The 72,089-nt window shown below is 36.6% G+C and overlaps 2 protein-coding genes across 2 annotated transcripts in view; both read right to left on the reverse strand.

Annotated features, from left to right (window-relative positions):
* LOC145681603 (uncharacterized) overlaps positions 1 to 3,552 on the reverse strand; it is a 6,377-nt gene extending 2,825 nt beyond the window's left edge. Inside the window, exon 1 of the mRNA XM_081753227.1 lies at positions 2,795 to 3,552. Within this exon, the coding sequence (XP_081609353.1) occupies positions 2,795 to 2,799 (5 nt within the window). The 5' untranslated portion in view covers positions 2,800 to 3,552. The remainder of the gene's footprint in view (positions 1 to 2,794) is intronic.
* Positions 3,553 to 26,172: 22,620 nt separating this feature from the next.
* RpS13 (ribosomal protein S13) lies at positions 26,173 to 56,130 on the reverse strand. The gene is made up of 4 exons (XM_081752263.1): positions 55,974 to 56,130; positions 49,761 to 49,888; positions 33,517 to 33,682; positions 26,173 to 26,380 (listed from the first exon to the last, which is right to left on the reverse strand). Exons 1-4 carry the CDS (start codon positions 55,994 to 55,996, stop codon positions 26,242 to 26,244), a joined length of 456 nt encoding a protein of 151 aa, XP_081608389.1. The 5' UTR covers positions 55,997 to 56,130; the 3' UTR covers positions 26,173 to 26,241.
* Positions 56,131 to 72,089: the final 15,959 nt, after the last annotated feature.

Here is a 72,089-nt window from a genome sequence, read left to right on the forward strand (position 1 = left end):
GTTGACCGCATTGCAAAGATGACATTGCAGAAGCAAATTTTTCCGCATGCGGTCAAACACACCTGAAATTTCGGAGGTGAATGCCACAGCTATGTTAACTCGAGCAACAAGTTCTTCGGCTGTCGTGGCTAGTGTTGAATACAAAAGGCGTTTCATAACGCCCCAAATAAAAAATCAAGGGGTGTGAGGTAGGGTGAAAGAGATGGTCATAACACAGGTCAATCTCTCAAAATCCAACTATCTGGGAATGTTTCATTTAAGTAGGTCTGCATATACATGTCAAAATGTGCAGGTGCACTGTCATGTTGGAATCACATCTACTGTTTTATGTTCAAGGGCACATGTTCTAACAATTTTGGGAAAACATTACGTAAAAATAAATTATACGTACTTCCACACAGGCAGCCCGGTAACAAATAAGGTCCTACCTCAAAATTATCCACCATATTGCACCGCGCGCTCACTCTAAATCTCCCTGCTGATCGTTCACTAGAGTTGCATGTGGATTTTTACACCCTACACATGGCTACTGCTACTTTCAGGACGATCTTTGATCATTCTCAGTACACTGTGTTCAAATTCAACTGTCCACATGGTGCAATTTCCTCCGATTTCATGTAGGGGAAATTGAAGAGACCCTATCTCCCGAAGGCGAATATAGAGGCGTGGAAAAAATACCGGAAAAGTTACTCTCCTATTAGGGTGACGGTTACGATATAGACGCCTTGCCTCTGGGATATTTCCGCTTATCTTTCCATAAATGAGGTGCATATATCTGACAGCTCGTGGACAGGGTAATCTGCCATTACGCAGGCACATACAGATTAACAAAATTAATTTTACTTAAACACCAATGTCTACACTTTTACACGACGTGAATACCTGGACACTACACTCTACCGTCATACGCAACACTTCCTATCCTGTTATACAGCAATTCCACACGTAAGGTCAGAGCATCGGATACTGTATATCACTCACAAGTTGCGTCAGATGCCTACTATAACATAGTCACGCTAATTTATGCCATCCACACCAAAACTGCAATACAGCCTTTCGCGAGCCTCTTGCAAGTGGCATACAAGGGACAATAATTCCGTTAAGTGCTGCTACGTCTAAGCAAAAGTGCCACATTCTCTTTCCTCCGTGTTGGTATTTCATCCACCTCCAAAGTACATAGAGAACGTCGAAAGAATATTTTCCACCATTTGTTGCATGTGTTTTCTTCTAGAAACAATTTTCTTCTAAAAAATTGTTTCACCAGTGACAAAATCAAAATATAAATTTGCTACACTACGACACTATTTTGGTATATTCACAATAGGAATATAGTTTTTCGTAAGTCAGGATTAAGGGGCGTTTTTCCAACTCCAAGAGAGGGGAAAAGCCCCTCGAAAGTATCCCTGGAAGAAGATTTACCTAACGGATAAATTAAGTATACTAAACCAGCGCATTTCTTTGTATCATTATGCAACGTGTACAACATCTCGTGTTTCATCAATTTTTGTTGCTTCTGTGTACAGAAGTATCATATTCCACGGAATTACATATTACGAGGAGGCGATCCTTTAATGCAGCTTACTTTAGGCACATATGTATCTGGAAAATCCCTTGTACACTCGTTGATCACATATGATCTTTGCATTTTTGAATACTACATGTTATGTTTCTTTACATACCGCCTGACTGCCCTATGCACGATCTTTTAAAACCTAATCTGGATCAAAGTTCTTCTTTCCATTTTCACACACTCGTAACTTGGACAGAAAGCCGTTTATTTACCACCCGTTATCAATAGCTAGAAGATATAACTGTGATACGTTAAAGAATTCCTTTTCGTTTATATTATTCTCCCGAGAGTTTATTCTGTGCAGAGACGAAATAGATCAATCACATATGTGTTCTCTTTCTTTCGAATTCTAAGTGTCCTAATTTGAAGATGTACTATTAGATCTACTTTTGATGGTTGAAATCTTGTACTTGATTGTTGTTCATTGCCCTCATTCAACGTTTGAGAAAACAGTCGACGGAATACTCCAGTGACGCTTGCCTTCTTTGGTAGGCACCCATGCGTCGCCACTGTACACTAATGGGATCTACGACTAAAAGTAATGGACATTCTCGTTTACCCGACTTCGATCCGATGTTTTATTCTTGAGTTATGACTGTTCTTACATTTTTCCGACAAATTTTCTTGTGATCGAGGCGCCAAAGGAGGCATTTTTACACCCAGGTTGGTGCATACTTTTCGTTTTGTATCCGTGTCAGGAGTCACCTCCTGAAGTTTATGTTAATTAAGTTACAACCTGTATATATACGGGCGCCATTTTATATGTTAAAACCCAAAGTTTGTTTAATAACGTAAATAGCTAAACTATGAAAACTTTTTTACTAGAGAAACATTTTTTAGTTCTTGTAAGATTTTTTGTCAAACAAAATGAAGGTAAATATATACTAATAAATCAATATAGCTATATTTTAGAAGTACAATAGGCACTGATTATTCCAATACTGCTCTAAAACATACAGGAATAATCACATGACAAGGGCGCCTGACGTAAAGGGCGCACTGTACCCTTCACGGGTTCTTCACCAACAGTATGATTCATTGTACAGAACTGTCATACAGAAAAATAAAACCGTTTATCTTTGATATGGTTTCGCTAGGGCGCCTTTGCAAAGGGCGCACTGTACCCTTTGCACGGGCCTGGAGCCAAATAGCACAACCACACAACACATACAAGTAAACGTGACACACCTACTACTAATTTCTAGAGATCAAATATTCACTCACCTCATATTTTTTGCTCAATTTCTCTAGATTACCTAGATTACCTTGGAATACCGGCTGCCACAAGCTCCCTCCATTCTCTCACGTCTGTACTTCCTGAACTATATCAAATGACAATTCGGGTGTTTAATGCCAGCCGATAATATTTTGATGTTTGACCAGGAAAAAGAGAAAATAGGTCAAAAATAGAATCTAGCACAAAGTGCAGCGTGAATCTAAGGATTCCACGTAAAATCTAACTGGTACAGATCAAAATATTGACCAGCAGTGACGGAAAATCACTAATCAAAATGGTCAGAAACAGACCTCTGCTACACAATGTAATTTCAAGCACATTTACCTCGGCCCACCAAAAAATATAAAAACTGAGCCTGATTATCACTGCCAATAACGGAAACAACTTGGCATAAAACTTCAAGAAAAATGTTAACCACTTTACTTGAGCCTTGAATGGGCTCCCGATTGAACCACCAGGCTCGCAGTTCCGGCCCCAACGCAAGAAAATGCCCGAGGAGCAAAAAATTCTATAAATATCACACACAAATAGAATTGCGAATAAAACTTCACATAATCTATTGCACTTATTAATCTTCCACTTATAATCACTGGCATTAACAACCAAATAGTCACGTCCTTTCCCATTTAATCCACTAGGAAACAGGCACATCGAACTACGTGCAAACTAAAGCGATCAAAATAATCCAGATCTTTCCTGTTGAGAAAACAAACCTACAAGTCAGCGAGCACTAGAGTAAGGCCGCGCTAAGAAGAGCTCTGACAACTCTCACGTGCGATCAAGCGCGATTGCCACGTTTATCTTCTGTAACAATACAATATAACAAGGGGCACATTTTGTGGGAAAAGAATCACCTATGTATTACAACAAAAATATTATTTAACATTATGCCTGACGAAATATTAGTCAAAAGAAACAAACAAATTAGTTTGCTTTAGGATAGTTTACAAAATCGTAAAGAAAACAACTGTTACTTCTAAACACATAGAGCTTTATGCAGAATCATTTTAACGTATGGTTAGCGTCATACTAAATGCCTGACTACTGCATGGAAACATATGTTAGTCAAACTCTTTAGTGTGACATCGAGCTTCTTCGTGGCTAAGCGGTCAGCGTACGCCTTTGGCATGGGAGAACCCGGTCCGATTCCCGGCGGGAGTTCATGTGGTTCGGATTCCACGTTAATCAGTAAGTTCACGTCTCATGTAGCCTCGCTGCTGAAAGAGACGTTAAACTCAAAATCAACTCAACTCTTTAGTATGACACTAAACACGCGTCAGAACGACTCTGCGTAAGACCCATAATGTTATATCTTTTTTTTTTTTTTAAAAAAAAAATAATAATTGAAAACTACTTACGTTAGAGAATGGCTTTCAATTGTAGACAATTTAATTCCGTTTACTGTAGAAATCCTACGCTTTTTTCCTATGATGGATAAAGTTTCCGTCGGTTCAGCGAGATCTTTCGGGCACTTCTCTTTTGTGATTCTTTTCACAGTTGTAGGCCTAATGTATAAAGCTGAATCTACTCTTTCAATCACTTTGTTCAATGGTAATAAAGGACCGTCCATTAAGTTCTTTTTCCAAATATTCCCTAAGATTAAACACAAATTCCCGTGCCTGACTTGTCAAGGGCACCCCCTTTCCGCACTTCTTACGCACTTCAGACATTGTGTTTATAAACACAAACACACACACATACACATACTAAATTTACATTTTAGGTCTATGTGAATAATACGAATACAAACTACGTTCCACTGATGAATGAAAATAACAATGATTACACCACAATATTGACACCAATGCACTGAGATGATAGCACAAAAAATCAAAACAACCTGACAACACAAAAACTTTCACAGTAATGAGTAGGTATAAATGTGACAACACTGTTCTGTTACCATGGAAACAACCTAGTGTTTCAAAATGTATTTTTGTGGGTCTAAACCTATCCTCCCCTTTATATATTGGTGAAAAAATGTCTTCTACGAAAAGACAAAAAATAGCTGGATCATGTTCGTTACTTTCCAACTACTCAATTTCTAAATCAGTCCTTATGAAAAGCTCATTATAATGGTCTCTGTAATATATAGACTATGTACATTTTTTTCGATGTCAACAAATTTCCTACAAAGACCATTAGAAATTCTACTAATTTCAGCCTGACATTCTAAATCACGGTTCATTTCCCTTGAACTTTAGAAGAGCCGTACAGACTCGCTACCCTCTTCGCTTTCAATTCCATGAAAACCTACTCCCTGCGGCCGGTTGTTGTTCCATGTAACCCCACTTCTATTTCCATAGCAAACTTGTCAAAAGGACAGAGTTGTGTCAATAAGTGGAAAAAGAAAAAAAATCATTATTGTGACAATAACGTTAGGCCTAATGGAACTACGTTGTGCTGGAATGTTGAGGAGTAAAGTGAAGTACAATTATTTTTTAAATATCTAGTTTGTAAATATTTCAACTTATCATCTGATTCAATCAGTGAGAAAGTAATTCGATTCCTTCATCGTTCTGTCAAGTGGTCGCTTTGATTCTTCTTGCTATGACAGTTCGCAACACTGTCGTCAACTTACACGATGTTAGATCTGTCAGAGCTCAGGTTACGATGGCCTTAGAATAGGTGTTGCGTTGTCTCGTAACTTAACTCACGCATTTAGCCACGTCCACTCCCAACAACTTTTTTCTTTCTCCATCAGTTACAACAATTTGAGCATGTCTACCGTTCAAGATTTTAACTCTTACTTTTCTTTCTTTTTTCTTTTTTTATATATAAAGAGAGAAAAATAGTTGAGAAATTGTAAATTAACTATTTCTTTTCACAATATAGCCCTGAATAAACAATTTAAAGAACATAATTATTTCCAATATTTTATCTTCTTTTCCAATTCTGAAACGAGTCCATTTTTCGAGGGGCCTCAATCCCGGAGAAAGATGGCTCATTACACACTTCAGAGTCAAACAACAAACACGCGAAGAAGCTGCTTCGATACCTCCATCTCTCTCCGAAATGATTGCTGTGTGCGTGCAACGTGCCAGTATTACTGAAGATCGATGGTCAAATTAACTTTTGATCGCTTGATAGACACCTGTGTTATTTCTTTTACTCTCTCTAAGCGCATGAATAATGGTTCTTAAACGGCTTTTTTTTTTTTTTTTTTTTGAGAAGAGGAGGAGGGTTATACCAAACCAAAAGGCGGAATGAATTTTCCAGATGTGGGATTCTAGGCATCCTGCCTACAAATCAAACACTGTAACATAGTGACAGAAAAAAATATTTCTGTCGTCTCATGTTGTTAAAAGAACACAAAAAGAACACATTGTATTTACCCTTGAGAGGGACGCGCAACCTCTTCTGGATCTTTTACTGAGTTACGTAGCAGTGCCGTGCCGTGGAAAATAAGCCCGGGGCGAGAATATACGACGGCGCCCCCCATACATATATTCCACGTAATTTTTCCTTTTTTCTCTCGAGTTTTGCGCCCCCCACTGCATGGTACTGATACAGAGTTAATATTTCTTCATTCATGCGCAAAAGAATGAAAGGTTCGGAGGAGGCGCAAAATATTACTCGCAGGAATAGTTGGGAATATTTGCTAGTTTGTATTAACAATACTCAGACCAGATTAGTATATTGAAAGATAAAAAAAAGTCTGCGGAAGTAACAGAAAGGGCTGTATTTTTCCTCTAGAGGTCCGCAGGCATCTCTAAAGATCCACACTGCGAGGTCGATTAAAAGGATGGACGGTTCGAAGGGGGTACAAAATATTACCTACTGTAACACTTGATAATATTAGATAGATTGTAGTAACAAAAGTTACCAACTCTTTTGTAGATATCTACCTTCTTAACCAACTTTTCCCTCTTTTTGTTACATAAGAAGTATTGTTGCTTTTATGTTTCATCACCTATATGTTGTCAACAATCTGTTGTTCGCTACATGGGAGGGGGGAAAGGAATACATGGTAACTCAGTGATACTATGCACCTTTATGGCAAAAGGTCTCAGTTTCAATCCATGAACAAGTGAGTTTATGATGAACATTGTACCAATTATTCTATTTTCGTTTTTTTTTTCGGGGAATATTTCCATTTTTTCGCAAATCCTAATTGCATCAATTCTTCCAAGATCATTAAGTATTATTAATGTTTGTCTCCTGTACCACACAGACAGCTGGTGTATTGATTTTATGTAATTTTATTTTATCCACTACATTCAGTCCCTGCTGTACTTAGGTAACCAGGAACAAAACTTCCTCGCCATCTCGATTCTGTTTAAAATATGGATGGTATCAACGACTTTTTGTTACTTGCTGAAACATCGTTCCATTTGTCATGAATCAGATGCGCGATCTTTGAGTTTTACGTCCCACAGTTATGCCGGTTAGGCTAAAGATGAGAAATGAATGAAATGGTGGAATGAAGAGTGGGAGAACCCCGCAAAAACCCACGCACACGGTGTTCGTCCACCAAAAAGTTCACTTGGCGGGAGCTGTAATCGAACCCGGGACCCCAAGCACAGAGGTAAACGCTCGACCACTGAGCCACCGCGGCCCTCTGTCGTGATTCAGACTCATCTTTCCTAACGGGATACCCGGGACCCCACTTCTTGTGGGGTACTCCCTTGTGACGTCACTGAACAATTCAGAATAATGCATTTCTGGATAGAACAGATTACAAATTAAGACAATAATAAGTCACATCAGCTCAATGGCTAATAGTTTGGAGGTATTCGCCCCCGAAGCTCATTTCCCACGGTTTTGGACAGTCCTAGCTCTGAAACTAAGCTGTTCTGACCACAGTTCCATGTGAATTTTTCCTTCTTTGGATGTGACGAATCACTTGTTTCAGTTTGTTGGTCTAGTTCATTAATACCTTGTATTGTGTGTCAAGAAAGTAAATGTACACCTATTTTTCGAGTCTGGAATTCCTGCGCTCCATTCGTGGAGAGTATGAGAATTAAATCAATCAAATGAAATGAAATCGTTGAGTTGTACGTCCCACGGTTATGCCGGTTAGGCTAAAGGAGACGGTGATGATGAGACATTACCTGGTCAAAGACTTATTTCCGCAACGGAATTCAGTTAAACTCCGGATTTCAGAATTTCGGAAGTCGGAAACAATCCGGAATTTAGAAAATTCCGGAATTGAGAAAAGCTCCGGATTTCGAAAAATCCGGATTTTTCCGAATTCCGGAATATTAACGAAATCAGAAATTTCTAAATTCCGGATTTTTCCGAATTCCGGAATTATTCCAAAATCGGAATTTTCCGAATTCCGGAATTTGTCCGGTTTTACTTTCGGGAGTAGGGAAAGTAATAATTCCGGAATTGGCTATCTCTAGTTTATACACAACCTTTCAGAACACTAAGCTAGTAGCTGTCTACAAACAAACAAGTAATGCAAAGCATTTTGTGTCCTGCAATACGTCATGTATTAAAATCTGACAGGAGTTTCAGTATCTAACCAGAAATTGCATGTATCTAGCTACTGGAAGCTAAGGTATGAAGAATTGTATTGTGTCTTATACAACCCTGCAAACCACTGAATATCTAAACGGCTTTCATTAAATCCAAGTTGAAGTACTCACAGTTACATCCATTTGTGTCTATATGATCGTGTTACTAAAGCTTACTGTATGATAGCGTTAGTTAGTAAGTCTTTCTTTGCTCTCCCGTAAAGTTGTGATACAATCTACTACAGGATACAGAACCAATTATCAATTTAACCAAGTTGAGTATTACTACACATCTGCTTCCGCCTATGTCAATTCTGGTCGATCTCGTTGACGCGACATGTTTGCTTTTTTATACCCCTTTCTTCGTTTACTGAACAAAACAGTAACTATTCTGAAATATACTACTACGCATGCCTCGTAGATAAATATTTCTGATGCCAATAGTTTCCGTTTTGTCCAAGGAATGTTCTTTTTCTTATTCCCAGCATGGCCCTTTTATTACATTATATGAAGAGCATGTAGGTCTAAATACCTCATGTATTACATAGAATGTAGGTTTAACTCTTCCAGCAAAGAAGGAACATGTGATCATAGTATACAACCCACAGAAGTGATAGCTGGCAATACAGTGGTCGTAATCCCTAAGGACAGAGGTGGTAAGCATTGCCCTCCCCGCTAGTCTAGTGGCTAGCACGTACGCCTCTGGTGTATGGTGTCCCGGGTTCGATTCTCGGTGGGACAGTATTTATGATTTTTAACTGTCCTCGATGTTTCTGTATTCGTGTCCCTGTCGTTATTAGAAAATGCAAGTTAAAGCACAAGCAAGTAAAATTAGCAATAAATAAGTTACTGAAACACGTTCGGTGAGTCAGTTAAAAAGAAGTGGACAAAGCACTGGCTCTTCGCGCAGTCCATGCGAGTTCGAATCTATCTCGCCTTGATTTTTTATCCATTTGAAAGAAAGTATTGTTCCTCTTCGCTACAGGTAGTCATTTTTTTCGTATTTTTCGCCGTCCTTCACAGTTAAAGTAACTGGCTGTTCTTAATCTTTTTACGAATGATGGATCTTCTCTTTGGTTTCATGTCAAACATGCACACGTTATGAAAAGACGCCGTTGATAATAATAATAATATGAAATATTACTAGCTAACTCGCGTGTGTATTTGGACAATATAATTTTATATTATTATGTAAAAATAAGTAAGGCTGACTGGCGCCCCCCTAATTTTTTCGATGCGCCTTTGGTCTCATCCCACGGTCACCTGTTCTCTCGATATAAGTTATTGACATTTTTCCTAAAGAGGGCTCTGCCGTGGCCCCATGACTCCTCATGACAATGATTCTTCCTTCATTTTGCATTGAAATCGATTATTTTTTCTGAGTACTATGAGTGCATACTGTCCAACGTTGCTCCCATCACTACACAATTTCCCGTTCTCTCGATATAAATTGCTAATATTTTGTTTGTAAGGGAGATATGGCGTTACAATCATTACTATTTCATATCATATAAATTCATTTCAAGTAATTTCATATCATAACTAACAATCATCTTGTTCCGATACGAAAATAATACTCCTGCAAAAAAAAAAAAAAAAAAAAACAAAAAAAAAGCCTCACCGTAGCGAAAGGCGTGAATCTTCTTTAGGCGGTTAATCGGATCCAATATTTCAATAAAAGAGGATAAGTCCCTGCACACAAATATTTCAGTAAAAGAGGAAAAGTTACTCAAACTTTCTGAATATCTATTTATGGGCGAAATTTGGTTCCCTTGGAACTTTTTAAGACTTTGAAGGGCCGCCATTTTGAACATTTTCATCTGATGATTCTGGTTAACGAACTCATCAAGATATTTCAACAATTAATGTTCGTGCCAAGTTTCGTCTCAATCCGCTGAAAATTAGGGTGGTTATGGCATTCACAAATAGCGTTACGTATACAGATAGATAGATAAATAGACACATAGAGGGAGAGAGAAAAAGTGTTTTGCCCCCTTCTCGCACCTGTGCTGCGTCAGAATTAAACCGGGCCTCTTTACAAAATGTATTGACCAGCCTAACCTAAACACAAGCCTTTTACTTGCTAACGTAGAAACGTGGTCGAGAAGTGTAAGACATGTAGAAATTGTATTTTAATAACCATGAGTATGGATTCGAACCCCTCCACTTCCATGTTTTTCTTTTTCCTTTTTGCAGCTACGTCGAAAAGTTCAATTTTTATTCTTTACTAATTGCAAATGGCGTTTACATTCAAAATAAGAGGAATTTTGGTGGCATTTGTTCGGATATTCTTCTCTTTGGAAATGAAGAAAAGAATAAAAGCAATACGCAAAGACAAAGAGTATTATCAGTACTAAATATTACCAATAATAATTGCCACGAAAGACTACATACGACGTCTTTTACCATCTCTCATGAGCTGTATGTATTATTAACAAAAAAATTTAAAAACTACCTACCGGAGATTCGAACTGGCGTCCTTTGCATTCGTGAGTCAGCACTTTAACTACTACACCAAGATCAGGGCATGATGAAAGTTTGGTTTTCTGTGTATTTATTGTAATTATCTTTTATGTTCCCACTTCGACAATTCTGTCTCTTTTTTCTGCGTTTAACAGCTGTTTCTGGCTTTCTCTTTCGGTGTCGTACTTTATTTACACTATGCACTATTCGTATTCCCAGCTTGTGCCCCTCTGCAATGTCTTATTCAGATTAAACTTTTCTTTTTGCCCCTCAGTAAACATTTGATTGATTTAATTCTCATACTCTCCAGGGATGGAGCGCAGGAATGCCAGACTCGAAAAATAGGTGTACATTTACTTTCTTGACACATAATACATTTGCTTAAATGAGCGCCTCCTTCTGGATTCGTCGCTGCCGCTCACTATGTCTTGTGCAATCTGATTGACAGTTGCTGATTGTTGATCAGAATGTTGCAAATTTCCAGTTCTTTAGATTTTTAACGTATTTTAATTCTTTTGCATGAAAATTCCAGACGAAGCGAGATAAGGGTAATTTTAGAGACAAGAAACCTGTATGTTGCGTTTCTTGGTTTCCCGTTCCTAGCTGATCACTACAATCACCAATTATTTAGTAATTTGTATTTAAGAAAACTCGACATGGTTACTTATAATAGGCTAATTCCGAACTATTTCAGGCGTCACTTCATTCGTATTGTATCTGAACTGAGATAACATTTCCAAGCTACTCGTATGGAAAGGATATGTGGCGCTTTAGTTGAGAAATAATAAAGAAATCTTTGGTGTACCAAGAAATAGAGAGTCACATGTAGATAGACGTCACAATAGGGCAGATTACTATCATTATTAAATACATTAGCTTTATGTATTCACTTGTCGCAACCTAGAAGCTTTCATGCACTCTAACCTTTTCAGTTAACTTGGTCTTTACGTATGGTTTTAATACCGTCCATCAAGCGTAGCCTCCTTCGCCATTTCCTACTTTTTCCCGCCACCAGACCTAGCACATTCTTCATGATTTAAATCATATGATTGATTAATTCCAAATTGCAATATACTTACAAAATATTCAAGATCTATTTATACACAAAGGCTTTGTTTATTAGAAGTTTCAATAGCTTGTATAAAAATGTTTCACTTCCAATGGAACTTTTTACAGTGCACAACAATAAAGAAACGGCATTTTTTTCATGGAATAAAAAATACATATAGGGTATAGGTTTCTTAACGTAGAATCACTTCGTTCAGCTTCGTACGACTCTTGTTTCACACGCGATATTTTACATGAAGCAAAGTGTATGTATGTCACTCGTATAACTATTTTAATGTTATATTCTTTTCGGATTTATTTCACGCATTGCTTCAGCCGTTATTATTTTACTTAAAAAAAAAAAAAAAAAAAAAAAAGAGAGAGAGAGAGAGAAGAAAATGCTTGGCGCGAAATCAAACTTCCGATCTTTGGTTACGATTTTCCAGTTATTTTGCCGCTGGTCTATCTGTCCGGTTGTTACATGGGCTCATTTGCTGGCTTATATAGGAAGACTTGAAATTTCGATTGAGAATTTTCACCGTTAACTTTCATATACATGTAAATCAATATTTAGATAGAGACATCAGAACTCTACAGCTAAGCGTGGGTTTATCTGTTGGGATGTGATAAAAAGAGGGCCATCAATTATACTGTGCACTGGCGGAAAAACGTGCTTCGGCCCATGGCGTCAATAGGTCTGGATGTAATGGCACGAACTTGACCTCTGTCTGAGTTAAATCCACGTCTCATCAAGGTTAACAACAACCTTTCACCGATCGCCCACGACATGACGTTCATACGAACTCATGCAGTTCCTTTCTCGTTCAGCCACATGACACAGTTTCAGGACGTGCACACTGCTCTCGTAAATGGCGTGGTTGACTCGCCCACGATGTGCGGCATTTGCTGGACATCGAACGCTGTATGTAGGGATTTTTCGAGTTAGCCATACATCGAACCACACGCAAATGCGCTGGAGTCCTCTTCACGGAGGACGTTTCTAGTTGCTCGCGTCGTTGTGCTGGGCCGAGGATTCTTTACCGCATATTTTCGTATGATTCACAGTGGTACGACCAACACTTTATATTTCTACGATGCGTGACGCCATTAAGTTAATTAGCGTCGGAAAGGACCACAGTAAACCCCTCCCCAAATCTGCTATTTCGTTGGCATCAGACTACTCTCAACATACTACTCTAATGCATGACTAACGGGACACTGCTGGCTTGCCTCATCGCAATCTTACGGCGATAGTTTGCGCAGGCGCAGGACAGTTGTATATTGACTTCGGCTCAAATAAATGAATCAACCTCTGTAGACGTGGTTTCATAGGTCGCTATAACGGGTACGTGAATGTCCCTAGTTTCCACAGGACTTGATCGTCTCTGGCTTCTGCTATAATGTAGAATTTCTTCTTCGCAAGTGGACAAAAGGTTAAACCAACGTAACTTATCAGAAGAATAGTCTGGAGCCAATTTACCGCCATGATATTCTTTCTATAGAAGTGACAGGTCTTGTTATTCTTGGAGAAAAGGCGTTCGAGTGAGTAGTCTGAGCACACTATTGATTTTTCAGAATTTTGAGAAGACAGGCATCCATCCAAAACTCAGTTTGTTGGACTTGTCCAACACACACACACACACACACACACACACACACACACACATATATATATATATATATATATATATATATATATATATATATATATATATATATATATATATATATATATATACACATATATATATATATATATAGTGTTTCAAAACAACACCGACAACTTTTTTAAGAGGTGATTCCTGACACCAAGATAAGACAAAAAGTATATAGACAAGACAAAAAGTATAGGTTGCCGAAACATGAAAAATTGAACTTTAAATATCCATACCTTCAAAACTATGGGACCCACCGTAGTCGGGTCAAGACTTCACTTAGGAACTACTATGTGCCCTATCCAAATATACATGTTTCAGAATCCTGCGGTACTTCTGCAACAATTCTTCTAGAGGTAGTTGGTGTGTACTTCAAATTTTGTCCTTAGCCAAACTCCCTATATAAAAACTGTTGTGGAAGTACCGCAGGATGTTTGGATAGGGCACATACTAGTTCTTAAATGAAGGCTTGACCCGACTAAGGTAGGTGCCATAATTTTGGACTTATGGAACTTTAAAGTTCAATTTTTCATGATTTCGGCAGCCCTGACTCCGAAAGGAAGCATTTGTGCACCCAGGTTGTCTATACTTTTTGCCTTATCTTGGTGTCAGGAATCACCTCCCAAACGTTGTCGGTGTTGTTTTGAAACACCCTGTATATAAACTTTCAGTTTCATGTGCCACTATTACGTCTGTAGCCAAGATGATTAAGGCAAATGAATGATAATGGAAGAGTTGATGGAATGAGAAAGTGGGAGGGAACGGGAGTACCCCGAGAAAACCCACGGACAAGATGTTATCCACCACAAACTTACTTGGCTGGAGAACGAACAAAGAACGTCACGCACCAGACGTAAGTTCTTTACAATTAAGCCACCGTGCCCGCTCCCAGAAAATAAAACACCAATGCTCATATAATTACAACGTATCTCCCTGTTTCCACTGAGATAGTATGTTTACGTTCAATAAAACACCGACCCTTAGCCTTAAGATCTTTACAAATTACAGGCAGCTGTTTTATTACTTTATCCAACTTTTGTAAAGTTATGAGATTCCAGTAGCTCTGAAGAGCCTTTCGAAGACCTTCAGCATTCATTGGCATCTATTTACAGGCTGACCTTGTAAGTTCATCTTACAAGAACTCGATAGATAACACATTTGGTGGCTGTAGCGCCTATTTCATTTGTTGGTAATGTAAGGGTCTTCTTTCCATTGGAGATAATTACTGCACAGCTTGGATGAGATGGTAATTCTGTTGTAATACAATGTTACGGCCCCATATCCGTGTTCCTGATGCAATTCCATACCTTATTTAAACACTTTAAAACACATTTCTATAAATTATTCCATTACTTCGAACTAAGTTATCAACTTGGTAGTCTAAAACATCTCCAAACATCCATGTTATTTTCGACGTGCCTTGCTATAGGCATTACACGGCCGGGTTCAAAGCACTCTTTGGGACGACGACGCTCGAACTTCTTGGATTGGAAAGCTAAAAGTTAGAAGTTAAGGTTTATTGGTCCAGGGTGCCCCCTCTTCCGTTGTTCATCATTCCAGTCGTTGTTTTCTTTTATTCTTTTGGCCCAGGAGTATGTAATGTTTCCTACATGAAAGGAATGGTTTCTTTACCGCAATCCTACCCACAAAACCATAGACCTGAAGGCGTTGGGCCACCGTCCTATTTGATACATTATGGAAATGGCTCTTTCATAATTCCATTGGTTTTTCCGGAGCGTTTAACGTCTACTCCCTTTGCTTGTTTCTTTCCAGTGAACCTGTCTGTAAAAGAAGTTATTTTCGGACAACCAGTGCGTTTCTGTGTAGTATACATACTATTTTGTGTACATTATCTTTTGAGAGTCCGGCGAACTGCTTAATGAGTGATTTTTTTTTTTTTTTTTTTTTTTTTGCAGACTCTGCTTTCTCAGAATAGCCACTTAAACACGTGCTTTGACTTAGTTAATAGCTTCTCTATCGCATTTTATGGTATCGTATGCTCTTCACACAATTCAATTGGCGCATGTAACTAATTCGCATACAATTTTGCCCATATTAATGCACGATTGAACAGCGTATACAGAACTGTTAGTTCAAGTAAAGAAGCAACTCTGGGAAAGGTTCATACATACACCACTAGGTGTCGCTGAAACGATGCATCATCAAACAAAGCATGACCTTAGCTGTCTGTTTATTGCCAAGCAGTTTTCCTCAATAAATTGGTCTCGATGTTAACAAAATCAAGAATTTTCGTATCCATACATGAATACCGTTGTTTATTTTCAAAAACAACTCCCATAAACATGATTTTTATGGACACAATGTCTCTTTTTATTTTGAAAATTCTGAAAAAGCACTAGTGTGCTCAGACTTTTGATAATGACTATACAACTGTGAGCAAAATAAATGACGCGTCTTTTTATTTTGAAGTTTTTTGAAAATATCTCCGTTTTCTTTATATGTTCGAAATTTCATATAAACGCAGGAAGCGTTAATAACAAACCCGTTTTTAATATTTGTGTTAGATATTAGCTTAAAATAAATAAATTAGAAGCAAAAAAAAAAAAAACATTAAATCGACCGAAATTACGAGAATTACCAACTCTGCTAAAGTGGGAAATTTTCAAGAACGCGAGGGAATTCTGCAGATCAACACGAAGCAGCGACATCTATGTCATTGAGAGAAATGTGGATTAAGTCTACAAACGAAAATTTTAACGAAATATTTCTAATATGTCTTATTACATGCATTATCTGCACACTCCAAATATATGAATCTATACTAAGTATCAACGTATAGATAGAGCAAAAAGTGGAAATTACCTATGGAAAAGGACGAATTGGCAGCACAATCATAATGAAAAATCGTCTTCACCGTAGAACAGTTTTAATTGACGGAAGAAAGCAAATAACTCAGTTAGTTAAAGCAACAAGTCTATATGCCGGACTTAGTTGGTTCGAACCCCATAGAAGTGCATTTGTCATTTTTATTACTATCGTTATTTTATTTATTTTTTTATGTGGGAAAGAATCAAATTGTAACATATGTGTAAAACTCATGACGATACAAAAAAAAAAGTGTCGTTGTCGCACTTGCATTAGAAATAGTGTCCCTAATTTTTGTTTGCAAACAGTTACATAATTACTTCCCCTGTGCTCACTGCTCACTGGTGCATAACGAATATTTTCCAGTAAATGTTAATTCTAATTTGGAGAATTTTATAAAATTTCACAATGTTTCTCACTAGATAGTCTTATCTACTTTTCTGGACACTTTGATAACAGATTTCCTTCCCTATTAAATGTTTAATTTTCCTTATATATATTTAATTACGGAAAAGTTTTACAATGTATTTGTTTTAAATTGAAATTGTTTTGAATTTACCACATGAGGTAAGTAGCCCAAAGGAGGAGAACTGAAGTAGCTGATATTCTATGTAAAAGCAACCAATTATAGATTGATGATGCTTCTTACCTTCAACACATAATCTTTACGTTAGAGAATCAGACAGGAAAGTCCTGTTTTTTCCACTCATCTACATGTAATGATTCGTGTCACATAATTTCGGCTCTCCAAAGACATTCATATTTAATAATAATAATAATAATAATAATAATAATAATAATAATAATAATAATAATAACTAACTCTATGGCCTATGGAACCCGGAGGTTCAATGCCGCGTTCACAAAAGCTCTCCACTGACTTCTATCCTTAGCCAATTGGATCCAGTTTCTACTTTGTATTCCAATCTCTGCGAGATCCATCTTAATATTGTCCTCCCATCTGCGCCTAGGTCTTCCTAATGGTCGTTTTCCGATTGGTCTTCCAGTCAAGACTGAAAGCGTTTCTACTCTCTTCCATTCTAGCTACATGACCCGCCCACCTAAGTCTTCTAGACTTGACGACCCTAACAATGTTGGGTAAACCAGTGGTGCCCACCCCCCCTTATGTCCATGACGCACCCCCCCGCAATTGTCTATCCATAGGTATTCTTCCATGAAAAAAAAACTTTTCGATTAATTTTACCCCCCCCGTCAAACATATTTATATAGATTTTTACCCCCCCCCAAATATTTCATGACGCAGTTTGCGTCATAGCCCCCCCTTGTGGGCACCCCTGGGTAAACCATATAACTTATGTAGTTCCTCATTATGAAGTTTCCGCCATTCCCCATTCCCGTTCCTCTTGGGTCCGAATATTCGTTTCAGGATCTTGTTTTCAAATACTTTCAGTCTATGTTCTTCCCTCAGAGCAAGTGACCATGTTTCGCAGCCATACAGAACAACAGGCATAATTATCGTTTTGTATATTTTAAGCTTCAAATTCCTCAACAGAATTCGCGACGACAAGAGATTTTGAACCGAATAGTAACACGAATTCCCTGCTTTTAGTCGACATTTAATTTCTTCCTGAATACGATTTTCCTCTGTTAATATTGATCCTAGATATTTGAAACTATGCACTTTATCAAAAGTATTATTCAATATTTTAACGCATCCATAATTTGCTGTATTCCGGTCCCGACGCACTTCCATGTATTTAGTTTTCTCTGCATTTACTTCTAAACCCATGTCCCTGCAAGAGTTTAATAAAATCTCTGCATTTCTTTCAATTGTTCTCCTATCATCCCCTATTAAATTTACATCATCAGCATATGCCATAACCTGGTGAATACCGTTCAACGCTAGGCCCTGGTTGCTATCTTTGATTTTCCTTATAGCGTATTCCAGAACGAAGTTAAATAATAATGGCGACAACGCATCTCCTTGTTTCAGGCCATTTTCGACGTGAAAGCTCGTGGACAAAAATTTTCCTACCCGGACTTTACTTTGGGATTTATTTAAACATATCTTAATTAATCTAATTAGCTTTCTCGGTATTCCAAGTTCTGTAAGAACGTTGTATAATGTTTCTCTCCTAACCGAGTCGTACGCCTTTCTAAAATCAATAAATAGGTGATGTACTGGGGTATTGTATTCCCACTTTTTTTTTTCGAGTATTTGGAGAATGGTAAATATTTGATCGATAGTTGATCGATTTCGTCTAAATCCGCACTGACAATCTTCAATAATTTCATCTGCGTATGGGGTCAGTCTTGCTAACAGAATATTTGAAAGGATTTTATAGGATGTTGACAGAAGAGAAATGCCTCGATAGTTATTAGTCAGTTTTGTCGCCTTTCTTGTGAATTGGAACAATGATCGATTTTTTCCACTCCTGTGGCAATTCTTCCTTGTTCCAGATAAGTAGAATGAGTTTGTGTATCTTGTTCCACAATTTCTCGCCTACAGCTAAAATTAACTCAGCCGGAATTTCATCTACACCCGGAGATTTGTGTTTCTTTAATTTCTTTATAGCGGTTTCTACTTCTATTCGGTTGGGTTCTGGAATATACGGTTCTGCGGTGTGTATCACCTTTTCTCCACGCACACTACTTTTTGGTTGCGTGTTAAGCAAATCGTCAAAGAAATCTTTCCATCTATTTAAGATGCTATTCGTGTCAGTGAGAACTGTACCGTCAGATTTCTTTAATATATAAGCACGAGGTTGATAGCCTTTCTTAAATTCGTTGATTCCCTTACACATGTCCCGCATGTTTTTATTTTTACTATTATCTTCAAGTTCCTTAATTTTAGCTTTCAGAAAATCGCGTTTCTTTGTTCTAAAAGTTTTGGAAGTTTCCTGCCTGATATCTGCGAAATTTTGTGTAGTTATTTCATTAGGATTTTGTAGCCAGTGTAATTTTGCCTGTTTTCTCTTCTCTGCTAGTTTAATGCATTCTTGGTCTAACCATGGTTTGTTCCTACGTATTTCCGCGTGTCCCAATTTTTCTTTTGCTGAAATTTTAATGCTATCTCTAATTTCAATCCAGGTATCCTCAACGCTAGTGCACTCCGAATCTTCTAAAGCCGAGAATCTATTCGAAACTTCAATCTGGTATTTCTCTCTTACCTGGCTCTCTTCTAATTTCTTTAAATTGAATCTCTCCGTTTTCGGACAATGAATATTACCTTTATTCAACGATAACCTCTCTCGTATTATCGCTACTACCAGGTAGTGGTCAGTGTCACAATCAGCCCCTCTAAACGACCGGACATCAATTATGCTAGATTGCCTTCTTCTATCTACTAAAACGTGATCAATTTGGTTGTGTGTTTTTCCGTCTGGTGATGTCCAAGTGTATTTATGAACGTCGCGATGTGGGAATTTTGTACTCTTCACGATTAGGTCTTTAGATGTTGCAAAGTTCACGAGTCTTAACACCGTTGTCATTACTTTCTTTATGCAGACTTTCGTTCCCTATAATCGGTTTGAAAATATCCTCTTGTCCTACCTTCGCAATTATTATTATTCCTGAATATGCCACCCTTACATAATGTAGTAACCTTACACATCTTAAAGTGTTTTCTTTAGAATAATTTGAGCAACCACGTAACAAAATTTAAAATGTAGGAGGAGCACGACGTTTTATTTTGCCCCTCTATTTCCAACGCCCTCCCAAAAGAAAGTATTTAATTTCTGACAAGCAGGGCAGACAATGAATAAGAAATATATTTAGAGCATCCTTTCCTCCGTGAGTGGAATATCACGTAGCATTTTTTATTCTACCGAAGATGACTCTAGGCGGTTATGGTTAGGTAACAAAAGAAATACGTAATATATTTATAGCGCCCCTTGGCTGTAATATTACCGCTTCTTTATTTGTTCGAGGGCGCCCTACACAGCCAAGGGTGACGAAAAGAATATTAAAAGTGTCTAAAGATTACAAAACACTATATTTTGTCAGAAGCATGGCAGTGTATACACAGTATTGCTATCGTTAACAAGTGTTTCACCCTTGAGTCGCTTATAAAATTAGCCAGAATAACCTTTTGCCGATCGTTGCACTAGAGGGATTTGTCCAGGATGGTTTGGTGTCGGGCTAATAACGATGAGTATGTTTATTTACAACACCGTTAAAGAAATAGCAAACTTTCTGAAAGGAACTTACTTAGGAAACATCAGATCCTCCTTATACTTAGCCAGAGCCCATTCTGAAATATTGCATCTGGTGTTCTGGGTGAAAGTTTTGTGGGGCTATTAGAAAAATATATATTCCAGTTTCCACGCTGATGGTAGAATTTCTGAGACAGTTATTAAATTACGTTCGAAGCATTGGCGTAAATAGCACCTCCACAACTCTGTGGCCTAGGGACCTCACAAACTGCAAAGCCAAAAAATATATAGAAAGTACGTAGGGGCGGACCAGGCCAAATTTTCACCTGGGAAAAGTGACTTTTTGGCGCCCTCCCCCTAGTACTAGCCTATATTTTACATTTTATCCTAGTGTTTTTAATAGTTTAAACCAATTTTTCAAAAAGACATTCATTACCTAGGAAAACTTCACAAAGAATATGGCCTGCTATAAACAATACGAACATCGCCCCCCCCCCAGCTTGGTCTAGTGGCTAGCACGCCTGCCTTCTGTGGTCCCGGGTCCAATTCCCGGTGGGTTACTGTTGAACGATAAACGTGGTTCGGATTTCACTATAATCAGTATCCTCATCTCCTTTGGCCATTAAGGCATAACCGTGGAACGCTAAACTCAAGCAAACAAACGAACAATACTTACTCCCCCTTCACTCTTTATTCTACATGCCATCTCTCCATTTGTCGATACAGTCCCCTTAGTGCTACGAAACTCTCTTCTTCCTTGGTGAAATGGAAAAAGATTATGTAATTGCCGCTACTTTACAAGAATATAAACCAAAAAAGTAAGTAGGAAACACATTATAAAATTTACTTTTTGAGGCTCGTTTTCGCGCCCCTCTGACTCTGGCGACTGCCCGGCCTTTGGTCCGCCCCTGAAAGTATAGACGCATAACTAAGGGCTGCGGATGTGAGGTTAACCTTCATGTTATGCCACTGGTTTGACGTGTTTGAAATGTTCAGTAACTGATCGGTTAGTGAAATACTTTCGACGGTTACTGATATTTAAAGTTTAGCTAAGACAAAGTTACCTAACCAAATACATTTGATATCGCGATGTCACAATTTGATTTTTCCTCACTTAAAAAGAGAAAAACAATAGTAATAAAAACCCTTACTCGTATTAGGCTCGAACTAACAACCTAATTCGTACAGACTAGTTGCTCTGACCAACTGAGTTTCGATTGCTTACGCGAAAGAAGTCTGTTATATTACGAGGCATGCTTTTCATTATGATCGTGCTGTTAATTTATTCTTTCGATAGGTAATTTCCACTGTTTGCTTTATCTATATAAATAAATGTATAGATTCATATATTAAGAGTCTTTGGGTAATGTGTATAATAATTTCGCGACAAATATACTTGCTTAAATGTATTGTATGCTATGATTTTCCCTGATTGTCTGTTCATGTGCTGGTTGGAAAACACACGTCAAAACTGTTCGAAGTAATACGAACACGGCTTAAGAACAAAGACTGAACTGAGTTATCACTCGATTGACCTTGAGGGCAAATCACCAAAGGGTAGCTATAAACGAAAGTTCAGCATGCATTTCTGTGGAGCTCTGTTCAGTATCACGGTTCTCTGGCAAACACGTTTGTTCTTAGGAGTATATTTTACAAACCTAACATTTCGATAGAGTGCAATGGCAGAGAACCAAAGTAAAGGAATTCTTGCTCTTGTTAAGGTGGGGTACCACCATGTGTAATAAAAATGTCGCGTCTCCTTGAAGTGATACTTTATCGAAAATAACTCGTTTTCCTTTATATATTCGAAGTTTCTGAGGGTTTCAAAAGGAAAGATTACTGACAAACAAGGGCGCATTTAGGGGTGGGTTCAGGGGTTCCGGACCCCCTCTGAAATCCCAACTTTTCTGTAAATTTAACCTAATTTTGGGGGCTATTTTTAAAAATTTTATTATAATTTATCCTAATATTGAAGTTGGAACCCCAGATAGCTTTGGACCCCTCCCGAAATAAATTCCTGCATACGTGCCTGCTGACAAATATATTTTCAATATATTCGTTAAATAATAAAGTAAAATAACTAAATTAGGAGCAAAAAGCTTCAACACGGTCTAACTTTTGTCCACTGCCAATATTATTAGAAGGGATATTAATAGCAGAAACTCCTAGTCAATACTGAACCTTGGAACTTCACCCCGAACACAAGCATATTTTCGAAACACACTAAGGCCTGGCCAGAAGGCAGTTACGTTTGGCAACATCGCACGGAAACAAATGAATGCTGAATTGCATTCTAACCCGTTCCTACTACTATTACTACCAACTTTTGCTATGTATCTGTATAGTACAAGGGCAACTTATTTTAATGAAAATTTTAAAAAATAATCGTTAAATCACTTTTTGAATATTATTTTTAACCTTTTTTTAACGAAAGAAGTGTTATAAACTTTTTTTAAAATAATAAAAATAACTCTCCTTAGGCAGGGTTTGAACCCACGCCGAAACCAATCTTTCTTACTAGCATGTTGCGGTAGCTCACTCAGCTACGAGAGCCGACGGCATTTGGCATTTACTTTGTGCTATATTTACGCCATGACTCGTGATGTTACCAACAAGATCACTATATAGATGTCATTATTTCTCCTACATTGCAGAGTCCCCCCGAGATTTGATCATTGTCTACTCGGACTGGAATTGTCATTTGGAACAAACACTTTAATATGAAGTAAAAAAATAAACTTTTACATCAATTTGAACTGACTGGTTTCCGGTTAACCACACTATGTTTAGTTTAGTTAAGTGGCAATATGTGACAGCTTCACATCATCAAAAGAATCTTTCACTTCACCGCCGCCTTCCCAGGAGTCCGTGGCGGATCAGCCACTGGAATCAATAGACACTTTTCCTATTATTTTTTGTCAGCCTTGGTTGTGTAGGAGCTCCCTCGAACAAATAAAGAAGCGGTAATATTACAATCAAGGGGCGCTATGTGTTAGGCATCTCTCTAGTTACCTACTCCTAACCGCACAGGGCCATCTTCGGTAGAATAAAAAATGTTACGTGATATTCCAATCATGAAGGGAATGTTTCGTTTGTAGATCTAATCCACATTTCTCTCAATGACATTGATGTCGTTGTTTCGGTGTTGAACTGCAGAATTCCCTCGCGTTCTTGAAAATTTCCCACTTTAGCAGAGTTGGTAATTCTCGTAATTTCGGTCGGTTTAATGTTTTTTGCTTCTAATTTATTTTAAGCTAATATCTAACACAAATATTAAAAACGGGTTTGTTATTAATGTTTCCTGCTGGGGAAACCTTCCGAAATTTCGAACATATAAAGAAAACGGAGATATTTTCAAAAAACTTCAAAATAAAGAGACGCGTCATTTATTTTGCTCATAGTAGTACATACAGTGGTGGCAAAAAGTCCTGAACACACTCATTTTTTTGCCTAATTTTTGTGTTTGACTTCATTTTTCGTTATGAAATTATCGCACTATCTTAAATATTGTTATTGATTTTAATGTATTTTTTCATGCTGATTTCAAATCTACTACTAGTTTTTTAATGCCTAAAATATTTTTTGTAGTAAAGCTGCCTGAGCACAATAATGTGAAATATGTGCAGAATAAAACAATATAGAATAGCATAATACGAATAGAAGAATAACACGAAAATTGACAAATACGGTACATTTAATACGGATTTTGAAAATTACATTGTTGTCACATGTTAGAACATCAATATTTTATGGGACAGCCGTTTGCTTTAATTACGGCTCTACATTTTTTTTGGCATGGAATGCACCAATTTCAAAAGAAGTTCTTTCGTGACAATATGGTTGAAGGAAAACATTAAAGCTTCAATTAACTCACGTTTGCTTGAAGGTTTCATTCTTTGAAATTTCATAACCAATTTTAAACCATAAGTTCTCTATCGGATTGAGGTCGGGAGGCTGCCCTGGCCAGTTCATTCTATTCACAGTATGGTCTTTGAACCATTTCTGGACTACCTTTGCACGGTGACAAGCGGCGTTATCGTCCTGAAAAATCCATGAATGATTCCCAAAAAGATCTCTTGCAGTTGGTAGCAATTTATTTTGTAGTATTTCAGTGTAATCCATGGCTTTCACTGTTCCGCTAACGATGTGAAGTCTTTCAAGACCACGAGAAGACATGCAACCCCATACCATCACTTTTGTCGGGTACTTTACTGTGGGCTTCAGACACTGAGGGCTGAATTCCTCATGAGTGCGTCGTCTTACATAGGCACTACTTTGGTTACCAGAAATACAGAACTGACTCTCGTCACTAAATATGACCTTTTCTCAGTCTTTAATAGTCCATAATGAATGTTCTCTTGCCCACATCAATCGCCTCTTGCGTTGAAACTGTCAGTAATGGTTTTGGGCGCGCTTTACAGCCTCGTAACCCAATTTCCAGCAGTCTTCCTCTAACAGTTCTTGGGCACACACTCCAAAATTTGCGTTGAATTAAGCTTTTTGTTTGAAAGTGAAATCCTGTGTAATAACCTGTCTTCACGTAAAAATATTTCTCTTGGTCGTTCTGATCGCCCCCTGTCCGCAATAGAATTTGTTTCAGAAAATCTTTTCAAAGTTCTCACGACAGTAGAAAGGCCACATGGTACTTTAGCAGCAATTTGGCGAGTAGAATAACCTTCTTCCTTCAAATATATTATTTTGTGCCTTTTATTCTCCGGCAGATATGAAAACTTAGCCATAATTCCAATATTTTTCACAAACTCACTTCAAATTGTTTTCAATACACTACTAAACCACGTTTCACCTTCTCCTTTCAACCCTTTATCGCTACTGCTATCTGATTGGTTAAAATAACGGAGCATTTCATTGGTTGAAAACACAATCACTTATGCTTAAAGTGACCATGTGCTTTCTTGTCAAGGTTTTTTCAACGTATCAATGAAACTATTTACTTTAGACGAAATCTACAAACAGATTTGAAATCAGCATGAAAAAATACATTAAAATCAATAACAATATTTAAGATAGTGCGATAATTTCATAACGAAAAATGAAGTCAAACACAAAAATTAGGCAAAAAAATGAGTGTGTTCAGGACTTTTTGCCACCACTGTAGGTCGGATATTGCCAGGGATATTCATGCCGTCTCTTTTGCTGATAGGACTGCACCTTTTGCTGTTTCCACATCGAGTATAACTGCTGGATGCACCAAGTTCTTAGGAATTTACGGGAAAGAACTTCGTTACCACAAACATTAAACGACATTCTGTACATAGGCCATTTTTTTTTTTTTTAATTTTTTGGATAGTTTTTGAAGGCAAACGCGAAGTACAAAGTATTTCTTAGTAGATAATCATTATTCCACTCAGTAAGTTCCATTGAGACCAGAGGTAAACCTAATTTGCAGATTATGTACAGCCACTCATTTACATGCTCTCGAAAATTACTAGAAACAGTTCAGTTTGTGTCATAATTAATGTGTTTCTTCTTAAGTGTATTGTTGCATGGATGATCACATGGTTTAAAGCGAGGTCATGATTAGGTGGTTTAAAGCGAGATAGTTATGATAGGTCTCAATGGAACATACTGAGTAGAATGATGGTTCTCTACTAGGAAATACTTTGTACTTCGCGTTTGCGTTCAAACACTTAATATTTTTGTTTCGGCATGGGATACGTCTTAAGAAATAATATTTTACATCCTTGAGGCTTTATTGAGAAAACAATGACAACTTTTGTCACATCTGAAAATTCACTTTGAATTTGAATGAAAATAACACGTTAACGAAACACAGTAATTTTCTTTCACAGATTTATTATTTTTTATGTACCAATTTACATCACCACTTCACTTAAAATACAGTTCTTTATGCCACCAATGCTGACGCCGTGCTTGACTCGTATTTCCAGTTTGGTGGCAGAATACTTTTGGTTTTGTAGTATCTCGCTAATCTGTGAATTCTTGATTCTACCAGAATGAGACGGAATTTGGAGTCCTTATCCTTCCTGAAAAGAAATAATTAATAATAATTAAGTATTGTCCTATAAAAAGAAAGAAAAAGAAAAATTTTAGAACCAAGTTCAGAAAACTCAATAAGACACATTTTTGACACACTGAGTGGTCATGCCAACAAGAAAGACTTAAGAGTATATTAGGCGTTTCGGGTTGTATATATGAACTTAACGTGTATTCGGAAAGCTTGGAAATTACATTGGAGATGTTCGAATAGTAATACCAAATTATCTGTGGGAGTCAGTTCTCGCGCTTGTAGGTATAATTGGTAGAAATTTCTTAGGAAATATTGTTTCAAAGTGAACAGGCGTCCATTTTGACTATTCAGAATGTATTTTCAAGCGACAAATCTTTGCTGAGTTCCCCGTTAGTACCCGGAACGTCTTGTATAAACGACCTAACTGAAATAACAGCTTTTCGAGCGGGACACTTGGCATGCGCGCCTTTGGTGGACGGGGGTAAACGGTTCGGTTTCCGGTGAGAGAACTGAAATTTGAACGAATTACTGCATTTCCAAGTTCACTTTAAACTGGAGGTCTTCGCGTTTACAGCCTCGGTGGTGAAAGGAATGATAAACTCCAATTCAACCAAAGCATTTTGCATGAAGATCGCCAGCTGGTGTTCACTGAGGGTTGACTCTTAATAAAGGCATGAAGCAGCAGGTGAGCATCTTTTATCTAAACGGAATGTATCGACTGCGAAACTTTACTTACATTCACACTGAATTTTGAAGATCACTCAACAATACGAAGGTGTCTCCATAAGTAACCCATTTTCATTTTTTTTTTTTCATTGCAGATGATATCTTAGGTGTTAATGGTGATATAGTAATGGAGGTGGAATCGCTCTAAAAATACGCCGGGTACTTAGTTTGAAGTAACTGCACAATAGCTGAAATCTGCCGAACTTTGCTTTAGCTTTATGGATACTAGCACAGTGAAGTGGTGGGTGACAAGTTTCAGCACTGGTGAAGACAAATCATCCTCAGCTAAACCACACACAGCTGTTAAACCAAAATCGTGCTTCTTGATGAGCTTATTCGTTTAATTGGCGAGGAAGGACCAGAGAACTGTACCTACAGCTAAATATAATATCAAGTTTAACGGATTGGAAACAATGTTAAGTGAACTAATATGGAAATGCGTGGAGCGAATGCAAAACACTGTAAGCGCTAAGACCCAAAATCACATGAATCATATTTATTAACACGTGAATATGCGTAACATATATGCATACGGCACTTTAAGTCTTAATAAGGAGCAGAAAACGTTCCGTGTCGATGTTTGTCACGAACGCCAAATTTTACTGGGCTGTCCTTCCATATTCACTCTGCACTGCTGAATTGGCTTCGCCCGATTTCCATTTCTCTGAGGCAATGAAAGATGCATTCCCTGGGCAACATTTCCCAATGATGGTAAAAGTCAATAAAGTCAAGACAGATCTGATAAGGTGGTTTAAATAGATTTTCGCAAGTGTGGCACCCAAGTGAAGACAAAAGTGCTGATTAGACAGTGAAATACTATCTTGCAATTGAAAATGTGCTTTATTCATGGTCAGGGTTCCTACTGATCTGGAAAAATCCATTTCCCTGACCTTTGGCAGGAAATTTCCTGACTTTCATGACAGGTGTCGGCTGACGTTGTTATATAAATAAGGAAAAAATAATGGTGAATATTTATATATGAGAAAATTTATCCCATAGAGACAAATAATAATCAATTGCTCATACGTACATTCCACTTACCACCCATAAAAATTTGAGCAACTTTCCATACTTTGATCATTAATGGTTGGCTATGCTGAAGTTGGTATACAATTAATGTTAGAAAAAATGTATTTATAAAACTTTCCTGGTGGTATATTGTGGTTCTTTGAATCTGGTGTAGTTTGTCTGAGAGATAAAAAGAGCAACTTTCGTGATTTTCGGAGCAACCCTAGTTTTTTTTTTTTTTTAATACGTTTTCAGGATCAGATTAATCGCTATAGCGAATTGCGAATAGTAAAATGCTTTACCTTTTATTTTAATTTTATTCGAGAATGAAGTCGCGAATCTAAATTAATAATTAGCACAACGTAGGAAACTTGAGTAGAAACATGTTAGTCCGTCATATGCAAAGTTCACACAACAATTCATCTTACAGTTTGTGACGATTTCTGTAATACTATTCCCAGATAGTTCGAAACACGTCCTTGGAACGCCATACTTGCCAAATACATTATTTGTACTGCTCGAGATTTCCCAGTTTTCTCAAAAATCTCTATATTAGTAATGGACACAAAGAGAATTGTACCGATTATACAGAAGTTCGACTAACTAACTCTGTGGCTTATGGAACCCGGAGATTCAATGTTGCGTTCACAAAAGCTCTCCACTAACTTCTATCCTTAGCCAACTGGATCCAGTTTCTACTTTGTATTCCTATTTTTGAGAGATCGATGGTAATATTGTCTTCCGATTAGTCTTCCAGTTAAGATTTTGAAAGCGTTCCTACTTTCTTCTTCCACCCCTACTACATGACCTGCCTACCTGAACCTCCTAGACTGGAAGAACCTAACAATGTTTGGTAATCTGTATAAATTATGTAGTTCTTCGTTATGAAGTTTCCCCCATTCCTGTTCCTCTTGGGTCCGAATATTCGTCTCAGATTTTCTTCTCAAATATTTTCAGTCTGTATTCTTCCCTCATCGTAAGCGAAAATGTTTCGCAATCGTACAGAACAGACATGATTATCGTTTTATATATTTTAAACTTCAAATTCCTCACAGAAGTTCGGCACAAGAGAATAGAAAAATTGACTTTTAGGTACTAGTAGAAACGCGAAATGGGGACGAAAAATAAAAGCGAGATAACAATAGTGCAAGCAGCACTGTTGAATTAAATAAGTGAAATACGCATAATCGTAAAAATATCGTTCCTCATTTGATTCTTTTCCTCCCCAGGAGTAACATTTAATTTCTCTTTAAATAATATTTATTAAGTTTTACTATGCCCAACACACTGACACATGCATATAACTTAAGAACCAAAAGTCTGCATCATAATATATTTAACACACTTGTATAACAGTCAAAGCCTACCATTATGCCAAATTTGATTCAGACATTTTGTTTTTGAAAACGTGACCCAAAATTTCAGCGATTGTAATAGGGTCCATAAATGGTCCACGGTTTGTGCAAACTTTTTCACATCAAACTCCTTCGAAAATTGTTCGCACAATTGTACTAGCCCTTTTCTAGCACAATTTATTTATTTAAAATAAACAAAATATCATAATGAACAAATCCTGACTGGTGTATCCAATTTTGTACTATACTAGTTTTTGCAAGTTATTTAAAAATGAAGTAGTCGCCAATTTCCAAATACCCATTGAAAATAATAATAATAATAATAATAATAATACACCAAAGTTTGTCTAACCCAAAACGCGCAACTAACCCATGCACGAACAGAAAGGTTTAGATTCTTTCTAGAGTAGTATACCAATCATAAGATCCGTCAAAATTGTTCATTTCATCGTTATATTTATATATCTATATTAATATATGTATGTATGCATTAACACGACAAAATGTTTTATTCAAAATATAAGATTAATTTGAATAATTGCTTTTATTGCTTTCAGATATTATTGTTACAAACCATAAACTGTATCAATTCAAATATTCAAGACGAAGGAGAAATGTAATAATTTCATCAGAGATAAATTACAATAGCACTGAAAGCTTAGGTTCATACATGTCTATGCTCTCATAATATTTCAGTCTGTATTTAAATTTTGAATGTATTATTCGATTTGACAATAAATTTAGAAAATTACATTATTTGGCTTTCATTATTTAATTAGAGCGTTCACATTGGAGTTCTTGTTCATTATAGTATTATGGGTAGCCATCTACAGAATCTTCAAACCGGCCTAGTGTAGAGTCGCTTGTTTCTTGCGCTATAGCGTCAATGAATAGGAATCAAGAATTCTGTCGAGAATTTACTGAACTTTATCGTAATTTACCTGAACTGAGGAAGGTGAAGAGCGAAGATTATAAAAACAGGAAACTGGTGAATAAAATGAAGGAAATAGATCAGACGGCGGATAGAGTCAGTAAGGAATAAAATCAATTTTCCAGTATTTCACCAAATGTGGTTGAGTCCATTCGTCAATAATTTTTATAGTCCACAATTGAACTTATCTCAAGCTCGGCTATTAAATTTTGATGACTAAACTTAGAGTGTTTCTTGAACCACTCTTTCATCCACACCTTCTTCTTCCTTTTTGGTTTCGCGTGTCTTTCTGCTTCCAAAGCACAAGCAATTACTATAGCTAAAGAAGCAGGCACGCATCCAGGGGAGGTCTAGGGGTGGCCGGGAACCCCTAAATTTTTCACGGTAGGCGTGCAAATGAACTATAATACGATGATGAACTAAAAGATGGTTGTATCAGGCCCTACTAAATTCTACCGTAGGGGGGGGGGGGGGATCAACATTTTTGGGCTGGCTGCCAGCCTCTAAACAAGCTGCTTCAGTGGGCAAGTTTACGCGATCAAATTCAAAATAGAACTGAAGTTTGTGCAAACAGTTGAACCGTGTATGGCCGAGTGTTCGCACAAACCGTGGATCGTCTATGGCACAGCAAAATTTCGGTAATCTAATTGTCGGCGTTTTCAAGCCGTATACTAGAAAAGGTGGATGCATCGATAATACATTTGTAATATACAGAATTTATGAATTAAATAGAAATGCTTGAAAACAGCTCTAATGCGACGTGGAATTGACACACACAGACCGTGATTGATAGCAACTGGAATATTACATCAATCTGCAACCAGTGCATCACCCAGTTCCTTGAAATTGATACAAGCGGAAATCTGCGCCTGATTCTTGTCTACAAAATGGATCACAAATATTCAATTATATTTATGTCCGAGGATTAGGTTGGCAATGAGAAGTGTTCGTGATGCTTCTCAAATTACGCCCCAACAGCTTCAGCTGTGTCAATGGGTACATTAACATTATCAAATGTCGTCATTCCCCGGAAACAACATCTGGACCACAGGATGCACATGGTTCTCTAAAATGGTGTCAAAATCACGGGTAGTGACGCGATCGGTAAGCGTTAACATAATATCCACTGAAAATCACTAATTGCCGCTCACAACATCACAAAGCCGCCATATTTTATGTTTGGATGGAGATAATGCGGATCATATGCTTCTTTGGCCATCCGCCACATACAAAAAGCTCTCCCCACTGGTTTACTAGCTAGTGAGCATATCTTTAGTGTACGTGGTTCTGGGATCGATTCCTTGTCGGAATAAAAAACAAAAATTCACAATCATTCACTTTCATTAACCATTCGCTTCTTTAGCCTAAAGACGTAAGGTTGGATATTAAACTAAACTTTCATTTTATTTCAAACAAAGTGAAAGATGATTCATCCGGCCATTGCACACGTTTCCATTCATCAATGGTTCATATTGCATGTTCGCGGCACCTTTGACCCTGAATACCAATCTTATGTAACTTGCAGCGGACTGATGCCGACACAGGCCGTGGAAGGTGAGGCTTGAGATCTTCCGTCAGTTGCACAACATTTCTGACTGACAAGCCGCTTCAATGCTCGGTGATGTGGTTTTGTCTGGCTATCATCACTTTAGACATTGCCCCTCGCAACGCGCTTGGCACTTTAAATCATGCTTGCACCACATAACCAAGCACCAGTAATTTGCCCTGTTCAGAAATCAGAGGTGGCCTATTTTTATATTATTATCGTCTGCTCAATTCACTTCAAACTGCCGTTCTACTACTACTCATGTAGTACAGCGTTAGCCCTACATGCACAAACTGCTCGGCGTTGCAGTCGTTACCTAACCGTTGCCAACCCAGATATATGTCGTGTTTCCATTAAATTGATACGTATCTGCAGTCAACAATATAATCATGAAATAAATTAACTTACTGTATAATTGGAAGTTTCAGCGAAAATATGAGAAAAAGTTATAGTATCCACTATGAAGGTTCTTAGATTATGGTGTTCGTTAACTGTAAGACAAAAGGTCACTGAATTTGTCTATAATATAATGTGATCTTGCTAATAATATCTTTTAGTGTGTATATTTTTGGTTGAAATCATAGATAGAATGGAACAAAAATTCGAAAGTAATATTGGCGGAACAAGTCTTCAACTATTGTACTAATACTATGATCTGTATCAGTCAAGTACCCCACCAGTGACTGAAGTTGAGAACATATGCGTTAACACCAAGCGGCTACCAGGAGGTACTTAAAAAAGGTTCTGAAATTGCAAATATCTTGAACTGTTCAACTGTAAGTTCATTTTCAAATAAATGTTCGGATACACCTGAAATTGCGTGCCTGTCATTTTGGGAATTTCTAACATGTTCCTAGAAATAAATATGCAATTGATCAAAATTTGGCTGTACGCTGACCAGAAAAAGGAGCTTATTCTATTACACTATAATCAGCATATTCAATTCCTTAATGAACTACTACTGAGACATTTAAAAAAAAAAATAAATAATTTTACATGTAACATAATATTACACAAAACTAACGAAAGTATTAGTAATTCCGCACACTTGAGAACTAAAAACTATTTTATACACTCTAACTGTAATTACTTTCACCTGTTGGAAAGGTTACGCTATAAGTGACTGAAACCGTCTAGGAAAACTTCAAGACGAAGTAAACAAGGTAGATTCACACTACCACTTTTTAAATGTGCAATTAAAAATGCATAATTTACTCTGTTTAGATATATAAACCTAATAGGAATTTTGTACGTTGTTCTGACATAAGGACATATGTTAATATTCTCAAATTACATTAACTATTTTCATAAAGTACTCTGCATATTAAAAGTTCATTGTAATGCATCGTTAATTTAAATTGAATTTTGTTAAATTGTTAGCCAACTTCCTAACTACAATGCTTTTCAGTACTGTTGCCTTGTTGCATTCTTATTCTCCTTGTGAAACCGTACATTCTTCGGTACGATCACTTACATATTCTTACTGAAAATTTGAACAGAATCCACGAACACTTCAACGTGCAAAACAGAAACTAGTAATAACAATTAACTGTTCATTCCGTGATAGCAAGTGAATGTTATTTTACCTGTTTCTTTCAAGATGCTTGCGAATAGCCACAGCTTTCTTGATCAAGTAATACAAATCTTCCGGCAGATCTGGAGCAAGACCCATTGCTTTCATTATTCGAAGAATTTTGTTGCCGGTAACAAATCGTACTTGTGCTACTCCATGGGAATCTCGAAGGATAACACCTATAACGTAATAAAATACCATCACAGCATTTTTAATTTCATACATATGCAAGGAAACAGAGAATTATTAAAAATATCGAACTACACAATCAACAATTTAACTTCCAAATTCAAGATTTTTAAGTTTTGTTTTTAATAATTTCGGTAGTATGTTTTCCTTTTGTCAATGTTTTAAAAACATAACTTATTCATTCAAGAAACATTTCCTTCAGTTCAAGAATATAGACCTCATAATACAATTTTTGTCAGCAATTCTACACCATATACAGAAGTACTTTAGACACCCAAAGCAGAACAACAGGCGACAATGTCGCAGAAAGGTTGCCTCTAGACGACAATCACTGTCTCAGAAAGATAGTTTACTCTGTAAATAAAAATCACGGTTGCAGAAAAATCCCCCCCCCCCCTAAATAAAGCACGATTCAGAACAATTCAACGTTCAACAGTCATAATATATCGATAAACTTCAGAGGAGCGAAATATATGTGGGAATCTCTTACTTATTCCAGTTATTACACAGTCCTGTAAGCTCCCTGTATTTCTGCATAAATAAGAAGCCAAGTAAAAAAAAAAAAAAAGCTTTTATGTAAATGAAAATTTGGTTATAATTTTACTACGCCATTACTAAAATACCTGTAGAAAGTTTTTAGAGTTTTTGTAAGTCGTAGCAGAAAATAGAAAAACGTTCTGCTTTGGGGTTTTAGACTAAGACGACGATGATACTATTGATGTTAACATAACCAGGTAAGAAAACTGGATTAACTTCCACAAAATTAACATATACAGTTTATATGTATCATGTATTGCAATATTTTATTACGATTTTAGAACTACATTTCAGAATATTTATGTCCTTTCATTTTAAATCCCGGAAGTAACTGCAAAATGCCAGGTTTTGCGATTTACATATTTTCGGGAAGACTGCAATTTCACAATTTAAGAAGCAATTCGTTATTTTTTTCCACTGCTTATTATCCACGCGTGAATGACAACATACCACAGATTTAGCTCGCTCGTATCTGGACAAGCGATCGCAGTGTCTAATTAATAACTGCAGTCTACTGCCGTAGGAGTGTGGCAAACGGAAAGCTAGTGTGCCTTAGGTTCTTGGAATTCTTGGAACAAAAATAAACGAAGATGTTTACTTTAAGTAAATAGCTAAGTATGGGCAGTTATTGTGAGTCGCTGATGTACGTGTGCTACATCAAAACCAAAGAATACCTAATTACAATATTACTAATAACAAGAATAAACATTCCATTGACATTCTTACAGTCTTAAATCACAGATAAGCATCATGAACATTTCTTTAGTTTCTGATAGCATGGGACAAAGTCTAGTAATGCGCATCGTTAAAACTTTTCTCAATAACTAAGAAAAAGAAAAAGCAAGGAGGATCCTCAACAAAAGAAAAGGTAGACATTTTCATTTTTCAGAATCCGACACACGAAGATAGTGGGTGATATTAATAAAAATAAGTAACTACTCCTGAGAAGTCCTACTCGAGAATCGGAGTAACTACACCTGGAGTAATCTCCTCTCTCAATTTCGTATCAATAAAACAAGCCACTACTCAGGTCTAGTCTGCTCCAGATTTATGAACGTTTACTCGCGCTTCCTCTGCACGTAGCACTGAGTCGTATCAATAAAAGAAGTGATTACTCATTTCTCCCATTCATCGCGCAGTCATTTCGTTGTTTTTAACCTATGGCGTAGTATCTTAAAAGCCATGAAACGGGCAAGTAGCAACGATAGCTTCAATCAAAGTGCATTTGTGGATATTGTAAAAGAGTTTCCAGTGGTACTTTCAAAGTCACAGCTACCAGAAAGTAAACGAATGAAAGCCGAAACTTTGAAGGTAATTACAGTGAAATGCAACGAAATATCAAATACATCTACGACTGAGACACAAATTCAAAAGAGAATCTTTAATATTCGAGCGAGAATAAAACAAAAATAAAAAAGAAGAAAAAATAAATAAAAAACGGGAAAGAAGAAAGTAATACTGAAACCATGGGAATGAACCTATTTGAGCGGATGGATGTTGATTGGAATCCAGCAATATCAAGATTAACACAACAAGCGCATATCACGTGTTGTCCAAGGTCTTTGTAGATTGTTTGGCTTTAAGAACGAAATCAGACACTTGGCTCCTTTGTTTTCTTTTTAAAAAAGTCCAGCCACCCACGTCATAAATCACGTCCATCTGATTGCGTTTTCCACACCATACGTGTCCCCTTTCGCCTTGACATAAACAAAATACATTCTCATGTATACACCCTTTCTTTCAACGTTGAGTTGAGTTGATTATTAGTTTAACGTCCTTTTTAGTAGCGTGCCTATATGAGACAGAACCCACTGATTAACGTGGAATCCAAACCCATGAGCTCCTGCCGGGAATCGAACGCGGGTCTCCTATGCCAAAGGCATGTACGCTAACCGCTTAGCCACGAAATAGCTCTTCCTATTAACGTATTACTCTCCAAAATACTAGGTTTCTTTAATGCCACTTGTGTATAGTCAAGTGCTCCGATATCACCCGGAAATGCATATTGTTCTTGTCACTCTGCCTTTGCTGTTTGTATATTACGCACACTTCCGGAAACAATCCATTTTCAGGTAGTCATAGACAGTACTTTGAGCCACACCAGAATCCCCTGACATTCCGACCTGGAATCCCGGATCACTCACGTAACGCAAGAAAACCAAGGGCACCGATTTCTCTGTAAATTGGGGGGGGAGGGCATTCAGATGCAGAAGGTATATATATATATATCAGGATTTTAAGACAAATTGCACTCTAATTATGCCAAATATTGTATATTCATAAATACAATAGGGGGCCCACATGAGATTTGGGGGGCCCGGGCCCTCACAGGATCGGCGCCCTTGAAAAAACCCGCATCTTTTCATCATTACGTAGTCCACCACCCCGAATTTCGGTTGATTCTCCTTAAAAAATGTTGTGCTAATCACTACATTTTCTTTCATAAACTTATAATGCTTTTTGTAATCTCCATTTCCAACATTTCTATGCAGTTTATAAGTTTTTCTACGTAGTAAAACAATCATATACTCTGCCATATTTCACACGGAGTCACCTATTTAGCTTGCTCCACAAATTTGGAGAAGTTACTAGCATCACAGAGGAGTCTTTGATTTTTATTGATATCAAACCCAGAGTAGTTACTCGGCTCGAGAATAGAGGTGTGGTTACTTCAAAAGGGCGCGGCTTCTCCGAGGTCAGCCGAGACGACTAGTGCTCAGTTCTCTTTTTATTGATACCAATGCGAGTAACTACTTCAAAATTGGGCGTAATGAGTAACTTCTCCGTTTTATTGATGTCACCCAGTATCTCACCGAATATGGTCGCAAATTTGAAACAGGTTGGTACGTAAACGTCACGTTAGTTTCAAAGACACATAGTTCGAATCTAATAGATTTCTCGAAATAATACATTTAAAAAAGGTTATTGAGGTGGTTAAAAGCACTAACACAACAGCAAGCCAGAGAGTTGATTTGGAGTTTAACGTCCCGTTCAGCAGCGAGGCTATATGAGACGTGGACCTACTGATTAACGTGGAATCCGAACCACATGAGCTCCCGCCGGGAATCGAACCCGGGTCTCCCGCGCCAAAGGCGCGTACGCTAACCGCTTAGCCACGGAGGAGCTCAGCAAGCCAGAGACTCGGTTCTGAAATAAGGTACAGTATTTTTTTCCTTCACTTTTGTGCACCATTGAATTCGCAACTATAGAGGATTTGCTGATATAAATTCAGTTATAACCTTATCAATAATAATTTTCCTTGTAAGTCTTATGCATGAAGATATCTTTATAAGACAGAGCAAAACTTCCAAAAAGGAAATGCATATTTTTCTCCTAGACTACGAAGTCAATCTGGCATGTCTGTGATTCATTTCCTATATCTGCCATGCCTCTTCCCAATTGTATGCCTCTAAAACTAAGAAAAATTGAGTAAAATTATCAAACTGTAATTAAGGGATTGCTCAAGATCTAAAATGGTACGGCAGACATACTGAAACCAAGTTCTGTTTCCAAACATTGTCATTGTAACTGACAAAACGATTATGCACAGATGAACCTTACTACAGTGAAACCTCTGAATAACGGACACGAATGGGACATGAATCTTTATCCCATATAAAATTCAATATGAAAATACTCTATTTAGTGCGCATTTGAATTACTTGGCGGAATGAAGGAAAAATTAATTTGTTACATAATATTATTGCTGGGGAATGTGTTAATATATTCATATACTATAAAATATACATGTTAGGGGAAACCGTGAGGGGAAGCGTTTTTAATTTATTTCAAAAACTCAGAATCTTCTTAAAAATGAGTTAGGAACTAACTAACCGGCTAAACTCTAAACCGAAAAAGGCATGCGTTTTCCTCTATAAGGGCAATAAAACTCATTAGCAAGTGTCCTCTGATAATCCTCAGTACGGTTGCGGAAGAAACATGTGTGTGTGTGTACTGGTGCGGTATCTTCGATGGCGGAATGGATGAAAAAGCAAATTACTGGGAGTGCATATGTTTATTGACTCAACCTCAATCACAAAGAATATCCTCTTAGAGAAAGTGAAAAACAAGCCGGGAAAACTCCAACCCAGACTTGTTCCAGTATTATAATTAAAAGAAAAATGTTGCTTTAAAAAAACATTGCTCGTTCGAACTAATGTTTGTTTTGTTATCTATGAAATTGTCGGGAAAGATGCAAGGCCCAGGGGAAAATGGACTAAATTTTTTAGGGAAGAGATCTATCACATAGAATTCTTGGCCATATGACTGATCCTGGATGAGCGTTATTGCTTATTGGCTTTTTAGGGTTTCCACCAGAAAGCAGTTTACTGCGGAAAAAAAAAAATTCAAGTTCAGCTTACAAGTTGTTTTGTTTGATGGTTCTAAACTCATGATTGATACACTTGTGGGGAAAATACTTTTCTGCTTACTGTAATATATGGCAGAACCGAGAATAATTCATGTCCGTTATGAAGACGTTATTGAAACGTTCGAAAAAAAAAAAAAAAGACTGTCCGCGTCCGTATCTGAGAGTATCCGTAAAAGGGAGGATTTTGTTCCATAAGAGAACATATATTTCTGTCGGGACAAAAGAATCTGTCCGTATTATAGGTGTCCGTTAAGGGAGGTTTTACTGTATTTGGTTCGTTAGTAAAATCAGTTTAAGACATTTAAAAAGAATGTAAAAACTGTTACATGTTTAAGTTAAGAAAATTGATAACTTCAAAAGGAACATTGCACCCTGTAATTAGCTTCTTTAACGTGAGGGAATATTAACCCGGCTGAAATTCACCTTCAGATTTGTGAATTTACGGAAAACTTGTAAGATGATATAATGGTACGGAGATGGATGCAGCAGTTAATTGACGGACTGGACGCAAGGGATTACCTATAAATCTCAGACATGCTCGGATTTACAGGTGGGTCCAAAGTAGTGTTTATGATAGTGAACCGGGAGACTCAGGTTCAATTGCCGGTGGGACCTCATTTGGTTAGGATTTTACGTTAGGTTGTCGGTGCACGCATTATATAGTTCCGGTGCTAAAAGAGACACTACTTCCAAACAGGGTTGGCTGGTTTAAACCAGCTGGTTTTTTCAAAAAAACCAACTGGTTTAAACCAAAAAACAAAAAATGTTCGTAAAAGTGTAAGTGTTTGTAAAATCTTGATGAACACACATTTGTGGGTTATCACGTTTCACTCCCGTATATTATTCGTATTATATCCAGACCTAAATTCCCCATTCATTACTCAAAAAGATTATACTACAAAAGCAACTTTTTTTTTTATAAGTTTATAAATGTTTATTTTGTGATTTTTTGTAGTTATTATTGTTATGTAATTGCAGTCGAAGAAAAATTCTAAACATTGTTTCGTTTCAATGTTTATTATTGATAAAATACATCGAAATGCCGTACTTTTGTGTGTGTGTGTGTGTGTGTGGTGGTGGTGGTGGGGGGGGTCATACAGATCTCACGAGAGGCCTTTAGTGAAATAAGTATCTTTGGTATCTATTTATGTATAAATGAGTCTGAGCCAAAGTGGACTCAAATAATTCGTATCTTTATTCACTCTTCTTATTGATATGCAGATTAAGTCGGTGTATTTCTTTAATTTGGACCAATAAAAGTCGTTATTAACTAACTTGAACTAAATTAGTTCTTCTGTACTCCGTACTACTTTGAAATTGTTCATATGTAATTCTGTGTAATGGTTTCACTTGTGCAACTGTTTATCTTTTTGTCCTTCTGAAATGACTCTTGACAGTTATATTAAGAAGCATGTAAAGATCAGTACAAGGTTTTTTAATCAGGATTCCTTCGAGAGTGAGTCGGCAGACGTATCGCATTTGTGGCCAATTAGTCCTGGTTCCGAGTTCAAATGGAGGACAATTTCTCTCGGATGTAACTCGAGAAGCGGTTTTTATTCCGCTTTAAGCTTATGTGACCCCTTCCAGCATAACTCGGTTGTCGCATAATAACATCAAGGCGAAACAAACTTATTTCTGTCCATATATGATATGAATATATAGAGTAAATTATTTAAACCATAAAAACCTGGTTTAAACCAAAAAACCGGTTTATTTGTTTTTTTTTTTAAATAAAAACCATGGTTTTTACCAACCCTGCTTCCAAATCAATCAATAATGATAGTGAACGTACAGGTTGAGAATTTCAATCAATCTTCTACGCCTCAATTTTACACGAAGCTACTGTCATATGTTCAAGCATTTTGAATTCCTCCTGAATAATTGAAAGTTCCGCACGGCGTAGGTCAAAGGTGTTAAACAGACGACTTTTTTCTACACGAAGGAATACAAAACTAGTGTATTGGTAAGATAAGTGCTTAGGCGAACAAAGGCGGAAACTAAATCGAAAATTACCTTACTCAGTCTATAAAAAATAGCAATAAAAACTACTTATCAGTATCTTGTCCTTATTTCCACGATCTTTGTTTTTAGCTCACTGATTTATATAAGGAAGTATACTTTATTTTCTCCAAATAAGCAAGGATTTTAATTGGTTGAAAAGTACATATATATTTTTAATATCTATAATAATAAATCTAATTTAAGTGATATTATATTTACATAGAAGGTGTTAAGGACACCACAAACTGTTAAAACCTGATTCCTCACATAAAAGGCCTATGGAGAAAAGTATATACACTGGTCAAAAAAAAAAAAAAAAAAAAAAAAAAAAAAAAAAAAAAAAAAAAAAAAAAAAGACAACACTATATCTGGTCCAGTTCGGATTAAAATCGACTAGCATGACGGCACAACTTGCAAACGGACCATTTCAAACAACCGTGCACATGATCGGTGACGTAGCGCTGCCAACACTTCCAGCTGCAGGATACCTCTGTTCTCATTATGAGTATTTAGTACGACACAAATCCACGTAGTGGGAGACCCGGGTTCGATTACCGGCGGGAGCTCTTGTGGTTCGGATTCCACGTTAATCAGTAGGTCCACGTCTCATATAGCCTCGCTGCTGAACTTGATGTTAAACCAAATATCAACTCAAATCCAAGTAGTGAAATGGCCCAACAACGTGATTTGTCAAAATCGCTGGCATGGCGAGCTATCGGCAGGTTGTAAGCTGGTTAGTCACAGCGGGAGGTGGCAGATGCCATAGGAGTGGCACAAAGTGTGATTTCCTGATTGTGGAATCAATTTCAAACAACTGGAAGTGTTCGAAGAAGACCAGGACCGAGTCGTCCACTAGCAACCACTGCCAGAGACGATCATTATCTCTTGTTAACAGCCCGTCCAAACCGGCGTCAGAATGCAACTCTGCTCCAGCGAGCCTTCCAAACAGCAACAGGACGCACAATATCCACTTAAACGGTCCGCAATCGCCCTCGAGAAGGTGGTCTCTACGCACGTAAGCTTATGGTGTGTGCTGAGGAACATAGTGGGTGGGGACGCACTGAATGGGGCAATGCTTTGTTCTTTGACGAATGTCGATTCCATGTGGAGCCTGATAATCGACGTGTTTTCATCTGAAGAGAGTGTGGAACACGACACATCCCATGTTTGTGCGACAAAGATCCCGGTATCATGGTGGTGTGGGCAGGAATCAGCATTGGTGGGCGTACTGAGCCTCACATCATCCGAAATGGACCTTTGACGGCTCTCAGGTATAGGGATGAGATCCTGCAACCTCTTGTTCCTCCTTGTGCTGGTGTCATTGGTGATTCGTTCCTTTTCATGGATGAGCTCGGTTAGTGGCTGAGATGCTGGAAGCTGAGGGAATCGCTCGGACGAAGTAGCCATCATTGTCTCCGGATCTAAATCCAATTGAGCATGTCTGGGATATGCTTGGCAGACGAATTGCGCTAGGCCAGTACCTCCAACAATCATTCCAGAGCTGGAAGTTGCTCTTCTGGATGAGTGGCATCATCCCCCAAGAATTCATCGATAATCTGAATGAATCCATGCCATGCAGGTGCGAGGCTGTGTTGGCTGTTCGAGGTGATCATACGCCATATTAAAGAACAACCATTGTTGTTGCCTTGCCTGTTTGTGAGCACTTCGAGAGGTACTACCATGAGCAAAATAAATGACGCGTCTCTTTATTTTGAAGTTTTTTGAAAATATCTCCGTTTTCTTTATATGTTCGAAATTTCGGAAGGTTTCCCCAGCAGGACAGGTTAATAACAAACCCGTTTTTAATATTTGTGTTAGATATTAGCTTAAAATAAAAAAATTAGAAGCAAAAAACATTAAATCGACAGAAATCTCGAGAATTACCAACTCTGCTAAAGTGGGAAATTTTCAAGAACACGAGGGAATTCTGCATTTCAACACGAAGCAGCGACATCTATGTCATTGAGAGAAATGTGGATTAAATCTACAAACTAAACTTTTAACGAATATTTCTAGTATGTCTTATTATATGCATTATCTGCAAACTCCAAATATATGAATATATGCTAAATATTAACATAAAGATAGAGCAAATAGTGGAAATTATCTATGGAAAAGGACGAATTGGTAGGACGATCGTAATGAAATATCGTCTTTACCGGAACAGGCTCAGTTCACGTAAAAAGCAAACAGCTCAGTTAGTTAAAGCAACGAGTCTGTATGCTGAAGGTAGCGCGTTCGATCCCATGGAAATGCCGTTGTCATTTTTATCACTACACTACGGTTATTTTATTTATTTTTTTGTGGGAAAGAATCAAATTGTAACATATGTGTAAAACTCATGACGATACCAAAAAAAGAAAAAATGCCGTTGTCGCACTTGCATTAGCGTCCCTAATTTTGTTTGCAAACAGTTTCGTAATTATTTCCCCTGTGCTCACTGCTCACCATATGCTCGCTGGCGCATAACGAATGTTTCCCAGTAAATGTTAATTCTAATTTGGAGAATTTTATAAAGTTTCACAATATTTCTCACTAGATAGTCTTCTATCTACGTGTTTGGATATTTTGATAACAGATGTCCCTATTAAATGTTTAATTTTCCCTAGATGTTTAATTACGGAAAAGTTTTACAATGTATTTGTATTGAATTGAAATTGTTTTGAATTTACTACATAAGGTAAGTAGACCCAAGGAGGAGAACTCAAGTAATTGATATTCTACGTAAAAGCAACCTATTGTAGAATGATGATGCTTCTTACCTCCAGCACATAATCTTTACGTTAGAGAGTCAGACAGAGAAAAATCCTGTTTTTCCTCCTCTATGACCACCCATCTTAAACCTCTACATATCATTGTTCGTCTCACAAAATTTCGGTGCTACAAAAACATTCAAATAATAATAATCCTGAATATGCCATCCTTACATAATGTAAGGATATCTTAGTTTCCTAGTTTAAATCTTAAATATCTTAGTTTAAAATGCTTTCTTTAGTACTTATTTGAGCAACCATGTAGGAGGGGGTACGACTTTTTATTTTGCCCCTCTCATTTCAGTACCCTTCCAACAGAAAGTAATTTTTGATAAGCAGGACAGACAAAATGAATAAGAAATATATTTACAGCATCCTCTCCCTTTTCATGATTGGAATATCACGTTATATTTTTTATTCTACGAAAGATGGCCCTGTGCGGTTAGGGGTAGGTAACTAAAAAAATACCTAATATATAGCGCCCCTTGATTGTAATATTACCGCTTGCTTTATTTGTACGAGGGAGCCCCTACACAATCAAGGGTGACAAAAAGAATAGGAAGAGTGTCTATTGATTCCAGTGGTGGATCCAGCACGAACTCCTGGGGAGGGGAGGGGAAGTGAAACATTCTTTTGATGACGTGAAGCTGTCACAAATTACCACTTAACTAAACTAAACAATAGTGGGGGGAACCGGAACCCAGTCAGTTTAAATTGATGTAAAAGTTTAATTTTTGGCTTCATATTAAAGTTTTGGTTTCAAATGAGAATTTCAGTCCAAGTGGTCAATGATCAAATCTCGTGGGGCTCTTCAGTGTAGGCTAATACGGCCCCCTTATGAGAAAAGGCAAAATTATTAACATGTTTATAACTTTCGAATTTTTCGTCTATTTTAAAGAAATATTTTGCTTCGTATTAAAGTGTTGGTTCCAAATGACAAATTCAGTCCGAGTGGACAATGATCAAATCTCCGGGAGGGGGGGGGGGGCTCTTCAGTATAGGGGCTACGGCTCCCTTATGGGAAAAGGCAAAAATATGAAAATGCTTATAACTTCCGAATTTTCCGTCTATTTTAAAGAAATTATTGGCTTCATATTAAAGTCTTGGCTTCAAATGACAATTTCAGTCCGTGTGGACAATGATCAAATCTCGGAGGGCTCTTCGGTGTAGGGGTTTCGGCTTCTTTATGGGACAAGATTCACGTAGTTGATATTGCAAAATTGTTTTATATATATAAGTGGAAACTTGCACCATTTGGTTAATTTTACCTCTTATGTTTTGCAGATTCATATTCCAAGCAATAGTTACTCCGCAGAGCTAAAAGAAGGCACTTACTAGTTTCATTAAAATGAAATGTCTTTTATGAGAGGAGCAGACGAACGAACAGGCACCCCCAAACGTTGGTTGAGTCGTACGGCTGAAACTCGTTAAGCTCGCTTCAATTATTATTATTATTATTATTATTATTATTATTATTAAAGCTTTTTGCTCCTAATTTAGTTATTTTACTTTATTATTTAACGAATATATTGAAAATTGTCAGAGACACGTATGCATTAATTTATTTCGGGAGGGGTCCGACTTCAATATTAGGATAAATTATAATAAAATTTTAAAAGATAATCCCCAAAATTAGGCTAAATTTACAGAAAAGTTGGGGTTTCAGAGGGGGTCCGGACCCCCTGGACCCACCCCTAAATGCGTCCTTGTTTGTCAGTAACATTTCCTCATTTTGAAACCCTCAAAAACTTCGGATAGACTATATAAAGGAAAACGAGTTATTTTCGATAAAATATCACTTCAAGGAGACGCGACAGTTTTATTGCACATGGTGGTATCCAACGTTCACAAGGGCAAGAATTCCTTCCCTTTTATTCTTTTGCTATTGTGCTGTATCGAAAGGTCAGGTTTGTAACATATTACTCCTACGAACAAGCATGACTGGCAGATAGGAATACTGAACACACCTCCAAAGAAATGCATGCTGAACTTACGTTTATAGATACGCTTTGGTGATTTGCCCTCAAGGTCAATCGAGTGGTAATTCAGTTCCGTCTCTGTTCTTAAGCCATGTTCGTATTACTTCGAACAGTTTTGATAATGAAAAGCATGCCTCTTAATATAACAGACTTCTTTCGCGTAAGAAATCGAAACTCAGTTGGTCAGAGCAACTAGTCTGTAAGAATTAGGTTGTTAGTTAGTTAGGAGCCCAGTACGAGTAAGAGTTTTTATTACTATTGTGTTTATCTTTTTTATGTGAGGAAAAATCAAATTGTGACATCCCGATATCAAATGTATTTGATTAGGTAGCTTTGTCTTAACTAAACTTTAAACATCAGTAACTGTCGAAATTATTTCACTAACCGATCACTTACTGAACATTTCAAACACGTCAAACCAGTGGCATAACATGAAGGTTAACCTCTCCTCCGCAGTCCTTAGTTATGCGTCCGTACTTTCAAGGGCGGACTAAGGGCCGGGCGACTGCCCGGGGCGCCAGAGAAAGAGGGGCACCAAAACGAGCCTCAAAAAGTAAATTTTATAATGTGCTTTCTACTGACGTTTTTGGTTTATATTCTTGTAAAGTAGTGGCAATTATATGATCTTTTTCCATTTCACTATGGAAGAAGAGAGTTTCATAGTACTAAGGGGGCTGTATCGAAAAATTGAGAGATGGCATGTAGAATAAAGAGTGCCGGGAATTAAGTATTGTTTGTTTGTTTGCTTGAGTTTAGCGTTCCACGGTTATGCCTTAATGGGCAAGGGAGATGTGGATACTAATTATAGTGGAATCCGAACCACTTTTATCGTTCAACAGTAATCCACCGGGAATTGGACCCGGTACCACAGAAGGCAGGCGTGCTAGCCACTAGAACAGGGGGGGTGGAGTTGGTATTGTTTATAGCGGGCCATATTCTTTGTGAAGTTTTCCTAGGTAAGGATTTCTTTTTGAAAATGGGTTTAAAACAGGGGCGTCATTTAGGGAGGGCAGGGAGGGGCATTTGCCCCCCCTGAGTTTGAGATGTATATAGATTTTATCATTAGAATAGTAGTAAATCAGTGAAAAACGCGAAATTTTACTTATATCAAGAGGTCTCGCCCCCCTCCCCCCCAAAGCAAAATCTGAAATGACGCTCCTGGTTTAAACTATTAAAAACACTATGATAAAATGTAAAATATAGGCTACTACTAGGGGAAGGGCGCCAAAAAGTCACTTTGCCCGTGTGAAAATTTGGCCTGCTCCGCCCCTGCGTACTTTCTGTATACTTTTTGGCCTTGCAGCTTGTGCGGTCCCCACGCCACATTGTTGCGGGGGCGCTATTTACGCCTACCCTTCGAACGTAATTCAATAACGGTTTAAGAAATTCTACCATCAGCGTGGAAACGGGAATATATTTTTCTAATAGTCCCATAGAACTTTCACTCAGAACGCCAGATGCAATTTTTCAGAGTGGGCTCTGGCGAAGTAGAAGGAATATTTGTTTCCTAAGTAAGTTCCTTTCAGAAAGTTTGCTATTTCTTTAACAGTGATGTAAATAAGCATAGTCATCGTTATTAGCTCGACACCAAACCATCCTGGACAAATCCCTCTAGAACAATTATCGGCAAAAGTTATTCTGCCTAATTTTATAAGCGACTCAAGGGTGAAACACTTGTTAATGAAAGCAATGTTGTGTATATACTGCCTTGTTTCTGACAAAATATAAAGTCTTTTGTAATCTTTAGACACTTTTCCTATTCTTTTTGTCACCCTTGGTTGTGTAGGGAAGCCTCGAACAAATAAAGAAGAGGTAATATTACAGTTAAGGGGCGCTATAAATATATTAGGTATTTCTTTTGTTACCTAACCATAACGGCCTAGGGTCGTCTTCAGTAGAATAAAAAATGCTACGTGATATTACATTCACGAAGGAGGAAAGGATGCTCTAAATATATTTCTTATTCATTTTGTCTGCCCTGCTTCTCAGAAATTATATACCTTGTGTTGGAGGGTGCTGAAAAGAGAGGAGGGGAAATAAAACGTCGTGCCCCCTCATACATTTTAAATTTTGTGACGTGGTTGCTCAAATTATTACTAAAGAAAGCACTTTAAAGTTACAACATTATGTAATGGTGGCATATTTAGGAATAATAATAATAATAATAATAATAATAATAAAATAATAATAATAAATATGAATGTCTTTGGAGATCCGAAATTATGTGACACGAATCATTATAGGTAGAGCTTTAAGATGAGTAGTCATAGGGGAGGAAAAACAGGATTTTTCTCTCTCTGACTCTCTAACGTTAAGATTATGTGCTGAAGGTAAGAAGCATCATCATTCTACAATAGGTTGCTTTTACGTAGAATATCTATTACTTGAGCTCTCCTCCTTCCGGCAACTTTGCTTATGTAGTAAATTCAAAACAATTTCAATTTAAGACAAATATTTATAGAGAAAATTAAACATTTAATAGGGAAATCTGTTATCAAAATATCCAAACACGTAGATAGAAGACTATGTAGTGAGAAATTGTGATACTATAAAATTCCCCAAATTAGAATTAACATTTACTGGGAAACATTCGTTATGCATCAGTGAGCACAGGGGAAATAATTACGAATCTGTTTGCAAACAAAAATTAGAGACACTAATGCAAATGCGACGATATTTTCTCTCTTTTTTTTTTGGTATCGTCATGAGTTTTACACATATGTTACAATTTGATTCTTTCCCAAATAAAAAATAAATAAAACAACCTTAGTGATAAAAATGACAACAACCCTTCACGGGATTCGAACCGTCTACCTTCGGTATACAAAATCGTTGCTTTATCTAACTGAGCTATTTACTTTCTTACGTAAGCTGAACCTGTTCTACAGTAAAGACGATTTTTCATTACGATTGGGCTAACAATTCGTCTTTTTCCATAGGTAATTTCCACTATTTGCACTATCTATACGTTAATACTTAGCATAGATTCATATATTTGGAGTTCGCTGATAATGCATATAATAAGACATACTAGAAATATTTCGTTAAAATTTTCGTTTGTAGATCTAATCCACGCTTCTCTCACTGACATAGATGTCGCTGCATCGTGTTGAACTGCAGAATTCCCTCGCGTTCTTGAAAATTTCCCACTTTAGCAGAGTTGGTAATTCTCGAGATTTCTGTCGATTTAATGTTTTTTGCTTCTAATTTCTTTATTTTAAGCTAATATCTAACACAAATATTAAAAACGGGTTTGTTATTAACCTGTCCTGCTGGGGAAACCTTCCGAGATTTCGAACATATAAAGAAAACGGAGATATTTTCAAAAAACTTCAAAATAAAGAGACGCGTCATTTATTTTGCTCATGGTAGTACACACATAACCGTCTTGTTTCATGAGCCACGTGAACATGGTTTTCCGTGCCCCATTTTTCTAGTTTATCCTAAAGCATACCTTCTTGTATGATATATATGAGTCAAACACAAGCTTATCCATACACTATCTTAAAGTCTTGGGTGATATTTCAGCTTATCTCCCCCCCTTTTTTTTTTTGAGCAGCTCAAAGCTAGGGCTATCTAAAAGCCATTCAAAAATGCATGTTTCAGCAATAACGTACGGGATTACCCACAGAACACAATTTCCAGACATGTTCCCGATAGAATTCACAGATATGTTTGGATTTATATTATATGGTGAGGTGGCTTCAAAGTACGCAAAAAGTAAGCCTTGACGGCAATGGTTTATCGCGCTCGGAATGAGGTATACTGTAATGTAATTTTTCACGCTTTTGAAAGGCCAAATACACACGCTTGACCCACATGTTCACATGAACTTAGCCATGAGGAATCATCTCTTACAATTTGTCGTCATTGTTCATTAATAACATTTTGAAAATGCAAGGGACATTTACTAAACAGACCTGAAGAAGAAAATATTAAAATCATAGTTTATTTTAAAAAGTTTTGGGTTTGGATTTAGCGTCCCGTTTAGCAACAAGGCTATATAAAACGTACAAGTACAGTTTAACGTGGGATCTAAATCACGTGAGTTCCCGCCAGGAATCGAACCCGAGTCTGCCACGCCAAAGGCGCGAACGCTAACCGCTTAGCCATGAGGAAACTCCTCACTTCAAAAAGAGAAGACTGTCTCATATAAATCAATGAAAAAAAAAAAAAAAATGATGTAGATACTCAATATATTAATCAGCTATCGGAGTTTATTTACTGGATGTCCCTCAGTGGGTATAGTAACATACTAATTTCACCCTTAATTTAAATATTTCAGAAAGTCCTTGCAGGCCTAGGCACTTAGTGGTATTTAAGCCATTATTTCTTACTATTTTACCTTTTATACTGAAGACTGGTAATTAACTACGTTCTAATTTGTTCACAAAAAATGGTACAGCTGGAGAGAAAAAGGAAACCTTACCAATCTGTGACGGCGTTAAGCCCTTCTTTGCTAGCTTGAATATTTGTTCCTTGACATCCTCCGATGAAAGCTTAAGCCATGTTGGAACACTTCGCCGGTATGGGAGAGCAGACTGGGATATACCCTTACTGAAAACGAAGAACATTATTATGCAAAGAACGCAATATGTTTATTTTTCAATTATCACAAATAAATATACACTCTTGTTTAAAAAAATCTGGCCACATATCTTGCTTTGATTCAAAATAAAGATCTCATAGCCCAAGAAAATTAACATTTATTTGATTCAGTTTCAACTGTAGATAAGAGTACATAGCTTTTCAGAGAAAGGTCGGTGGCCAGGTTTTTCTAAACAAGACTGTACGTTATTAAATTTAATCGATCTTCTCAAACAAAAACACAACCACTAAACTACTCTATGTAATGCCTTCTCTGTATTCTCAAAATCTGCTTCCTTTCCTTATTTTACTCCTGTCTCATGAAACTTACGGAATTGTTTACATAAAATTGATTTTCACTGACACATTCGGATGTTAAAAGTAACTTTTTTCAAAAATACTACACCTTAAAGTGTAAGTGCGTTGTTGCTTAACGCTATGAACATTTTAAGGTATTGCATAAATTTTATTTTAAATTACTCGCGAAAACACCAATTATATACATAAGTTAGGAACAATAAATTAAAATCATTGAACTAGTGAATCTTTTCATCTAAGTGGTACAAGTAAATGGTATAAGATGGCATTATGTTATAGAATGTACGTTACAATACGAATTCCACAGACACTGAGGAAGACAGTAGGACTTGTTGAAACTGTAGCCTACTGAAATTTCAGAAGCTGGACACATTTCTAAATTTTTATAAATTTTATATATGCATTAATTCGCTTCAAGATACTATTGGATGCATATTAAGTAAAAGACAAAACCTCAGCTTAAATATTCTTACGAATAGAAGAATTGCGAACTTCCGACGAAATTACCATTTCGAAACAGTCAGCAATATTAACTTTCGTAAACGATACTTCGGTTTACTTTTTTTTTATGACTTCCTTTTAGTGATCACTGTAAGCAAGCTCAGGTATGTGATCGCGGGAGATCGCTCACCTATGCTGCATGGGTCCCAGGTTCGATCCCGATCAAATGACTTTATTGTCTTGTGTTTTGTTGAAGCGATCCTGTATGAACGTTACTGACGCGTTGAACTCTTCTTGACTGACAAATGTAAAACGCAAGCCACAGTCAAGTTTCCCGCTGCCCAGTCTCAAAGCTGTTGGAATGAAGAATTCTATTATTATATGGATGCAGCAGGCTTAGTTGGACCGACTATTACAAGGCCCATTTCTATGAGCTGTTATAGCGAAATGCCATTCAGACTCCATTCCAAAATCAGCTTTATATAAACATCAGTTTTAAAAGTTCTTGTTCTTACACTGAGCACTAGATCCATCAGAACAGTACTATATCCTTTTAGGTCTAAACTGGTTTCTCAATTGAACACGATTATGTTTCTGCTGGAAGCAATACAAAGTCTTAGAGTTACACCCCAAAATTACAACACAACCAACATGCTCTATTTTTGTTTCCGCTATATAGTACACCAGAAACAGTAACGGCGCCAGCTTTTATATCCTGGGGGAGGAATGGGGACTGGCAAACAAAATATTGGGGGCACCTATTCTTTCGTACACAGAAAAGCATAATTTTATATAACTTGTACTACACTACTATATATTAACATGTATGGGAGGGCAGACGTAGTTACTAGGGGGTGATCGTCAGAGCTGGACCCACCTGGGTTTTTGACCTTTTTTTTAAGTATATTATTGGTATAACTAAGGTGATCACATTGAGTTATTTTTATCAGATTTTGAATTTTCTTTGGGTCAATTATATGCTTTCACGTTAAGGTAGACAACAACATTCAACATAAGACCTTTATAAAGTTCTGAATGCATTGAATGAATGAATAAAAAACTCACCTTACCTTGAGATAATTATAAAACAAATTAATGTGTGGATTATACTTATAGCCTATTTGAAGTAAAATAAGCAATTTTATATTTTAGAAATACTTTCCGTGAATAGTGTGCTTCCTGACTCGGCGCCGCCGAGGGACGTTATCCCTCATACGTTGACGGGTTTGAGGTCGGTCATAGGTACCGGTGCTAACAGTAAATATGTAAATACATTAGTAAAACTATTAGTATTATTTCTTACCTTTGACGGTAACAAAAGTATTCAGTAAAATTTGGTTTTCCAACAACAACAGTTTAGTTCAGGCATTTGTTGCTACCCTTCAAATAAGCATTCTGCAGAATCAACACCAACAATAGCGTAAAGATTCTTGTCAAAATTAAGAAGCTTAATGCTCGGAGCTCCCAAGACTACGTAATGCTTACTATTTTAAGTGCTGAATTCAAACTTCAGCATTAATGGAAGTTTTGAGGTACCGTAATGCAAGCTGCATTTTCCGAGAAAACCCGCTGTGAAAGAAGTGTTCGGGAAATTCCCATAATTAAACCCACAAAGCATCGGAACTGAATACTTCAACAATAAAACTACCGTTATTTATTTTACGCTGGAATATACTTAATTTCATTTATGACATTTTGAAACACTTACTTTATAAAATATGAATTATATGTATTAAAATATGAATTACTTTGTTAATTGTTTTACATTAATTTTCAGAAAACAGCCGTCTTGCAACAAGCGCTCGGGAAATTCCCGTAATTGAATGCACAAAGCACCGAAAGTTAACTTCAACAATAAAAGCATTTATTTTACGTTGAAAAATATTTATTTCATGTAAGACACTTTGATGAATTATGTCTTTTGTTTTAAATTAATATAGCTCTTCGGTATTCATATTTGGGAACGTCACTGAGGCTCCTGTGATGACTCGATATACATTTGTTAGTTTGTCTGCCTGTACCACACAGTATTCAACTTTCGGTCTTTTAAATTTCCAGGATCAAGCTGAAGACACACTAAATATTCTGTATAGATTTTGGCGACATACCGACGTAAAATTACAAAATGACGGCCTTTTTTCTCTTCTTTTCTTTTTCAAAATAGCGGATACCCACGCTACAAAGGGCAGTTTTCGATCTTTTCAGTTGAAATTTTCAGAGCAGAAATACGAGAGACTAAATTAACTATGTATTTTGGGGGCATAAAATTTCAAAATGGCGGGTATCCATGCTACAAGGTGCAATTTTCGGACTTTGTAAGTTGAAATTTTAAGGGTAGAAGCATAAGACGTTCTAAATTTCCTGTATAGAATTTTTTCGGATATCCAATATAAAATTTCAAAAAGGCGGCCATTTTATGAAATTGTTGCAAGTTGTGAATAGAAAATTGTTGCAAGTTGTGACAATGACAATCTTGAAATGTAAATCATATTTTAACTTTTTTACCTTAAAGACATTGAAATATTTCGGAAAAACCCAATTAAACCCGAAAAAACCCACATGGGCCCAGGTGAGTGGGTTTTTTCAAACCCAGATGCTCGCACCCTTGGCGTCGTCACTAACTATAAAGGGATTAACGGTGGCTTGCTCACTAACCCAGTAATACTTTTACGCATGATCCTGTCACAAAATTATTATTTCCACCATTGTACAATAAGAACCTAAATTAAAGCTATTTTTCGCGTTCCAGGGCACGAGACACACCAAGTTTCCTGTATTGATTTTGGCGGCATACCAACGTAAAATTTCAAAATGGCGGCCATTTTTTTTTCAAAATAGCGGGTATCTACGCTACAAAGCGCAATTTTCGGTCTTTTATATTGAAATTTTCAGAGTAGAAGCACGAAACACACTAAATTAGCACCATATATTTTAGCAGCGATCAGACGCACAATTTCAAAATGGCGGCCGTTTTTTCAAAACAGCAGTGAAAAGAAAATTGTTGCAAGTTGTGACAACGATAATGTTGAAATATAAATCATAACACTTTTAACACTTTTACCCCAAATACATTGAAATATCTCGAGGAAAAACAACATGGGCCCAGATGGGGTGGGCTTTATTTTTGAACCGGTTTTTTGAAACCCTGTCGCGTTCGGAAGTGAAAACCCTTGTAACAAATGATCCAATGCTAATCTCACTATAAAACATTAGGTACATATTCATAATAGTTTTTTTTTTTTTAACTTTCATATGGCTTTCTGAGAAAAATTCGAAATTCCGATTCGTTTCGGAAACATTTGTAAGAAAAAAAAATCTATAGTGAACCTTAGGTTTCTGGAAAGTTCTTTTCGTAAACTTTAAAATAACGAAGTCCTAGGCCTAGGTCTTTCAGGTTAGCCGCAAATGCTAATCGAACAAATCTCACGGAATTTTTGGCAAATTTCGAGAACTTTGGGGATCTGTACTTTCGAAACCAGTTTACGTATCAACTTAAGATATCAGGGTTTCTCATTTACGTGTTAGCAAGACCTGTATCAAATTGCATACAAATCTGAGAAGGCAATGTAGAATTGGTTTGAAAATTGTCTTGAAATGGAATGGCTATTCCGAATAATTTTACATGATCGATGTAGTGTAATTTTCACGTAAGTAAGATTATTGAACACACTAAATATACACCTCACAATATCGATATAAGCAAGCTGCAATGATAAAAGAATTACGCTCGACGCCCCAGTACAAAGCATTACGTATAGCTACTACGTCTACGCTTCGTAAAAGTGAAGAAAGGCATAAGTGCATATTGCCTCGTAGTTCCTCCCCAATGTAACAAATGTAAGATATCCAATGTTACTTCACAAAAAGTAGCTGGGCGAGCGAAGGGGGTTAGAAGAACCGCAAGGCTCGTTTCTGATATGGTTATGAATATTCTCGCCAAATCAACTCTTACCTGAAGAAAATACAGAAGAGAATTTAAAGGTACGGGTATTTTTTTACCTGATCATAACACATATCTGTAGTTGTACGAGAAATCTCATGTGTAAACAAACCGTAACTTCGATTATGTGCATGCCCACCGTCGCTACAAGGAACTCCAATAGCTAAATGGTCATTGCACACTTCTGAAACGAGAGATCTGAGTTTGTTCGCCGGTGGAGTTTATAAGCTACGAATTCCACGTTACGCTATAAATTTACGATTCATATAGCTTCGGTGCTGAATGGGGCGCAAATATGAAATCGACCAACCATTGCTACGAAGTTCATCAAGTTTCTGCTCAAATACGTGAGCATATTACTCAAATTATCCATATCTTCCCTGTAAATTTTGCTGGAAACGGACGTCCAACTTTGGAACTTTAACCCCTGAAACAGCTAATTGAAACCTAAGGCTATGCTACATTAGGTTCATAACGTCTGTTTTCAAAACCGAGGTCATATCAACTGGTACGCAGATGAGATAAAAAGCATTAGCAAGCTATCAAGAGAGAAAATTCTCTTATATTGTAATACAATGTTGTAGGCAGGTTTGCGAATCTCAACCGCATTAAAAATCTGTCGATTCATATTACTTGTATGTCTATACTATGCTCCTGCCCAGGTTCTTCCTTGTCGGAACTGAGTAAAAAATGTAGTGAAAACTTAGTAACTGTTACTGTTGGCTCATCGAAACTTAAGAAATACCCCAATGAGTTAAATCTTAGTCACTGAAAAAGCTTGAGCAGTAAAACAACAGATTAATTTTGACAACAATGTAAGTTTTTAGTGAAGATATTTAGCAAGATTCTAGAACACAGGTCCCCCTTCCCATTAAGTTGTATTACTCATGAAATTTTACCCTGCAGAAAAATAAACTTTTTTCGTCTGTTTAATGAAGTAACCTTAGAACCCTATGTGCCACTTTACAATATAGTAGGTCTAACGTGAGTTTTCTTTTTAAGCGCCGTGGAAGAAAGCAACGAGTACCGGTTTGGAGTTGTCTTAATACACCTTATCTACATGATTTTCTTCTATATTTTATAAAATTATAGTATTTTGTAAACATTGAAAGAAAATATCAATTTATATCAACATTTGATCACGTTGTGCGCAGTCATACATGAATTGCTATTGGTTCATCCACGTTTTCTGTCCGCATGCTAGGACTAAACACATTAAATACTTTATTTATTCTAATTAGTATGCAAATACTTTATATATACGCTAGATATATGCACAGAAAAGAACAAACAAATAATAACAAATCAATTATAATACAAGTAATTACAATAATACATATAATAAGTAATAATTACCCAGGTGCATGCATACGACCCATGTTGGCTTCTTCTCTGTAACTTGCCAAAGGAAGTTACGTTTTCATCCGGGGACTTCGAGTTTGCGATTCGTGAAGAAAGATGGCGACGTTTGGGTTGGAGAAGAGGAAGGCTTGGCTGTCAATATTACTAAAATAATACTTTTAACGTCGTCTAACCTGAACATTTCCTTTCGTATGGTTAAAAAATTGCGCAACAACATAGGATAATATAGGTAATAATTTCGTGTGTTCAAGTGTTCTGTGAAGTGCGTAGGTAAAATAGGGTGACCGGGATGCAGTGAACCCGTGTAAGATGTGATGATTTCGTGAGATTCCTAAACGATCAATGTTTCGCGGAAAAGAGTTATTATTATGATTTTTTCGCGAACTTTTTGCGGTAGATCGGTTTTGAGTGTTTTGAACGTAGTAATATGTGATTTAATACAGTGCATCCTCCTTCGTTGAGTTGTGGAGTGCTTCGCTGGAAGGATCGTAAAGATGGACACTACTAGGTTTAGGTAGCTATACGGTAGCTTGCGTAGTTAGTATTAATGTAGCTACTTCAAAATATGAATATCATACCTAAGAATTTGTGCCAAAATTGTGTGTTCTATGATATATATAGTACAAATCAAAACAGGAAGGTCTTAATTTCTTTCTTTCTATGCTTGTTGTGAATCTTGTTTATGAAGTGCAGAATGTTAGAAAGCATCCAAACTTGACGTTTTCTGTACCATCAGAACTCCTGTGTGCATCTAAAATATGCCTTTCAGTAATCAACACAGCAAGTAGTAGCATTGCTTTCCTTATCCGTTTAATATATGAGCAAATTCGAGTACGAAGGTGTTAATATAAATATCAGACTGACCAAAACAATAGTGAAGTTTGATATATGTACAGTTATTTATCACGTATGATCTTCCCGGATCTGGTAATTGCACAGAATGTGTATTCAAGTTTACGGTTTTCGAGCACACGATATTTTACGTAGTGTATGGTTTTAAGGATAAGATATGACGCAAAGTTCGGCTGATATTTAGTATCTCCCCAAATTTTGCAATGTAAGATTTACAGTGTGTTACTTTACAAAATATAGCTGAGCTAGGGACAGTTAGCGAAGGGAGTTAAGAAGCCCCCAGGGCCCTTGTACTTCTACCTTTATCACAATTTAGACAGGAACAAGGTGCTCGGTTCTGGAACCATGAAACGAGTTGGGGGAGATATTAAATGACATCCCAAAGTTCATTCACCATAGTATTACAAGTACGCATTGGGTAAACATTAGAATGCACGCTCTAGTTGCACATCGATAAGTGTAGGACTGACTTAAATGGGTATAATAAAGAAGGATAGGATACCAAGTACAATACGGTAGGGATAAGTAGGATCGGTTTAGCTAACGATTAGGGAATTTTGCAGTCTTTTGTTTAAATTAATTTCTCATGTCTGCGTAGGGATATAAACCGGAGTGGACATTGTAAAGTTTACCCTATGTATTTTTCAAATTTTATGTTCCAGTATTGAGTAAATTAGTCTCGATGGATGAAGGTGCTATTTTGTATAAAGAATTATTCTTGTAGTAGTGTAACGCTGTTTACGTAGCTGAGGGTTTGGGAAACAGTTCAAGTTACAGTGCAAGGTAGGTAATAGTGATCAGACTATGGTAATAGTACAAAATCAAATACTTTTTTTTTTTTTTTTTTTTTGCAATACATGTATACGATCAGCAATTTTAACATGCCTATGAGTAACGTTCTTAACACGTTTTATAACCAAAATGCCATTGGAACACATAACAAACGTTATTAGAATTCTTTTTCTTGATTGGTGGACAACATACGTGGACATCGTGTCTGTGGGTTTTCTGCGGTTTCCTCCTACTTTCACTTTCCACGAAGTCTTCCATCATCATTCACTTGCCTTAATCATCGTCTCCCTTAGCCTAAAGATCATAATCGTGGGCAGTTGAACTGAAAGATCTCATTTAATTTAATTTAATTTTTCTTGTTCTGAAACCATAATGAAACCCTTAACAGGTTCTCAACGAATATTCAAAATCCTATTGGAAAATTTAATTAAAGTAATTACATTTCTCCTTGTTAAGCCATAATGTAACCATCAACATTTGTTAGTTCAGGATGAGAGTTATATCTATGAAAACTAACATGTAAGCTTTTGATATGTTTAATTATTTGCAAAAGATTGAACCATATGTTCCCGTTTTATGGGCATCATCAGAAAAATAATAGGCTATAAAAATTGAAGCTTTGTAGGAATTTATTTTTCTGATTAAGTTAGGTCATCTTAATATATTCTTTGCTCGCTAGTAGTGAAACAAAATGTTACGCATCACAATTTGTGTATTTCAGTTTATTTCTGGCTTTAGAGATGTTTAACAGACTTCCACTTAAGTGATCAAACCATATAATTCAACATCTATATGAAATAAAATACCAGCTACCAAACTTCAAGCAAAGTTAACAAGAATAGGTTTACACTATATTCTACATATTTTTCATAAAAGGATCACATATTTTCTTCCAGTTTTATGAGAGGATCACATTTATTTTATTTTATTTTATTTTATTTTATTTATTTATTTATTTATTTATTTATTTTTTTCAGTTTGCTATAAGAAATGATAATTTTCTGATTGTATTGGTATAAGCTCGAATACTTTCTGCGGTTTCGCAGGCAGCTCCCCCCAGAAAATACAAAATTTAAGGAAAAATTGAAAGAATTAACCTGTATGAAATTTAAACATGTGACAAACAGAAAAGGTAATGAAGGTCTTTAGCTTACTGTGATTAATTACAGAAGAATTGAAGTTTAATGTTTGACTATATGAAGGCGTGTGGTAAGGTCATATTAGGTAAACTGACAGAGAATAATATTTCAGTGTTTGAAGCCCACTATCTTATAACTAACGTAGAGAGTGTATGATGCAGTAGGAGGAGAGAATGTGCTAAGTTGGTTCTAGCAAAACACTACATAGTTCACTAAAACATGTCACCCCCTTCGGAGCTCCACTGCAGTTGACTGGTTTCGTACTCCAAAGGGTGGTTTCGGTATGCACGATTTGGTATCAAAAGGAGACGAATGAAAATTGTTCTCGATATTTCAGAGCACGACAGAGTTTGCAGCAGTGAACATATGAATAGTAAACTGTTTTTCCAATAATGCAATGTAAATTGGTGAAGAATGATGAAAGTAGGAAATTAAACGTATTAGCGAGATACAACTGGAATAGGAATAATTGTAAGGTATTAATCATAAGCATAAGTAATTAGGAAATTATATTCCTCTAATCAGGCGGAACCGTACCCTTTCTGCAAATATTGAATGCCCAATAGTCATTTGTAATTTATGTGAGGAAGAATTTGCTATATTATTGATTGTAATGTAATACTACGTAGTCGTGTTAAGTTTTAATATTCTTTCTAGTCTTTGAGGCTATGAGAGAGATGAATGTGCTGTTAAATGTGGAATAGGAAATATCTGTCATCTTTTATCGAATTCTTTCGTACCACACTGGAAACTAGAGCGTAGGGAAGATCTATTAAAATAGAGTTTACGTACCTCTCTGCTCCTTATAGTAGTCAGGTGCTTAATATCTTTTAATTACTTTGGAAAGGTACTCAGGTATATTTCAGCTGATAAAGGATAACCGAGTGGCTTTCCGAAATATTCAGAAGCTATTAAGTATTTGGCTACTACAAGGAGGATGGAGTGAGGAAATAAGTATATGTTTTGATTTAACGTCTCACAGTACGAATGATTAATGAAAATGAATGATTGTGAAGAAATTAAATTTATATGCTTTCCCACCGTAAATCGAACGCGGGACATGTGCACCAAAGGCACACGCGCTAGCCACAGATGTGTGTTACATTGCTGTAACAATGGAGTAAAGTTGCGAGTAAACTGGATTATGGGAATTGAAGCTTGGAACTTTTACATTGTGAAGCGAGAGAGCTACACCACGTACTACTTTATATGCTCTTCCAGATTATTTTTGATTTGGATCCTGATGTAGTGGATTATTACAGTGAGTTCTTCCCTTTCTTCTTTATTAACCTTGACAATTTCTAATCAAATTTCGCTGTGAATTACGTTTTTCCTCTATCATGGGATTTTTGAGTTTCGTTTTCTCTCAGTTTCTTCTCATTGCAGAATTTTCACACAAACATTCACTTGCAATTATCATTCATCCCCTCCCCGTCCCTCGTAACAAGTCAGTCACAAGACTTTCAACCGAAATTTCATTTTATTTTCTTTTAAGATTGTTCTGATATGAATGCTTTTTCCGACAAAAGAATTTATAACGTGATACAGGAACAGTAAAAGATTTGCGACTGGATGTCCGTCGCCAATGTGTTATCCGCTATGCAGTGAGTAGCATACATCTTTTCGCTCCTAATTCAACCATCAGGTGGGTTCTGTAGTGTAGCTAGATCGTGGGTTTTCTAATCACAACAGGAGTTGCAGTACAGTTCATATTATCTGACTAGTCACTGATCATTTTAAGAGTGGGGGAATGTGTGGCTGTTCACGGAGCGCAGTAGTGTAGTGGATAATGCATTGGCACAGTAAGCCGGAGAGTCGGGTTCGAGTCTCAGTCGTCACGCTTTCTTTTTTTTCATTAAATTTCGCCTATAGAGAAATTGGTGTGATGTAAAGCATGTTATTCATTCATCTGTCACTTTTAAGGTTTACAGCTTTGTAGTACACTATTCTTTATTTACATATTTATTCACTCAGTAATTATAAATTCTTCAGTTTTCTTGTTTGTCCTGGTAACTTTGGTATAGCTTTACATACTAAGTGGGCCGTTTATCCTGAAACACCTTTGTAACTCGTAACTCTTAAACTAATGAGTAAAAATTCTGAAATTTTGTACGGTACAAATATTGACAGAGGGAAATTGACATAGCTACACTCTTCAGACCACCAGACTAGTGTTGTTAATCTAACATAACGTATTTTTTTTGAAACGAGACTACATTAGATTATTACATGTTTTAAAGCTATATGTTAAAAGAAAACTTGTGATATCGCACTTATTATCCAATGTTACAAACTAAGTATTATAAATATCCAAATTTTGAAGATCTCTACTAATAATACGCAAGTGAGATAAACGGGTAATCTTGTTTAAAAATCTGGCCAACTACCGTTCTTTGGAAAGTCCTATATTCTTACTTAGTAAACCTGGCTTTATAGTGAAAATTAGTAAACCAAAAGGAGTGTGGATTTTCCTTGGCCAGTCGACATCTTTATTAGACCCAATGTGTTAGAATTTATTAAATACGGTTGCTAAAGTAGGACCTCTGAAAGCAAGATGGGTACAAGATTTTTTGAACAAAACTGTATCTTAGTGTCGAATCATAATGTAACGGTTCCTAGTAAATAGTAACAGAGTAACAAGGGATTGGAAGCTTTTTTTTTTTTTTTTTTTTTTTTTTTGAGAGAGAGAGATTGATTTCGAAAATCTGCATAGATAAGTATCACATCCTGTCACGTATCTATAATTTTAATAGACGTAAAGGTGATAAAACCATATACAGCAACATATGCTGATGGATGATATAAAATACGTATCAGTGAATTATAAATATCGTTCCTAAGGATCTCGTAAAGATGTTGTGTTAATTCGTGTGAATAATTTCGGTCCGCTGTGGGTACTTTTTGAACATCTGTCACGGTTGTAAATCTGAATTGTTGAAGTTATTGACCTGTAAATGTTTAGAGACGCAGAACTATCTGAAAACAATAATTTGTTTGTTAATGTAAGTTTTCCACTATTTCACTTAGGGATCTTTTTTTTCTCGAAAAAAAAAAAAAAACTGCAAATTTACTGTGCAAAGCAAATGTTGTTATGACCTTGTATACATTTAAGTGGAAAAACAATAAGAATTAACCATAAATATTAATCATAGAAATTAGTGTATAGGACAGCTGCGTTCTCTCTTTTCAACTTTAAGATAGGAGGTTCTGGAGAAAAATTTAACGACAGTTTCGTAACTAAAATGATGGGAGAAATACAAGTTACAGTTTTGGGATGGTCTCGGTTTCTGTAATTGTAACAGGCCAACAACTTCGACAATGTGTTGGCCTAATAAATCGAGATATACAACCGTAACAGATGTTGAAAAAGGATGCAGCGTGGACTGACATTATTCACATGTATTATCAAACTCTTCACAAGATATAGTTATGAAAATTAAATGAAACCACAGTTTAACGTCCCACGATTGTGCCTGTGATGCTAAGGGAGGCGATGATTAGCCACCGTGCTTCCCTTCACAAGTTATAGAGGTAAGTTATCTGCTGATTGAAGCTCTAGGGTACATATTCATATGAAATGTGACTCATAGGAAAATGGAGTTACAAAGTAAGTCACGTTTCTTACAGAAGTGAGTTATGCATAGTCCATTTACAGCAATTTGATACCTCAAATCACTCGGGGATAATAAGATACATGGAAGGTTTGCTTTCATAATAGAACAAAACAATTTCTGGTGTTTATGAGTTCTCGCAGTTACATAATTTTAATCAGTGTTGCAAACTACCAATGTAAATCACACCCACAAAACTCTTCGTTTTCATAGTGCTGAAAACGGTATTATGATTTGTCGTCCATTTGAAATCGTGTAGTTCCTTAGATGTAATACAGAGAGGACAGTGGGTCAGTGTAGTTCGCTCATCTTTCGTGTGAAGGGTTCCTGGTTCGATCCCAAGCTATGCGAGTCTGTGGTGTAGAACATATAAAAAAAAATGAAATGAAATCTTTGAGTTTTAGAGTCCATGGGTTTTCTCGGGAATTTCATTTATTCATTTCTTCCCATATTCTCATTCCATCACTCATTACATGAAATAATTCTAGATTGTAAAAAGAAAAGAAAAATAATAAATTTCATTTCAGTGTTAGATGTATTGCTTATGGTGCCTTCCATTTCAACTCAGGCAAAATATATATATATATATAAAATTGTACCATCATCATCTCAGATATCGTTGAAACTTTTTTATAGAAACTATACGTGTTTTTAAGGGACCCATATTTTTTTGTTTTGTCAAAAAAAAAATTCCCGCCAAGTAATGGGTCATCAAGGACGGGGAGTACAATTTATGAATTGTAGAAAACATGGAAAATGGTCAACTTCGAAGCCCCACCATTCAGCTATGGTGACAGGTAGAGTTACAATTCTTTTGTGCTATGTACATAGGGATAAAAATAAACTATATTTTATTATAGTTTGGTTTGCGCATGCGTATCTTTTTGTACATAAATTAACAAATGAACTTCAGTTTATTTGAAAAGTCGAAGTTCGCGAATTTTTCGTTTTCGAGCATTTCTGGTTCAAATTTTAAAATTCTTTTCTGGTAAGACCTACTTACCGCTTTCCGGAAAACATTTTGTATCGCTTCTGTGTGAACCATTTTGTCTCAAAAAATTCGAGGAATTGTCAAATTTTCAAAAGTGGCCATTTTCTTGAAAACACCATATCTTAAAATTCTGAAATGTTGTCAGATGGTTCAACTTTACATGAATAATAAACACACCAGATAGCATTCTCGACCAATGCTTCATGAATTAACTACAGACTTCTGAAGTTAGGGAAGTTTCGTTAGTTTTGGTGTTGCAGTTGGCAACATTGGAAACAATAAAAGTGCAACAATTCGATGATGATTGTGGTTCACATTAATTAAATAAAGAACAAATGTTTTTCCTAACTGCTTTATTGTATTTATTTTTTTTTTAAATTATTTTGATCAAAAAGGTCTCTGAAATAGTAAAATGAGGCTCTTCCCACTCCTGTGTTTTCTTAAACCGAAGCAATCTGAGATGGAAATTACGATCACGAAATACACAAATGGTCCTCGGAAAGAAAGTTTCACTTTTTTCCCCCATACTGAAGCAGTCATTTGTTTGCTTAGTGTCTTCTTCGCTAATAGCAGTAACCGTGCAAATGCTCCTATAGGCGTTAGTGCAGTTACAACTCGTAGCATATTGTCGATAGTTACAAAACACTTATTTTTACTTCTCGTTTGCTCTTCTGGAAACCTGTACCTTGTTGATGGTCCTTGTGGAAGCATAAACTGCACGTAATTCATGATTTATTGATAATATTTCTGCTATCCACCACTGGTTATCCATATATGCATGTACCAAAAGTTCCTTTTTGCAGACTCCTTAAATCTACAGTTTGAATTGCTGAAGCTCGATTTTGGGGAAAGGATAAAATTAGTTCATGGTGACCCGTTACTGCCGTGAAAACTTAGCTATTTTGCGAGGAGCGAAAGGTGACTTCGTTGAATACTTTACCGGTTGCATACTTTCCCATTCTTGCATTTTTTTTCTTTCTTCGAAAATTGTCAATTTCAGTTCCTGGCAACAAAACGAGAGTAATACCCAGAGTTTTATACTTGCACTATACGAATTCTTTTGCAGTTTTTATACTGTGTTTGTGTTTTTGCCTAAGGTTATGCCGCGTTGCTACATTCTTTATTATCACCCCAATACCATCGCAGGGACCCTTGCCATGGCCAGTTTCACTGATTTATCGGACCTGTCTGCATATCCGACACCTGAAAGCAATTTTTAAAGTGGGATACAGCACTATTAGAAATCACTGACACGGTTTTTGTGAAATTCTAGACACTTATCGTTTTTCTTCGAGTATTTTTAGAGTCTTGTTTATGGCTATGGGTACATGAGCCGGATCATGTGTTTTGTCATCGCTTATTACAGTAAAACTCTCCGTTCTTTCATAATAATATACCACTGCCTTAAAGATAGAGATTTGCTCATTTTTTCAATGATAACTCTGAATTTCACTTTGCAGAATAACAGTTCAGTTTTCAGGAAAGTCCACGTGCAGTAAAATAGAGTTTGGTCTTGAAATTTTACACGATGTTTTTTATTAGTAATCAATTCTCTCTGAATTTTCTTGATGTAGTCATGAGTTACAGTTCTTACAGTTAAACCAGTAGCGTACGATACGAAGACAGAAAATGGCACAGTTTTTTTTAGTAAGATCATTGTTTTCTCATATGACATACGTAACACTCATTTTCATCAGGATCAATAATTAAAGACTTCATACTTACTCCTTCTAGGACATTCACCACATTCTTGAAGACAGCTGTCATTTTCTACGGAGCATAATACTGATGAAAATAGGACACTCATGAGTATGACAACTTCAATATAGGCTGCACCTTTGATTTGTTGGAACGGAGTAGCAGCTAACTTAAAATTCGCACAGTACACACATACATACATACCTCCTTCGGAGGTTGCGGACTGACCCACTTTGGTCGAATACTATAAAGTTTCGAGTGACCCATTTTTGTGCTGGGATTTTCTGTTTAAACAGTTCGTAAATTTCTTTGATGGAACGCGTCAGAAAAAGTTTCAATTTTTTAACTTTTTGTCCATTTTCGATCACTATAATGGCTTATTGGGACTTTGGAGCATTCCAAAACATCACTGAGGTGATAATTGAGGACTCTGTAGATCATCAGAATTTATTGGATGGCCGTTGTACGGATTTGCGCATCCGTATGCACCTTTTGTCACGTACGAGTGGGGGGGGGGCACATTTCAGAAATTAAGACCACCTCTTTAATAAAAAGTAGGAAAAACCAATAGATACTTCGAGAAACATGTATTATCTTTATTTAATGAATGTGAACCACAAATATCACCAAATTGTTGGACTTTTATTATTTCCAGTGTTTCCAAATGCAACATCAAAATCAACAAAACTTTGCAACTTCAAGACTGTAGTTAAATCATGAAGCATTGGTCGAGAATGCTATTTGGTGTTTATTATTCATGTAAAGTTGAACCATCTGACAAAAGTTCAGAATTTTAAAATATGGTGTTTTAAAATATGAAATTTTGAAAATTCGACAATTTCTCGAATTTTTGCGAGGAAACTGTTGCAGACAGAAGCGATACGAAATGCTTTTGGGAAAGCAAGTTACTAGTTCTTACTAACCGTGAAAGCAGAATTTTAAAATTCGAACCGAAAGTGCTCGAAAAAAAATCGCGACTTTTCAGATAAACTAACGTCCATTTGTTAATTTATGTTTAAAAAAAAGGCATGAGCAAACCAAACTATGGTAAAATATAATTCATTTATATCCTTATGTACACACCACAACAAGAATTATAACTGTACCTGTCTCCATAGTTGAATGATGGGGCTTCGAAGTTGACAATTTTACATGTTTTCTACAATTCATAAATTGTATTATTCGTCTTTGATGGCCGAGAATTTTTTTTCCGACAAAACAAAAAAATATGGGCCCTTCAAAAACATGTAAAGTTTCTATTAAAAAGAAATGTTTCAACAATATCTGAGATGGCACATGCTCTGCTTGAATTGAAATAGAAGGCACCTTACGTATATCATTTTCTTGAACCAGTGTTAGTAAAAGAGTCAATTTTATACTCCATATAACTGTAAGAAAAACAAAAATTTGTACTACCTGAAGCATCCAAATTTTAAAACGTGTACCGACGCTACGGTTCAGTGAACTCTTGTCATCTTCGTTAACTTTCTTTCTTTTTTGTAAAGAAAATATACTGTATGTAGAATTAAATACTTTATCAATGTCCTCCAATTGTATACTTCCTTGAGTTTATGCTACTAAGATTTACTGTTAAAAAGTACTAGTTCCTTTTCTTACCATGAACTTTGGAAATACTGACAAATACATCTGTCGTATTAACACACTTCATAATACTGCTTTTTATTCTGTGTTATGAGATGGTGATCCGACAGGAAGTAGTACTAATATGATGTATTTATTTGCGGTACGTGACGTTTGGGCGCCGCCATTTGGGCACGGACGTTTGGGCGCGAAGCCATTTGGGCGCCAGACGTTTGGGCGCGAGTTAAATTAAAAAGCCATTATGTTAGGCGCTGAGTACTAAGTTCGAATCAAGATATCACAAGGTGTATACTGTAGTGGAAGTCCTTGTATTATACTGGGTTTTGTTTTACATACTAGAAATACTGAAATTTGAAAATTCCAAAAACTGAATTAACAATTAGATTTTGTAAATTTAAGTTTCAACCAAAGTTAAGTATGCTTTTTATTTGATAACTTTTCAAGTCAAAGGTAAGTAGACCAGACTAGATATGATTGACTGCATTACGTACATAGTGAGCCTATTCCATTAAAAAGACTTAAAGCAGGACTTCTACTGTAGTTATGCAATAAGTGTAAATGTCAAACACATTTCTAGTGGCTAAATGACCAATATATGTACACTTAACTATTATTTTTCACTTTGAAATCGTTCTTTTTTTTCCTTTCGCCACTTTCTTTAGTGCAGATTAAATGCTTACAATGGGACGAAAAAAAAGTGATACCAGAAATACAGCATACTACAGTTCCTAAACTCAATGTCTTAGATACCCTGTATTAACATCTTTCCCTCAACTCGATTAGGATTTAGGATTTTTAGATTTTTGGTCTCTCAGCATGTAAGGCCATTTAGCCCGTCACTTTTGAGGGGGCACACTATCCGGGAAAAGGAAAGGAAGAAAAGATTGGGGAAGGAAGGAAGCGGCCTGGACCTATAAATTAGGTACCATCCCAGCATTTACCTGGTGTGAATGAGCAAAACCTCATTCAGGGCGGCCGACTTGAAAGAGCGTGTTACACTTTTTCGACCGAGTGCCCCTACCGGGAATCGAACCCGGGACCGCTCGCACCGAAGGCGAAAGCGTTAGCGACTACGCTACGCGGGGCCACTTCTCTCAACTCGAGTGCGCGGAAATCTTTTATTGGTAGTTCTTTATTGGACTTATGGAAGAGAAGAGTTTGGCAAACGTAATACGAAAGAAAGCAAATTTTAATATTCATAAGTATGTAATTATTAACTTTTTAAAAAAATACAAAAGTTAAATCAATATGTTTTAATTAACATTAAGAAAATTATTAACAGTTCGTCTAATTCCTTCATTTCCTAACTCTCTTATACAATACAAAAATTAGATCAACATTAGATCAGAAGTACAAGAATCGTGAACAAGCGAAAAATCAATCCATGACGAGGTTAGGTAACAAATGCCACAAATGCATTAAACTATTTAAACTGAGATAAATGAGATGAGATAAAGATAGAAGTGTAGGAAATGTATATATCTTGATTCGCGCTTAGTTTTCAGTGCCTAGCTTACTTTATATTTCGTAAATTATGATTTCTACTATGTACCTCGCGCCCAAACGTCTGGCGCCTAAACGGCTTCGCGCCCAAACGTCCGGCGCCCAAACGGCAGCGCCGAAACGTCCGCGCCCAAATGGTGGCGCCCAAACGTCCTGTCCCGATTTATTTGTCGGTATTTCCAAAGTAAATGGTAAGAAAAAGAACTAGAACTTTGTAACAAGAAATCTTAATAGCATCCTCAAGGAAACATTAACATTTTCTGTATTGTTGGAGGATACTGATAAAAGTATGTAGTTCTAGGAGCGGGATAAGGTCATTGAAACGTAGCGTCGGTACGCCATTTCAACATTTGGTTGCTTTTTTGAGTATAAATTTTTGTTTGTATTATTAATATTCATCCTATTACTTCATTAAGTGATTCGTTATAACTGCGTTATTACTGTTGTAGAGGACTTCATTGGATGCATGTGAGACTATAGCGTCCATAGTTTATAACTGTGACTAATAAATGGGTTAAGTTTTTCGTGTAACACGTAGTTTTGAAATATATCTGAAGTACGGTAATACCATTTTAAAAATACAACTTTGTTGGATTAGCAACACTGTTAATCTGGTGATATTAGAGAGTATGTCAAGCGATTTCCCTCGTTTGATATTTGTTTCGCACACTTTTTTTTTTTTCAAGTGCAAAAGTTACTAGGACATTGAACATAAGTGCTACAACTCATGTTATAAATCATCCAGTCAGCTGAGTACATTGAGTGTTTTTATTGTCCGTGAGACAATATTTCAATATGAGATCGAACCAATTTATTCAGTAATTTATATTAAATGTCACACAGTCTTCTTTGTAGTTAAGCAGTTCGCGTATACGCCTTTGGCATGGGAGACCCGGGTTCGATTCCCGTCGGGAGTTCATGTGGTTCGGATCCCACGTTAAGCTATAGGTCCACGCCTCAAGGGACGCTAAATTTTAAATCAAATTTAATATCATACACGTAAAAAACAAGTTTACTAGTTCTCCTTTTCTGCTAAAAGTTTTGTTTTCCGTTAAGCTCATATGACCGTTTTATTAATTTTTATGATTTAAACGTTTTATTAATTGAAACGTACGAATAAATTTATAAAACTGTTTTGTAAGTGAAATTCAAGTGTTATGCACTTAAAATCGCGGCAACTTATGGTTTATTAACTTGTTCACAGAAATCAAGAGCTATGGTTCACGTAAAACAACAATTAATGTTTCAGTTTAGAATAATATTATATTGCAAAATGAATATTTCTTTTCGCTAAAAGAAATATAGTAGCTGTATCAAAGAAGATGCTTTGGCATACACTTTCATATATATATATATATATATATATATATATAAATTTAATTTAATGATTTGTTTTCCTCAACCGTAGCTTCGATATGACTCATTCTTGTGGAAAAATATCATTTAAACTGCTTGCTATTGAAAATATGTGTTGATGTGATACTTCTTAACTGCTGTAAAACCTTTTATCAGAGTTGAAATGTTTTGTATTAGCAATTAACCGGTGTTAGAAATGATTCTATATATATTATAAGATCTACAGTGTAAAGAAGGATCTGGACCACTGGGAATCGAACTCAGTAGGGGTGTTGCAAGTTTGACATATTGAAGTGCTATAAACGATAAAATTATTTGTTTGCCAATTGCAAATGATACAAGTAACTAGATATTATACTTACCTAAACGTTTTTTCTAAATAAACCCTTTCAAAAAATCCAGTTTCAAGCCCTGATAACTTCGTTCCTATTCATTCGAAACAAGTCATATCATGACCATGGTATCCAACGCGAAGGTACTTTCAATGTGGATTATCCTGTCCATTTCCGTTGTGCAGTATGTCTGATAGATTTTTCCAAACTTTGAATATGCTATAACATCTTTAGTTTGCAACACTGAATAATAAAATTGATATTTTAAGTTTTCGTTTGACATGATGATTTGAAATATGTTATAATCTGAAGAAACATAATATGCTATTTGAAGAAACATAACTTTATATTGGGGTGGCAACACTGTTTGTTGGATGTTTCTGTTTAATACCTGCAAAGATGTCCCCCTTATAGTTGCTTCGTGGAAAGTTTAACTTTTCTTCTTCTTTTGGTTTCTTGGTTTCTCCGTTATCACGGCTGGACACTATAAATAGTACACCTTAATATATAATTATATGTTCCACCATAACTCTGGAACTCACGGAGCAATTTTAATTAAACTTGGTACACATATTACTTGCAGTGTGGAAAAGAATATTGTCAGGGTAAGACACCCCTAGGGTCAGGAGGGGAAAGGGGTAGACAAAAATGAACGAAAACGACCGATTATCAAATTCATAGTTTTCAGGGTCCATGAGCACATTGATGGCATTTTCGATGTCTTTTAAGTCCAAGCTCAGCTACCCAATGAGGCTGAGACCTCCCTTGCTCAGCTAGGGGAAGTGGGAGAGGGAAAGAGAGAAATAATCGAAAACTACGGATATTAGTGTCAAATCCATAATTTTCGGAGCCCGTGAGGTGATTGGTGATAATTTCGATGCCCTTTAAATCCAAGTTCAGCCCCGCAGTCAGAGTAAGAGCGCCCTTGTATACCTAAGGGGAGGGGGCTGCATATAAGAATGATCAAAAACGGACGATATTAATGTTTAATCCGTAGTTTTCGGAGTCGCCGAGATGAACAATGACACTTCTGATGCTGTTTAGATCCAAATTCAGCCCACATTAGTACTCTTGACCGGGAGTGGGGGGTGGTAACATATAAAACTAATTGAAAATGACCGACATTAGTTCGAATTCATAGTTTTTGGTGTCACCAAGTTGATTGATGACAGTTTTGGTATCCTTGAAGTCAGGTTAGTTGAGGTAAGACTCCCTAGTACTTTTAAGGGAAGGGAAGAGGAAGACATGAAAATGAAAACGATCGGTGTCCCCCCTAATTGAATTGTAATAGTTCCGATGACCTTCAAATGCAACCTGCAGTAGAGGTAAGATCCTCTTGCACACTCAGGGAGAGTAAAAGGGGTTAACATAATGATAGAAAATGACCGATATTAGTATATAGGCTATCCAGACTTTGGTCTGCAGTGTGGCTGCTTATGGGCAATTACTTTCGCGTACTTATCCCCTTAGATAGAGCAGATTTCACAACTGTAGTTTATTTGAATAAATTTTAAATATTTACCGACGATTCAAAAATAATTTTCATAGCTTCTCTTTTCCTTATAAAGTATTTAATTAGCTTTTACAGGCTAGCTTTGTTTTTGAAACTCGAAGGGGGAAGACATGATAAAAGTAACGGCCGCCAGAACGTTGCCGCTGCATTTGAACTTGACTAAAATCGTCTGTTCAAAGGTAGCGTTAGAAACTGCCGAGAAATTTAACCGTAGTGTCAATCTACACTCGTGAGCTTATTAGTGTTGTCACTTCCACTGATTTCAAGTACGAATAAAGCTAGCTTAAAAAGAACTGAATTAAACCTGTCTGATTTCTAGAAAAAGTAAGAAAGAAGAAAGAACTGAATTAAATCTGTCTGATTTCTAGAATAAGTAAAACTTTTATCTTCTTTTCCTTCTTTCTTTTCTATCTTAGCCAAAGAAAATGATTTGAATCAAAAACGGAGAGCAGAAAAGTGATTACGTGATTACAGCTTAACGTGGGATCCGAACCACTTACGTCCCCATCGGGAATCGAACCTGGAACTCCTTGATTACAAGGCGACGAACGTAACCACTCATCCACGGAGGGACACTATGAATAAAAACGCAATAATCATTTCAGGTGATGGTCTGCGGGGTGATTTTCCAAGTACGAAATTACTACGTCAGGTAGTTCTGTTTTATTAGGTCTATTATTATTTTTATTGAACCAAGCTATAGCCATAATCCATACTTTCC

The sequence above is a fragment of the Thermobia domestica genome, chromosome 3, assembly GCF_964235325.1.
Source record: "Thermobia domestica chromosome 3, izTheDome1.hap1.1, whole genome shotgun sequence".
Lineage (NCBI taxonomy): Eukaryota > Metazoa > Arthropoda > Insecta > Zygentoma > Lepismatidae > Thermobia > Thermobia domestica.

Excerpts from the sequence above, each read along its gene's own strand:
- RpS13 (XM_081752263.1), bottom strand. The coding sequence starts at position 55,996 with ATGGGTCGTATGCATGCACCTGG. Across the intron at positions 33,683-49,760 it reads CTTAACGCCGTCACAGATTG|GTGTTATCCTTCGAGATTCC; the intron begins GTAAGGTTTCCT and ends ATTACGTTATAG. Across the intron at positions 26,381-33,516 it reads AAGCATCTTGAAAGAAACAG|GAAGGATAAGGACTCCAAAT; the intron begins GTAAAATAACAT and ends ATTTCTTTTCAG.